This window comes from Mycetomoellerius zeteki, unplaced genomic scaffold, assembly GCF_001594055.1.
Source record: "Mycetomoellerius zeteki isolate Tzet28-1 unplaced genomic scaffold, Tzet1.0 scaffold158, whole genome shotgun sequence".
Taxonomy (NCBI): Eukaryota; Metazoa; Arthropoda; class Insecta; order Hymenoptera; family Formicidae; genus Mycetomoellerius; species Mycetomoellerius zeteki.
The window spans coordinates 928,650-1,000,738 of NW_017256532.1; the positions used below are offsets into that span (position 1 = coordinate 928,650).

General features: G+C 33.7%; 6 protein-coding genes across 7 annotated transcripts; 5 read left to right on the forward strand and 1 right to left on the reverse strand.

The window, feature by feature from the left end:
* The first annotated feature begins 5,251 nt into the window (after positions 1-5,251).
* Positions 5,252-7,682, forward strand: LOC108721020 (peptidyl-prolyl cis-trans isomerase). The gene is made up of 3 exons (XM_018445329.1): positions 5,252-5,595; positions 6,787-7,140; positions 7,605-7,682. The coding sequence occupies exons 1-3, from the start codon at positions 5,392-5,394 to the stop codon at positions 7,674-7,676; spliced, it is 630 nt and encodes a 209-aa protein (XP_018300831.1). The 5' UTR covers positions 5,252-5,391; the 3' UTR covers positions 7,677-7,682.
* Positions 7,683-12,523: 4,841 nt separating this feature from the next.
* On the reverse strand, positions 12,524-39,717 carry LOC108721041 (uncharacterized). Of its 2 annotated transcripts, XM_018445358.1 has the most exons (6): positions 39,681-39,717; positions 39,259-39,472; positions 20,282-20,505; positions 18,258-18,584; positions 15,731-16,411; positions 12,524-12,997 (listed from the first exon to the last, which is right to left on the reverse strand). In XM_018445358.1, exons 3-6 carry the CDS (start codon positions 20,501-20,503, stop codon positions 12,785-12,787), a joined length of 1,443 nt encoding a protein of 480 aa, XP_018300860.1. In that variant the 5' UTR covers positions 20,504-20,505; positions 39,259-39,472; positions 39,681-39,717; the 3' UTR covers positions 12,524-12,784. The 2 variants fall into 2 exon arrangements, with proteins under 2 accessions (XP_018300860.1, XP_018300861.1); XM_018445359.1 differs by lacking the exon at positions 39,681-39,717 and having other exon boundaries at positions 20,282-20,510; positions 39,259-39,622.
* Positions 22,429-25,594, forward strand: Def2 (defensin 2). The gene is made up of 2 exons (XM_018445361.1): positions 22,429-22,591; positions 25,052-25,594. Exons 1-2 carry the CDS (start codon positions 22,495-22,497, stop codon positions 25,246-25,248), a joined length of 294 nt encoding a protein of 97 aa, XP_018300863.1. The 5' UTR covers positions 22,429-22,494; the 3' UTR covers positions 25,249-25,594.
* Positions 39,718-46,314: 6,597 nt separating the features above from the next.
* On the forward strand, positions 46,315-49,646 carry LOC108720998 (uncharacterized). Its single transcript, XM_018445291.1, has 3 exons — positions 46,315-46,520; positions 47,619-47,788; positions 49,203-49,646. The coding sequence occupies exons 1-3, from the start codon at positions 46,454-46,456 to the stop codon at positions 49,470-49,472; spliced, it is 507 nt and encodes a 168-aa protein (XP_018300793.1). The 5' UTR covers positions 46,315-46,453; the 3' UTR covers positions 49,473-49,646.
* A 4,109-nt stretch (positions 49,647-53,755) lies between these two features.
* LOC108721003 (uncharacterized) lies at positions 53,756-55,727 on the forward strand. The gene has a single exon (XM_018445296.1). It carries the CDS (start codon positions 53,768-53,770, stop codon positions 55,241-55,243), a length of 1,476 nt encoding a protein of 491 aa, XP_018300798.1. The 5' UTR covers positions 53,756-53,767; the 3' UTR covers positions 55,244-55,727.
* A 2,240-nt stretch (positions 55,728-57,967) lies between these two features.
* Positions 57,968-59,481, forward strand: LOC108721002 (uncharacterized). Its single transcript, XM_018445295.1, has 2 exons — positions 57,968-58,358; positions 59,010-59,481. The coding sequence occupies exons 1-2, from the start codon at positions 58,159-58,161 to the stop codon at positions 59,365-59,367; spliced, it is 558 nt and encodes a 185-aa protein (XP_018300797.1). The 5' UTR covers positions 57,968-58,158; the 3' UTR covers positions 59,368-59,481.
* Positions 59,482-72,089: the final 12,608 nt, after the last annotated feature.

Sequence of the window (72,089 nt, forward strand, 5' to 3'; positions counted from 1 at the left end):
ATTTGATTCGTTTTCAAACATATGTTATCAAAGATTCGATTTAATTTGATTTGACCTCACAAATATATAATTCGCACACCTCTACTGCATATAAAATGTCCTCTTTTACCAGACAGTCTCTAACATAAACTGGGAGAGAGCATTTTATTCCTCGCGTGGTAATTGTTAACCACCTCGTTTTATTCTCGGTAGTTCTTATAAATATGTTACCTCGTTATCACAAACACATAACGGCTTGCACTAACAGTGCAGCTTCCAGTCGGAAGCGTTATCTTGGAAGTAAATATCTCTATCTATCTATATACGAAAAAGGAAAAACCATTTATCGGCTTTTTTTCTTGAATCCGCGCCGTCAATCCTGGAAATGTCGCAGGTTTTCCGTTTCATTCCGAGAAGATTCACCACGTCATGCAAACTGATAAACGGCCTGGAAACAATACGCATCATCATCTTACGTCGCTTTAGCGTGACGAAACTTTACGACATTTTTGCGTGGCGCAGCACGAAGACGCGGCGGAAGCTTTCCGTGAAAAAACACGGTCGTCGTAACCGTGTCTTTCGATCCATAGTTTTTTCCTTGCTCGTGAATTTCTATGCGCATGTAAGACGCATATCGTCACAAAAAAAAAGATTACGAGACGCATTACGTTCATTGATTAAATAATTATCCATTTTACTAATTTTACATAAGATGAACATTCGGGAGAATTTCTTATTCTTAATAAATGAAAGCTTTAGAAATTGTTATCCTCGCAGAAGATACGAAATGAATATCTTGATCGAAGATTTTTTTATTTTTTTGTCTGTATACTATTATTTTTATATTTACATTGAAACGTAGTGAATTTTAATAAATATTTGTTTGATTAGTTTTAAGTAAATATTTATTAAATAATAAATAAACATATATATTTATTTAATACAAAAATCATTAATTTGATTTAATTGTCTTTTTTATATAGTAAATATTTATTTACTATAACACTGTAAGTAAATGTTTACTTAATACTATTCAAAGAAATATGTGTTAAGATTTAGTAAACTTTTTTTCAATGTATTGTACCATTATAGGTTTAGATCTTAATTGGCAGCATTATGCTGATACCTCATCTTTTGCAACTTTCTCTAATATATTTTATAATGTATGTATCACTCATACTTCTCTTGTTATTTACATTTTTCAAAATAAAGACTATTATTTATTTTAAATGCTGATAAATCGATCTTTAATCGTCTGCATTTAATATTCTCAGATAGCAAGCTGATATCATTTATCGTCATTTTGACGTCGAAATGATGTCAGATTAGGAATGTTAAACACAGACGATCAAAAATAAACATTCGATTCAGCATTCAAAATAATAATAATCTTTATTGGTATCTTCACTTAATTCGATATAATTATCAGACCACTTTTTGTTCGCCATGCAAACTATCTACTGTAAATGGAAGGTGACAGGACATTTATTGTCGAGGATACGAATATAATAATATCGATTTATCTCGATCGACGATTTTAAACGCCATTTAAAATCGAGCGTTCGCATCTTCGCCGTTTGCGTTCCACATTTGATTCGGTATAATTATCCGTTTTCCACTCGACGTGCAGACGATCTATCGTAAAATAGTTTCGGAGTGGCCACGGCAGGAGATGCATTAAATGTCCAACCCGTTATTCGCTCCGTTACTTTTCCCTATTTCAATTGCCTTCGTCCTCGATTCTCGACTCTCACGCTCGAACTCGAGCACCGTGTCAGCAACGGGCATCGTGGAAGTAAAACGATAGATAAGGGGATAATCGTAGACGTAAAACATCTCACAAAAGCATAATGATCGACAGAATTAATAATGTTAATGATGAAATTATTATTTCTATTTCAAGCGTCGGTAATCAGACTAGCCGATTTGGCTGCGCTGATCATTTCTCGTGCAACGAATAATATAAAAGTTGCGACGCCGACTTCGATCAAGTCCAGCTAACTTAGGCCCGTTTTCACAATATATGGTTACTTAAAGATTAAAGGTTACCAACAGATTCATCAATGAAATTCATTCATGAAGGTAACTATATATTGTAAAATCGAGCCTTAATGAAGCGACTGAATTATCAAACAATTAATATCAACAGTGTTTTATTATATTAATGCGGACGAAATAATTAATTGTTTGATAATTGGTTGACAAATTAAATTAGGGAAGTTTACAAGTCATTTATATTTCGGAGTTTCTGTAGTTGTAAGCAATTTTATTTCAGTTAATATTCGTCGCCTCGTATTTCAATCGAACCAATAAATTTTGAATTTTTTTTCGTCAATCGCTAGTTTGGCCATGTGATTCATCTCGTGTCGTGGAATCCTCTGTTTCGCTTTTTCTTTATTGGATTCGTAGCACATATATGAAAATACATATATAAAATGTGTTGATAGAACCACATTAAGATCAGGTTTTCGTTTATTTACAAACAGATTCCCTCAGTTTGTGCCAACAATCAGCAATTTCCTGTTGAGACCCGTCTAGGTGTTTTTCGACACATATTATCTTTAAATATAGATCAAGAGAACTCTAATATAACTAAATTAAATGTATATGTAAAATATGCAGCAATTCGTAGTCTCAATAATATAAAAAATTCATTGCCTAATGATTTGAAAACAGGCACAAAGAAATAGTATGAAAAAGTAGATTTGGAAAAAATTGATTTCAACGAGAAATGCAGACTCATCAAATTAATGAATCGATGCATTATTGATTTTGACGTCAGTTGGACGAAATCAATATTAATGATCATTGTTTACTGGGATATTAATTGTTAGCGTTATATTTTGAATGTCGTAATATCTGTCTAATAAATGTATGATAACATTAATTCAAATTTTTTTTTTACTTTTTTACTTTTTAGTGAAAGGATCAATTATATATATAATAAAAAATAATCTTTAGCTTTTTTTCGCTATCCTGTTTCACTTTATATTGAACACGATGTATGAGACTATTTTTTATTATTCTCCTTATTCCTGAATTAATCGTGCTTTCGTCGCAGAAACGTATGAACATACGACATATATTATGTGAACGACCGCAACATATTGAGCTCGGATTTATGAATTTGTTAAATCCAAATAATTGTACTGAATGTTAGTTCCCTAATGTCATTTTTTCCTAAAAAAATAATATTTAATATATTTTTTATTATTTAGAATTTAGAAATATATGTATATACGACACGAGCCCGTATTTGACAGGGTTGGCACTCAGTTTTTTCCAGAAAAAGCTAAATTTTGGGGGTTTATGTGGGTTTTTGTAATTTGTGGATTTTTGTTCTAGGACTCTAATACAGCCATCTATTGTTTTAAAAGCGTAGTATCTGTTCGACAAAAACATAATCTCAAAAAGTTGTCCAACAGATACTACCAGGATTTAGGACCAGTATTTTATTAATATTCTTTATGTTAAGCAATCATTGCAACAGAGAAATAGTTAAACTCACTCGACAATAAGACGTTAATGATTTATCAAATTTATATAATTTTATTCATAATGTTAAATGTATTATGTTCAATGATATGACTTCATGTTTTTAATATTGTATCTTTCTTTCCAATGTGTTTAATTATAATTAAACTAACATAAATGAATTGAACTATATAAAAATAAATTAATAGTATCTAATTCGAGATTGCTAAGCAAAAATTAGTAGTTAGAAAGGTAAAAAAAACACAAGCATTTTTTTTAGTTTATTGAGTTTTTTTTTTAAAATGCGAAGGTATATTAATATTATGCAAAACAATGAAATTTGACATGCATCTGGGTTTTTGTAATTTAACTTATGGATTACCTAAAACTATGATATATATTATGACATTTTTTAGTCTCTCTATTATGGAATCTATAACTAAGGAATAACACGATTTCAATCTATCAGAAACTGTGTATTCCGATATATCCACTTTCTGATAGGTTGAAATCATGTTATTCCTGTCGCTATCGTTATTCCCTCGCATTGTGTCTTGGGCTTAAGGATTTGAAATATTTGAGATATAAAAAATGTCAAGTGGCGCTTTCTAGCGGTGATAGAACGCACCACGTTTCGATATAATATCGTCGGTAAGAATGTGTGGCAATTCGCAAATTTCAACTCAAATTGTTTCGATTATTCTGATTATTTTATTTGCACCAGTTTTTAGCTCAACTTTTTAATCTTTTTCTTATTCAACACTCAAATATACATTCTTCTCGTTTTGAATATTAAATTACGGAAACCATTAATTATGCGAATATAAGATGTTCCAGGCCGGTATTCATAGTCAGTTTTTATTTTAAAACCGTCTCAAGTAGTGTCTTAAGACACTAATGCGGCCCTCTGATTGGCTCGTGACACCTTACGATTGAACTTAACACGGTTTTGAATATGAGAACTAACTATATAAATACTACTAAACAGTCAAAAATCCGGTATTCATAAGTCCGTTCTTATTTCAAGACTGGCCAGTATTCATGAAGTCGATTTCTACATTTAAAACTGTCTTAAGTACATTTTCAAGATTTCACGATCCAATCAGAAAGTGATATTCATAATCGGATCTTATATTTAAGATTGTTTTAAGTATAATATAATAATCTTCAGATGTCACGAACTTGATTCTTATATTCAAGACTGTCTTAAGTATTATACTTCTTAAAATATGATGAATTGATCAGAAAGCCACATTAATATTTTAAGACGTTACTTAAGACAGTCTTAAAATAAGAACGGACTATAAATACCGGCCTTTTGACTGGTATTCATAATCAGTTCTTATTTTAAGATCGTTTTAAGTAATGTCTTAAAATGTTAATACAGTCCGACTAATACCATCTTAAGGCCATCACACGTACAAAAATTTTAAACGTAATCGTAAGGTCGCAAGCAAATCGACCAATCACAATCAAAATTAAGATCTCGTGTTTTTAAATGCTCAACTATGATTAGCCGATTTGCTTATGGCCTTACGATTCGACTAAAATTTTTGTACGTGTGATGGCCTTTATGAATATTAATACAATCCGACTAATACCGTCTTATGAATGCCGACTAAAGAGCCATTAATTTGATGGCTAGAGATTTCAACGTTCCACTGATGGCAACACGCAACAGTAAGAATCCATGAAGAAATATCTGATTGGCTATTGAGATCAGCCGAAAGCACAACTCTCGATTGGCCGACGCCGCGATATCGCAATCTCATTCGACGGCAACCAATTTGTAACCAAAAACATTTCTTTTATTACATAATATTTTCACGGAATAACCGGCGAAAAGCTCGTAAAACTGCCAAATCTGTCATCGTAGAACGAACAGCGCGGATCGCGTCGCGTCGAATCGATTTCCGGCGAGTTTCCAGAAGCGATAGAATGGCGTTGAGATCGATTTGCCGGCTGTCAATTGATTCGACCTTCAGGCAGTCGAGCCATTTCGGAGCCACCGCCCGGCCGAGACGACCGTCTTTTGACACGCTCCTACGAAGTTTTGCCGCAGCAGCTAAGAACATGGCACTGCCACGCGTTTTCTTCGACATGACCGCGGACGACAAGCCCGTGGGCCGCATCGTGATGGAGGTGAGCCGAAATTATCGTGCGATCGCGGCGTAAAGCCGTCCCCGCTCCGACCGCGCTCCTTGTGATCCCGGCATGCTTAGCCATCTTGATTTTTCCAATCGAGCCGGTTCCAAGATTCAACCGGGTTTGCACCTCGTGCGACGATCGTTTACGATCGTTCTCGTCCTCGTTGCCACCGTCGCTATCGTCGTACGAATGTGATATCGAATAATCGACAGCCGATGGACGCGATTGGCGACTGTCGTCGCGAGGACGCGATATCGCGATCGCGCGGAGTCACGCCGAGCGCGCGACCGTCGTTGGCGATGCGTCACGGTCGCGCGACCACGCACACCACACGGGCATACGCTTTGGCCATTGGATTGAGAAATTTTCCATTGACGACGAACACCTGGCCGGGCTGTCCGCGTGCTTACCGGGAGACGTACGCGCGTAATTTACGTCGCGGATCGAGGAAGTCGCAATTTGCAATTTGTGGAAGATCGGCGGATGTATAATAATTACTCGATGTTGAGATAAGCATGTAAAAAAAGTGATTCGCTCGTAAAGGTTATTACAATTTAGTAATATGAGATGCCTATTCCACGTTTCTTTTTTTTTTCAAAAATATAAATTGACGCGTTCATGTTTATATAAATTTTTCTTTTTATAAAAATGGATTTTTCTTTTGTGGAAAAAGATTACGACGAATAAAAGTACTGTGTATTAATCGGTGTTATATAATTAGCTTCTTTGCGCTGGCTAAACATAGACTTTTGCACACGATTGCAATTTTCATATTTTTATGCATAATGCTGAAGAAATCAGCTTTTTAACATACGAGTTTCGAATTTTAAACACAGATGGCGGCAGCTGGAGCAGTAGCATATATTTAACTTCTATCACGTTTTTCTTTAATATTTCTTTATAAACTAATTTATAAAAGCTAAAAATAATTTTTTCTTGTTGCCCTATCAAGGCATAAATTGTGCAGAAGTTAGCATGTTACATATTTTTATTAATATGTGTAGAATATTTATAGATTATATTATACGATAATAATATATAATATTATATAATATCTGTTCTATTATAACTATTATATATATATATTATTATATATAATGTATTTATATTATATATTTATGTATAGCATCATCATTTTATTGAATTAAATATCTAGAAATCTTAATCATACTTTCAATTTTCTAGTTGAGGAAAGATGTTGTCCCCAAGACAGCGGAGAACTTCCGCGCGCTTTGTACCGGAGAAAAGGGTTTCGGATACAAGGGTAGCAGTTTCCACAGGGTGATTCCGAACTTCATGTGTCAGGGTGGTGACTTCACCAACCACAACGGTACCGGTGGAAAGTCCATCTATGGCGCCAGGTTCGAAGACGAGAACTTTAAGTTGACTCATACCGAACCTGGTATATTATCTATGGCAAATGCTGGCCCCAATACTAATGGCAGCCAGTTCTTTATCACCAGTGCTAAAACCAGCTGGCTCGACGGAAAGCACGTTGTGTTCGGAAAAGTCACCGAAGGAATGGATGTTGTTAGAAAAGTATGATTTTCCATCTAGCGATATTTCTCGTACAAGCAATTAACATATGCTTTTGCTGTATTATTATATTCTCTTATTTGGAAATCTTAGACCTTCAGTACACAATTTATTTATTCAGTTACTTCAAATTCTTTTTATGTAACTTATTTACGAATTTGAAATCCGTTTATGGAATAAGGGATCGAACTTGAGATTCATCACTTATGAGTCCGCTGCTTTCATACGGAGCTACATGTTATTCCAATATTGAATCTGTCTTTTTCTCTTTTCATTTATAAATATAGAAAACATCAATATTTTCTTAAAGGAATTTTAAACTAGTATGATCTTCTATGCCCTTCTATAAAGGAATTTTAAACTAGTATAACCAGGGGAATATTGAATCTAGATCTTTCGCTTGATAGGTCAACTTTATAAATATTTATTAGCTCAGCTAACATGCATTATTTACGTATTCTTTTCAGTTGGAGGCCATGGGTTCTCAAAGCGGCAAGACATCCAAAAAAATCATAATAGCGGATAGCGGAGAGTTGTAGATCAACTAGATACTGTAATGACTGCATTTTTATTTAGCTGTTGCATACCTAATTGCTGTCTTTATATTGCCCTACTTCATCCATTCCTATCGATCAAGATTCTCTCATCGCCGCTAATAATTTGTTATCGAGCACGGAAATTCAAACTTATTCAATTTTGTATAATGAAAGAAATTGCCTGCATATTTTTTTCTATTTTATTTTAAGCGAGTTTACTTTTTTTTTTCATTAGAAAATAGAGAATTATTTGCAGTAATTTATTTTACAATAAATTTACTAATTTTGAAATCTCCTTTGCTTCATTTCACAATTAGTACACGGTGTTTTTATAAGAAATCTATATTAGACTTTTGTGCGAATCCATATTCTTCCACGAATACACTCGCTTAGTATCACTAAGTGATATAGCAGAAAAACACATGCAATGAGCTCAAATTTTACAATTACTATCCTATTTTAGTGAGTGTTCAAAATATGAATATCTTCAATATTAGGATAGGTATTTCAGAGTTAAAAATCAGTGATTGATGTATTGATTCCAGTGTGTTAACCGATGCATTTCTCTTTAACGTTATATATTCTTTTGATTTTACATATGTATAATACATATAAATGTATAACACGATTAGAGAAAATTCTCATTGTATGTTTTTTTTTTATAAATATACCATTCCTCTTCTCTGCCGAAAAACAAAAACATCCCGCATCGCCTATCGTAATGCAGGTAATGCCTGAAAGCGATACCATCTTACTGTAATACAACACCAAGTTGAAAAATGTAGTTGCAACAGTCCGAAAAATTTCGATTTCTTAAAAATAAAATTGTTTTCAGAAAGAAAAATAGTTGTACGTTATTTGCATCACTTATTGTAATTTTTAATAACTATATTAGATAGATTATACTCGATTTATATATTCTCTAAAGAGATAAATCTCTCAAGACAAATATTTTCCTGAAGAAACCATTCAGATGGACATGGCATCTTTAATCCTTTCTTATTCTTTATTACGACATCTAAACTAAGGTTGGGAAATCGATATATGAATGATACACTGTTTGCAACGTTTACGATCAACGTATATTTTACTTTTTTTTCATATTCATGTTTTATCAATCTGCTGCGAGAACATTGATAGAACGTACAGCACCAGTACTATTTACAACTTTAGAACACTTTTCGATAATCTAAATAACATACGAACAAGTGATGCACTATTCTAAACAGTATGCAAGCGGATTTTATCCACACTTTTTGAACACAACTATAAGGATTGTAACGATGCTCATTTGTCAACTAATTTTATGATTTTTTTTTATATTACTAAATTAATATAAATTTATTCACACACCTTCTAAATAATAATCGAATAATCTTATCAGAGGGTTAAAGAGTCATAAATATGTATCTATGTTAATTCTGACGCAAATAACAAGTATTTGTGTTTTTTCTCATTCTTTCGCGATCTCGCCAATAATTAATTTTAGTAAAATCGTATAGGGAATTAAGGATTAAGGATTACGATATTCAGAAAAAAACTTGCTATCTGCGTCAGAGATTACTTATTCGAGTTTATTACTCATTCCAATAAGACAAAATAATACTTTTAGTCTTTTTTTAATCATTTCGTTTAATAATTTGTACTTCCGTCTTTGTTTTATATATTTGCTTACACTGCTTCTCGTCCAATAATTTTTACGTGATATAAAGGAGAACTATAGACTTAGGCGGATTTATATAGACTCTGATTACCAATCGAAGAACATTTAAATATTTTTACTCTACTCACATCATATGTTTTTCATAAATGAGTTCTGAAGTTCATATAGATCAAGATAATCACATTACGCAATCAATTCCGTATAGATTTCAAAATTCTCAATAACAACAATTATTATCTTTGGAACATTTTTTAACATTGATATATCAAGAGACGTATAAGTATGTATCGAAATAATGCATAATTTATAAGTCACACCGTTTCGTTTAGACATTTTTTATCGTAAATTTTCAAATAAATTTTTATGACTGTGGTTATCTAAAGCGACACATAAAGTTCACATTTATTACGTTCTGAGCTACTAATTTAATTTAAATTGAAAAGGTTTCAAATTCTTAATAAATCACCATGAACATGAGGAATCATGTCTATTAGCTGCGTTCGGAAACGTCGCTCGGATGCCTCCGATGCCTCGGATTCATCATCTGCCCTTGTTTAACATTAAATATTAAACAAGAACGGATGATGAATTCGAGACATCAGAGGTATCCGAGCGACGTTTCCGAACGCAGTCATTGTCATTCTAATTACACCGCAACAGAGCGAGACTAGATCAATAAAGTTATTGATTGCACATCGACCAAGAAATACTAATTTAATACCACTGGAAGTTGCATTCAGTATGCTATTGTTCGACTATTGTCGGATGTTCTAAGAACAGATCGTGGAGAATTCTCTGAGAATTAAAATATAATTGGATGGGAAAAAACTGAATACATATAAAAAGATAATATAACGTATTTTCTCTATTTCAGTAGGAAACGAATTTTGCTAAAGTATCTAAAAATTTAGACAGATGCGGACCTAAAAATAATTTTGTTAAATATTGGACATTCAAAATGATTTTGTAGGAAACTCAAGCATGAAAGCAATATTGCAAAAAGTTTTGATACTCTAGCAATAAATTTGAGCATCCTATATAATTACCCAGGTAGAACATGGAGTCATAATTAAGTCATAATGGTATCACAGAACGTCATCATGACGTCATTTGATACCTAAAAATTGACTTATAAGTGACGAGGTCGTGATGATGTCCTCGTGACTTCTGTGTTCTACTTGGGTACTTTGATATTCCAACAAAATCATTAGATCAGATCTAGCTAAATTTTAGATGTTTCAGCAAAACCGTTCTTTCCGTCAAGTTATCTTACAAGATAGAAAACAAAATTATCAAGCGCAAGCACAATCAAGAAATGAAACAAAATAAAATCGGAAAATATTATATACGTTTGCAGGACATATCTTGATATTTAGTTCCATTCATAGTTTTCATTTATGACTCTGCTAGATGTATGTTTAATTAATTTGCATCTCACTCGCGATATTCTACCTTTGAAACATAAAATTCCCGAGAAACTGCGACATGAATATCTTTTACATTTCTGCTTGAAACATACACGCGTACATTCACCCACTCACACACATACACACGTACGCAGCAACGTGTATACACCTCGTGCATATCGTTGCTGTACATTATTATTAAATGTACATGATGATTTTTATACACATATCTCTACATATATCATGTACTTCTACATCAGTAATCAGTGGCGGTTCGTGCGGTCGAAATGATGTCGAGGAACGTCGACCGGAAGGAGCAGGAAAACGGATAGCAGTCCGATTAATGAAACAGGAAGAAGGACGACAGATAAAATTACCGCCTCGTGTAATTAACCGGACCAGCCGCCACTTTCTGTGTGCCTCTTTCAGAATATATTATATGTATACTATAATTAGAACGTGTGTATCTCCTTTGGCCCGCAAAGGATAGACTAACGTTTATGATTATCCACATTATCTGCGTTAATATGTGAGAAACATAGCGCAGAATATTCTCTTATTATTATATGTCACACATAATTTTATCCTACGATTCTTTCGTACTATAACGTAACATTATCTGCTCGCGACAACTTAAAATGACATATTGCTAAAAATAACTGTCCCTTATGAAAATAGTTCTATAATCGATTTCCTCGATATTTGCACTATCAATAAAAATTATATGACGCATATACATACATATCCATTTGTGTGCATAACTGCTTTGCGCTTCGCTCATAATCAAGATAGACAAGGACAGATCACGTTATCTATCATCTCGCGGTGATCATGGATACGATCAGCCGCAAAAGATGTATAGGTACATACAACCGGAATAAAGCCATACGGAGAGCGAAAATAGTCCGTATATGGTATATCGAACTCAATATTTACATACTACGCAAACGTATTGGCAAAGGCCTTTAGCTTCGTAAATTGCCATATTTAACGATATCAATTCCCATAAAAATTAAAACCATGAATATTTATTTATCAATATAATAAATGTTACGTCAAACGTTGATTTTTATTTATTATTTAAACGAAATATCGTATAAGGCCATAAACAAAATTTCATTGACAGTTGCCTCAAAACTCTCTCTTCGGTAACATTATCTTCTATGGATTTATTACGATTCTATCTCGTTTTCTTCAAAATAGGATTAACCCAAGAATAGTCATTTGATTTCTTTTTACGTAAACAATCACCTGAAGTTTTTTTACATCTGAATTAAAATCACTATTATTAACAAAAAATTGTATATTATTGATTATTTTCCAATTTGTTTATAGTATTTGAGAACATTATGAATATGGATTTCATCACATTTTCTGGAAAATTAAATAAAAACCAAACAAATATTTAACGAAATAAGCACGTTAAGCTTATTGCGACAGTTTTTCCAAAAAAAATTTTAATTAATATAACGACTCTTTATTGCGTATTTAAAGATTCGTAAAGAATAGTTACTAAAAAAATATAAACAATATCCACATAAAACAATATTTTACAATTCATATTTTTTCGCCGCTGAGATGTAAAAACATTCCAGATGAATATAACCGGGTTAAATAAACTCCAAACATGAGAAAGAACTGTAAGCATCTGAATATTTCATAAAAAATAGACGCGCGGGAAAATGTTGAATTTTACCATGTGAAGAAATGCGTAAAGAAGGAAAAAATGGCCGCAACATTTTCGATCAATTCGCAATTTTCCGCCGCTTTGATCTTTCTTCCCTCTTATTCCTTCCTCCAATCTTTCTCACGTTTGGACCCTTCTCAATTCAAGAGAGTAAACAAGGAAACCATTCACACAGATCTCGTCTGATTTGCGCGAGAGTTAGTTCGGAATATCGAACTTATTCGGCAAAAAAGAAATAAAATAAATAAATAGCGGCAGTGCAGCAAATAGCTTGTACTGTTGATTCAGTGGATTTTGTTTACCAACAAAACATACGAATCGTCGTAATCGCGAGAGATAGTCCGGCGATGGTGCACTACTTGACGAAGAGGTCCTTTAGAGTGGAGCAGATCGAGTCGCAGTCCGATTGTTCCTGCTCCTTATTCCCGCTCGTGAACCAACCGGCGACCTTACTGACACGTGACTTGTTCGGCGACAAGGATAGTTTTCCGGATGAACTACCCGAAGCTTCCGCATCGTTTCCCTTGTGGCCTGAGGTGAGAATCTTCTCGATGGCATTACCAAGCACCTATCAGTACCGAATCAAGCGAAAAATTTTACCTTCATGTGACCTTAGCTTCTTTTTATGATATATTATCTTGAACGCACAAATGAACATACACTACCCGTAAAAAATGGACTACTGTGACATTACAGTGGCCTATTTTATTGCAGATGAATATATGTATATACCGTAAATAATAGAATTTTGCGCACAATTCTAATCATGATTTTTTTAATACTTATAAATTAATACATTTAATGAAGAAACAATGTTTGCTTTTTTTTATTGGTTTTTCTATAAACAGTATATTTTTAAACATTATAAGAATTTTAAGCACGACCGTATGAATACATCAAATATGATAAAGAAAGCCATGATCGGTCAAAGTTAGATGTTTCATTTCAAATCAATTTATTTCAGATATGATTGCGCGCCGATAACTTTCGGACTTTCAATCATTCTGAAGACGCTAATAATCCCCTCTAAATTAGATCGCAGGATCCTTAAGATACCGTGGACGGCGAGGACCACTAATGGAGATGTCTTGAGACAGATGGGCAAGGATCGAGAGATATTGACTACAATGAAGAGGAAGAAAAGGGCATATCTGGGGCACATCATGCGCAACGCAAAATACGAACTGTTACAAAGAATTATACAGGGAAAAATTGAGGGAAGGAGAGGAATAGGACGTAAGAAGTTATCTTGGCTCCATAATATAAGGCAATGGACAGGACTGCGCACAATGGAAGAACTAATACATACGACGAGGGACGGAGAGAGGATGCGAAATGTAATCGCAAACATCCATTAATGGATAAGCATAGGAAGAAGAAGAAGAAATTAGATTAGAAAGAAAGAAAGAACTTTGACCGATTATGGCTTTCTTTATCGTATTTAATGTATTCATTATACGTACGTGTTTAAATTTTTTATGTTTATACACACGCGTACTCTCTATACATATCAGTTATTGCGAGGAATATTTCCGAAGCCTCAATCAATGGTCGAGTTGGCTAAGACACTCTTCCTGGAAAGTTGAGAGGTCCCAGGTTTCGAACCCTGGCTGAGGTAATATTTTTCGCAATAAGTTTCTTTCTTTCTTTCTTTCTAATCTAATTTAGGAGAGATTATTAGCGTTTTCATAATGATTGTGTTGAAAGTCCGAAAGTCGGTGCGCAATCATATCTGGAATAAATTGATTTAATAAAGAATATATAGTGTATTATTCGAAACATCTAACTTTGACCTGTCATGGCTTTCTTTATCGTATTTGAAGTATATTTTTAACAATAACTTCGAATTTTTTTAAATAAAATCGGATTAAGCAAGTGAGAGCGAACAAATACGAATAAGCAACTTTCTTTTTTCGAGTGCGAACAGTAATCTTTAACATAGAGTGCGTTTTACGTATTGTACGCATGTATCATTTAATCCTTTTTTAATATTCGGCGAGCAACAAGGATAAAATGATATATCATGCGCATCATGCGTGAAACGGAACGCATCATACTAATGCCGTATGTAGCTTATAGCTAGTTAGGTTGAACGTATTAGTTAGTGCACTGCTGCACTGGTGCATATTAAAGCCATGTACACTAATTTAATCTAAGGAGGACATGACGTTGGGGTCACTGATTTTAATCAAACTTAATGAGGATATAGTGCATTCCCAACAACCGACGTGTACCAAGAAGTAAGAAGCACTACTAAAAAACAGGCGAGACAATCGAAATTGTAAATTATACAGTTATTTAGGTTCCTTAACACTTGCTCTGTTTGTAAACCATCCAATAATTTCGGTAAATGAGCCGAAGTAGCTTAATTATTTTTTAAATTTCTTGGAGTGAAAGCTCACTATCAAAGAATTCAAATATTGCTACTAGTATAAAAGAGTAAGAAAGGAGGAGAGTCCATAAGGCCGATTTCAGCCTTATCCAAATTTTGTCCAAATTCATGAAAATTTATTCTTTGATCAATTATATTCAATTTAAGTAATTTTAGCTTAAACGGAGCGGTGATGTAGACATATTTGTATGAAAATTAATATTTTGAATACCGCATGTTTTATTGAAAAACCTAAAAAGTCATAGTAGTTGTATTGGAAAATAATCTGAATCATTCTGGAATGGCAGAGTTTTCTCAATTTTCTTTACATTTCATGCCGATGCTCTTATACAGGGTATCCCAAAAAGGTCGGGACACCTGAATATCTCGGAAAATATAAATTTTACAGAAAAGTGTTTCAGATAAAAGTTGTAGGGTTCAAAAAGATTTCTGGTTAAAAATAGACGAGCTAAAAATTCTGATCATATTAATTACAACTCTGAGGTTTATCTCAAATAAATAATAGATTGAACCAGAAAATTTTGATTTATCTATTTTTAACGAAAATTCCAGTTAATGCAACGAGATTTTTTTTCAGTGTGCGTCTTACTGCACATGTCAATTGTTAGAGATATATTATATCCCCACCAAGTTCGATCAAAATCGGACCTCAACATCATGGTCTCCCCTCGTAAATATAACAATAAAACGTAAATGTTTCAAATTATAAAATAGATATTTTACCTAACAATACAATAAAATATATTTCGCGGTTTAATCCATTTCTATATTTATATTAAATACACATACATATTTACGTTAATTTACATACGATAATTTCAATGTGCATCAGTGCGCACTGACAGCATCGAATTTGCTATTAGTACAGACTGTCTGAATGGAGCGTAATTAATTATTACATTCATTTACCTGAGCATCCACTTTGGTACCACTACTATCGTCCCAGAGGACCTTATGTTTGGCGTTCTTCACGAGCGTATCCTTGATAGTTTTAATCACCCGCGACTTATCCAGCTTCAACGTCGACGCGTTCTCCTCGTCGTATCGGTTCTTCTTCGAGATGGGTTGATGCCTCTTGGCGAACCAGGTGCTTGGCGTTATGAACGCGCCAATGGTGCTCTTGCCACTGCTAGTTGGTGTCTTGCTCTGAGTGCTGTGCAGGATGGAGACGTCGAAGCTGTTGGATCGAGAGCTCTTGAGTCGACTGCGCCTCTGCTCCGCCGTTTTGGTTGACCAGCTCGATTTCTCGTCCTTCGCGCTCGATGCTTCCGACGTGCCGCACGTATTTATCTCCGTCGCGGATGATGTCAGGGAACTCAAGATGGATATCAGATCCGTGTTGGAGCATGTAATACCTGCCGCAGCTCCTTTCGACATTCCGGGTAACTCGATATCGGAGAGCGGCCTCGTCATCTCGGACGCGCGTCTACGTAAAGCTGACGTTGACGCTGCCACCGATGCCGAGAACTCGGAGAACCGGCGTTTCTGATGCTGTATGTATTTCTGAGTGGTAGAACTGCTGTTGCCCTCCAGAGGCTGGATCTCGCATACGCGCTCGCGAGACGGTGTCTTGTACATCTTTAAACGGACCTGGGACGCGTGTACGAGCACGATTAGAGCGCTCCTCGCTTAAACGAAACGTCAGAGAACTGTCTAACTATACATCGAATTAACATAAATACCTATCAGTTGTTAACGGACTTTGTAGTGTGCGCATTCTCTTCAAAATAAAACGTAATACGAGATTAAACAAAACGTCAGAGAACTGTCTAACTATACATCGAATTGACATAAATACCTATCAATTGTTAGGCTTTATAGTAGTATGCGCTTTCTCTACAAAATGAAATACAAAATGGAATTTAAAAAACTTAAATACACAAGCTTTATTATTTTTCTGTTTTTGGACCTTAAATTATTCTCTTTGACAAATTCAAGGAAATATATTGATTAGAATATATTACTCTGGAATATATTACTCTGCTGGTCTGTTAGGGTCTATTTGTCCCGAAATGTAATTTATTATTTTTCTCGTTAATATTTTATTTAAAAGCTTCTTTCTCTAGTATTTGATGATCGTATTTTAATATAAGACTTTTCATGAAAATCTTTTATTTTTTATTTTTTTTTTTTTTTAGAACTTTTCAAGATATTAATTAAAACTTAAATTATTCGAAATAATAAATTTGAACAAACCAGCAGAGTTAATTAAACTTATTAAACGATCCGACTTTTCATTTCTGTGTTTTTATTCTCAAAGAACCAATTTTATTAATATCTTTATAAAATACAAGATCTCTCTCTTGAATTTATATACGTTGCTGAGAATATTTTAAAAAATTGCAATTGAACTCCTAATACAGGCAATTTTATTAATATATTTATAAAATACACGATCTCATGAATTTCTTTGCATTGCTAAGAACATCTTAGAATTGCAATTGGACTGTTATTAGAAGCCATGCGGCTCTTAATTAATAAATGTTCAATTTCGAGAGCAGACAAATACGGATGGGCAACCATAATAAAAATCAATAACAGTCAACCTTAATAAGCCTAAATACCTTATAAGCGCAAAATGTTCTTAGCATATTATATGGATATTATTAAAAAAAATTAAATTATGTTATTATAATATTTCGAGGATACCATAAATATTTTTTAATATTACGGGAGTATTCTATAGAGGTTACAGGTCCACTTATATAATACCCTAGGTATTATATCTTAATATTCCTGAAATATTATTAAAATACTTATAAATATTAATTATTTTTAATTTTGTGCAATTTGAATTCACAATCCAATAACGAAAAGTTCTTATCAGTCTATGCTGCATCTTGTACTAAAAAAAACGTTTCGACGTGATTTTAAGTACATATCCAGTTCTGGCAGTCTTACAACTGCGCGCCAAAATCATTTTCAGTTTTTAAACGTATACTGAACAGATGTAACAGTTTTACAAATTAAAGTAAATGCGCGCGCTGTTATAATACTTTTTAATATTTATACGATATTACAGTAACATTAAATAAATGTTATAATACTTTTAATAATCACATAATATTAGGAGTGGACATATAACCTTCTATTAATATTTCGAGAATATCATGTAATATTATATAATTTTAGTAAAATATTATTAAAATGTTACATTTAATATTAAGAATATGCCTAAAATATTACTTCATATTAAATAATATTATGCGCTTATAGGGTAGTTGTCATGAGATTACAAATGATTATCGTAAAGCTCGGTCTTATTTCTTGATTCTGTATTAAACTAGCAAGAAAATAAGACTTGAATGATCTCATCATTATGGTTTGTTATTCGTCCTACCTCATTTATATTATTCATGTAAGTATTACTTTAGGCTGTATACCCTATTACTACAATTACTTCTAAAAATGTCGCTAATCCAGAGTTACAATTTACCTTCCTGGCTTTTATCTCGGCAATATCATCCATAATATCGAGTTGTAGATTGTGAGTGCTTCCGCTGTTGCTGGGCGGGCCACTCATCCCGGTGGACGAGTCTCGCCGGCTCTGTAATATCCTGGTGGCGCCTCCCATGGGAAAAGCAGCGATGGATTCGCGACGATTGCGCCCAAAGAGGGTAGTCGGCACCCTGGAGATCGTGACAACAGAGTGCCGCCGGCCGCCGGCCGTCGGTGCCGGTGTCTGTGAGAGCGTCGCCAGAAAAGCAGCCTCCCTTGCTGATGGACCGGAACCTTCTCCGCCACGTTCGCTCAATCGTCGCACCTATTCATCGCGTGCAATTTAAGAGGAGACCATCTTATCGACATCGACACCAAATACGGATTTATCTTACTGCTTGAGAAAGAAATTTAATTAATCGAATTGGCAATCAAAGGACTGACAGCCTCATCGGGAAATACTGTAAATCTGAATCGTACAATCTCGGATTTTATTACAAATTTTTAACGTGATTATTTAAAGGTCGATCTTGGTCGTAAGCTTTTAAAAAAGTAACTATACGCATTAAAATGATAATATCATTATGATGCTAAATTTAGAATAGTAAGATATCTGTTAAGGCATACTCACCACTACTAGTATCAGATTGACGTCAGAAGCGAGAAAATATACAATAAAAATTTTTTCAAATATTTATATTTAAATAAAAATATTTTTTAGTAAAACAACATTTTTGCAATCGATGGAACAGACTTATAAAATATATCTACCGAAAACTATTTTCTCGTTTTGGGGAGAAATTAAATCATATTTATTTCTATATATTATTAATTTAACAGTTTATTCTGTATATTATTAATTTAACAGCTATGAGCAACAATATTGCTGATTTCGTTTTTGGTTATGCATAATTCATTTTCAAATATATGATATAATTTCGAAATTATTTATTAATTAACGAAACAAAAGAGAAGAATTTTCTGTATTTTACAAGTCGATTTTGCCAATTACCCTGTAAAGTATAAAAAAAAACAATAGTAAATCCAGTTACCATCCGTTGAGTTAAAAATAACATTTTGTTATTTTTATATAAATTTCATGGCTGCGTATCAAAATACAAATCAAGCCATTTCCATGGTTAGTTTCAAAGTAAACAATGTTTATATTAAAAAAAAATATATACATTTAGCAAATGATAAACTAAATTAGAGTCAAATTTAATACATTTTTATTGAGTTAAATTGTTTAACTCCATTGTTTCAGTTAAATTAACGCATATTGTGTAGGAGCATTAGTACTATAGAAATGATTAAAAGTAACTCAAATTGGATATTATAAAAATAGTATAAGTGTTGTTGAAACATATTTCCATATTAATATATTTTGTAAGAATTTTTATTGTGTATTTTTTTGCTTCTGACGTCACAATTTGAGATAGAAGTGGCGAGTGAACAGGAGCTTGTAAAGCTTCATCAAAACAGTAATAAATCAAATAATAGTTTTATCAAAACAAAAATATTAAATTAAAATACAAGTTGAGAAGTAAAAAGTTTATATATGTTCATTTTTAATTTTATCTTAATTTAATATCTAATTTTTTTAATTTTAATATAATCTTTAATACACGAAGAGTACAATTTTGTTGAATCTAAAAATTTAGCTGAATATAGATCTAAAAATATTTTTGTTTGGACCACATTAAAATAATTATATAGGATTCTGAAATTGCCAGAATGTCAAAACGTTTTACAGCATTGCTCATCATGCTTGAGATTTCTACGTAATTACGGTCCAACGAAGCTATTTTCGAATTTGTGTTTAGTTAAATTTTTAGATACTTCAATGAAACTATCCTTTTCGTGTATCTGTCTTTTTTCCCTTCAAGATCGATCACTCCGACAATTTTGGCGTTCAGAGAATCAGTCTATTTCAAATTTCTCGCGCTCGCATAAAGCGGATATATTGCACATATCGATAGCGCCGACCGCGAAGGACTTCTTGTGCATGTGCACAGCACATACCTGGGATGCGGTTATTCCGGATGTACATTGTGGCGTCGGCAAGGAGTGCTTCCTGGCGTCCCTCCATGGTGAGAGCAGATAGGGATTCAAGGATGGCGAGTCTGGGTCGACGCATCGTGGCGGTGATTCCACGCGACAGCGATCCGCTTCTTCTTCGACGACAATCAGCGGCTCACCGGTGTTTCCGCTGCTCGAGCTCGGACAGTACGACTGCCTTCTCATCTCTGCCCTTACAAATATTTTATAAGATCTTAAAACGTTTTAAAAATCTTTCGGTTTATTAATATTTTAGAAATCTGAATTTTTAATTGCGATACTCTCTGGGAATCCTCTTTAATTAAAGTTTAATTAAAAGATTAAAACTATAAGTACAGACATTGCACTTTAGTTATCTTTATTCTTTAATTGTCTTCATTACAAATATTTGCTCCGTTTCACCGTGTAGATTGACATTAGAACCGCAGCTGTGCCATTTTTTATTCATCTGATAATTTTTCTTTTCTAGTTAATTTGAATTTGCACGTGGAATTTTAGATTTTTATGGCTTTCACAAACAATCAATTAATTATAAGTATTTTTTATTTTTATGGTGACAACTCTTTCTTGCAAAAAATCAGATTTACTTTGAACCGTGGTTGGATTAATTTGGACCCGCGGTTCTAGTGTTAACTTTAATTTTGATTTAACTTACTCTTCACCTTTTTTAGTTTTTAGAACTACTTAGAATTTCAAGATTAAAGTTAATTTGTATCGGTGGAATAGACATTAGATATCCGGTATTTAGCTCCATTTATAACGGAATTAACGCCTTGGTGTGTATGCTGCTTAAGATTCCGAATGGATGTCCGACGGGATTTCTCGAGTATGTGCGATACCGAGAGTCGAGAAATTCCCCGCAGAATTTTTTATTTTCCTCAGAGACAAGCATCCGGAAGGGTATGAAGCACGTAATATATAACCTTGTTCGGTTCGTGTAATTCCGAGCACGTGCAAGCATTTCGATTTGATGTATCCAGAACATATCTCCCCTCTTCGCGCATCACGTCCGTGTAATGAGGGGGTAATTTCGGCATTAATTCTTCTATAAATATATATTTGCGTGGGATATAATCCCCAGAATCGTAACGCGCTCAAATGCAGTGAAAGGGAAAAAAATATGTCGCGAATGACAGCAACGTATTAAACGTTACATTTGCGCAGTTACATAAATATTTAGTGTTCGCAGAAGTCATATTTTTGTTCAGTATCTGGGTCAGCTGTAGTACAGCTCACGCTAATAAAATTTGCTATCACCTGCAACAGCTGTGGCATTATCTTCCATCATCAATTGTTTATTCACAGTTTAATCGACACCATGACGTCTCTCTCAAAATTGCTGATGTTTTGGACATGTAAAACTCGCAGAACTTTATTATAGTACAATAAGCGAAACAATAGACCTTGCATAATGGTAAAGAGTTGTTATTCCATCTGACTTTTTAATTTTGTTTCAATAAATTTTCTCTTTGTGGTCGTAATGTGGAAATTCGAATTGTTTAATATCCACATATATTCCGGCCTTTTATCGCAAAAGATCAAATCTGGTCGGAGTAATCGAAAATTTATATATAAAACGAATCTCTTAATCATAATTGCAGCGTATATACGCTGAAATAAATTGCTCTTTGCTTAACATTCAATATTCCGCGTTATCAGATTTTCTCTTTTATATAATATATCGGTATGTCGAAAAAGTATGAAGAAATAGAAGAATTATATCCAAGAAGCTTCAAGTAGCCGAGTTCACAAATTGAATAGTACGGAATGAATACCTGTCGATTTCTTTTTAATTCACTTATATCGCGAAATATAGTCACATCCACGCTTCCGTTCAACAGAAATGCTGCGATCGATCGACCTGTTTCGTCGCCTCTCTCTTTCACTCGCAGTCGTCCCGATAACGCTGATAATGCCGGAAATTAATATTCAAATACATAGGTCAGTCTACAAAGCGGATTTAGCCAGTGGCTGGCGGATCTAGAAATAACGAATGCGAAGCCGCGGGGATTCCGATGACATCAAGAGGAAAGGCGGTGGACGGAGGCACATCTAGGAAAACAGAAAAGAATTATCTCGGCGACAGCGATAAGGTATATAAAGCGACATCGCGTTTCCTTAAGAAACATTGTTGATTAAAACGAATTTGAGTGCACACGAGAATACGTTCCGTAATCATGAAGCTGTTCGCTATCCTCGCTATCTTTGTCGTACTGGCTTGCACCTCAGTTAGTACACTACCGGCTATCTACGACGGACCTACTTATGAACTGGGTAAGCATATATTTCACTGAGAAAGATCATAAATAAATTCTCTTAATCCTTCGGTGCTGACGCGAGCATCTGGTAATACAGTTACTGATGCTAGGTTGTAATAGGATTCTTACACGTCTTTTACATCAATAATACTGTCAGTACCAACAAATATTGACAATATTATTGACCGTGCGCGGTTAATATTGATGGATTGATATTGAATGCGGTAATCCGGATTTCTTGATTCTTGAGCATCAGAATTCCCTACTAAAGAGAAATACCGCTTAAGAGTCAAGAATCCGGATCATCGTTAATAATACTGTTAATATTTGTAGGTACTGACAGATTTCTAATCGTATAAAGTCCGTACAAAGAAATGAGTTGAAATATTATCAATAATGCACAGAAAGGACAATTACTGATCAAGTATCTAAAAATTTAGCTAGATTACAGATCTAAAAATAATTTTGTCGGACCATCAAAATAATTACGTACGCTCAAACTGTTTGCTAGAATGTCAAAACTTTTTACGGCATTATTCGTGCTTAAGATTTATACGTAATTATTTTAATGGTCCAACAAAATTATTTTCAGATCTCTATCTAGCTAAATTTTTAGATACTTCAATAAAACCGTTCTTTTCATATACTAACCAATTAGATTGTAAAAATATTGATGTATACTATCAGTATTATTGATTCGATATTACTGATCGATATTATTGATCGTAAACAGAAGACTCACTTAATTGAAACTAATTAAAAAGCACTAATTAATTTCAAGAAACCAAAATGATATAACTCATGTTAAAAAAAAAGAATGAGAATACTAGATATATTTTAATGAAAATAATCCAAATTTGCAGATATAACAAAGAAAATTAAAAAATACATAACTATAACGGGCAATTGAAAGCAATAATCAACGCAATTATTTATGCGTAATAATTAACAAATGTATTGTTCAAGACGTTACATACAAAGTGATCATGTTTATGCCGGAGCCGTCATTTCAATAATTTATTCAGTGCGAACCAGTACTCTGAACGAATTTTGTGCGTATTTATTCTTTCAAAATAATTTACTTCTTGAATATTGGTCATAATTAAGAGCTGTGCTGATTCAGCCAAACAGCTTATTGACATGGACGTTTTTTAAACATGGAATTGAAGAGACTCCTCAGCTGCTCTTTTAGACTTATTTTATTCGGTACGATTAATTTTTAAATCTACCATAGGATATCGCTGATGATGGCTCGAACGGAGCCGAAATGTTCGATTCTTCTTACTTGTATGTAACGTCTTGAACAATACATTTATTAATTATTATGCACGAATAATTGCGTTGATTATTACTTTCAATTACCTGTTAGTCATTGTATTTTTTATTCCTTCTTTACCTCGAGAGCTCAATTTATTTTACTTTTATATTATAATAAAGAAAATTGTTCGTCATTTTTGATAAAGAGATTTTAATTGAGAACCGGCCCAATATACATATATTTACCGTCAGCTCGAGATTTAGATTTAAATAATAGTCAAATTCCTTTGATAATGGAGCAATCTTAACAAGTTGTAATTAATCTTGAATATATAATTCTCACTTTATCAGAGATTTATTCACTTAGATATCAAATTCGAATTACATTAAGTCACTTTTTTGTCGATAATTAATAGATCGGATATTATAATAAATGCCTGGCTAGTTGAATGTATTATACTACAATTTCATTTTCGCGAAAAATGATATGTCGCCGAGATACAACGTGACGATACTTCGCAATAGAGTAATAAATATCCAGAATGCACAGTCTTTTGTCTCGCGTGCATAATAGTTGCACACACACATTCTTCCTCTTCTCGCTCTCCTCTCCTCTCTCTGACACCCTTTCGGCATACTCTGATAATACGCTGTCGATATCCTTTCATATCGAGCTCGACACGACCTTTTCTACTGACGAGTCATTCCATTATTACGAGTTACTATATCATTTCCGAATGCTGAATTAGAAATAATCTTTTGCGCTTAGTTGCGGGCTAAATAAGTTGTTTCCATAAAGACCTTGCTACATATTTTTTAAATTTTAAACTAATTTAAATGTCAAAGTGATTTGCATAATTAGAGTCACATAAAAAGATTGAAATTTAAAATTTAATTCGCAAGCGTCACATAATTCCCATTATAAAATTTTAAACTTTAAAAACAGAGAGAAAGGGGGACGAAGTTATTTTTAAATTTCTTCGAAAACTTCTTATTTTTCTCGCTTTATGTATCAAGAACAATAAAGAAGAGGAGTTAACTTCATCTTCGCAAGAGAATATACATACATATCTACGCATCCTTGATAAAACCTCTGCATAGTCTAACGAAAGCTCTCAAGATAGCAGATACTTGTAAAGGGTACATAAAACGCGATACTTCGCAATAATTGATGTTCTCTACCTTTATCGGAAAATAAAGCGAAGCAATTGCATTTCAGTTACCACCAAGGATCCAGTGGACGACGAGATACCGTCGGACCTGTCGCTCATCCGGAACCGGCGCGCGACCTGCGACCTTCTGTCCTGGCAGTCCAAGTGGCTGACTATCAACCACGCTGCTTGCGCAACCCATTGCGTGCTGCGAGGTAAAAAAGGTGGTTACTGTCGCAACGGTATCTGCGTCTGCAGGAAGTAAGCGTCGTGCTCGCCCTCGAATCGTTCAACTCTTGGCCAACGCAATGTCCCATGGATCTCGCTGTCACTCATTGTCCCAATATGTATTCACTACGTTGATGAACGCCGTTGCATTGTAATCCAAATTAATATTCATAGGAGATTACGAAGGGACGCGATTTAATCATCCGATCGATAATTCCGGCCTCGATTGTCCGTCCCGCCGAGCGAATTTTCACCGAAACGGATAACGTTATTATTAACGATAATTATTTTAATCGCTCCCGCGCGTCACTATCGAGCGTGTTAATAAGAATAACAGTTCTTGTTCGCGTCAGCGTTGCGATGGGAGTTTCCCGGGAAATTGACAAGAACTGATATTGACATTATTAATGGAAGTTAATTAAACCGTTTATCATAATGACATTGTGATAGAACATTTACGTAACATTTGTCAAATGATGTCAATCGATTCTTTATGGCGTGTGCATAAAATTTCGGCCGAACCAAGCGTAGTCATTGCGGAAATTATTTTAATGAATACATTTCGGTTATTATTAAAGAATGATAATATTTATGCCATATATCTTAAAAAACCGATTAAATATCGATATAATTGCATCGATGTCTACAGATTTTTTTCCCAGCTGTGTGTTTATTCATTAAATATAATGCAAGTGTGTTTATACATATGTTACTTCTGTTAGATTAAAACCTGTTCTATGAACCTGCTCCTATAAGATAATTAACAACGATTACAGTAATTAACTGATCTATTAATTTTATAGCAAAAGTCATTTTATTAGATTAGAATAATTCAATAAGCTGCATAGTGCATACGATTTTTCAATAGATTTTTTTTTATGAACGATTTTTTTTTATGAAATTAGGTCTTTGGAAAACTTTACATTTTATGCAAAACAAATGTTGTTTCACAAATAATTGCTGTGTATATTAGAAATAATAATTATATATTAATTATCTGTTTGCTATTTTACTAGATAGGAAGAATGATTTTGCTAAAATATCTAAAAATAGAGCTACATACAGATCTGAAAATAATTGTGTTGCACCATTAAAATAATTATGTAGGACACTCATAATTATGTAGGACACTCAAATTGGTTGCCAAAATGTTAAAACTTTTTGCATCATTATTTGTAGATCTGCGTTTAATTAAATTTTTAGGTAATTCAGCAAACTTGTTCTTTCTGTGTACCTATATTAAAATTAACATCATTATGATAAAACTAAAAACGGATGTTGATAATAGCAATTAATTGGGTAAAACGTCTGCGAATTAATAATTGACCTTTATCTGGCCAATTTAAAATCTATTTCCTGATATATGTATAAAAGCAACATATGGGTCCGGTCGATAGTTCCATGTTGGCGAATCCAATCACTAACTTAATATCTTTCGACGCGCTGTATATTGATTCGTGCGTTTGCGAACGTGCACAGAACACAGATCGCTGCTGAACAATGAGCAGCCCAACATATCCCGGGAGATGGAATCTAAAATTAAATTTGAATGCACCGAACAGGAGAATGGTCTTTAAGGTTCATCCGATATATATGTATATATGAAGAATGGTTTAGCTGAATCATATAAAAATTAGACTAGATATAGATCTGAAAATAATTATGTGTAGAATACTCAAGCATGATGATAACGCTGCAATATAATTATTTTTAGATCTATATCTAACTAAATTTTTAAATACTTCAGCAAAATGTTTCTTTCGTGTACATATATTCGAGATACAAGACGTTTCTGTCGTATATATTTGAGAGAATTCATTATCAAAATTTAAATTTACAGTATTTCGGATAAAAGGATAACTGTTTTTACGTTAATACTACACAGAAAGAACAATTTTGCTGAAGTACTTAAAAATTTAACTAAATACAGATCTGAAAATAACTTTGTTGGATCAACAAAATAATTATCTAAAACGGTTAAGCATGATAATAATATTACAAAAAGTTTTTACAGTCTAGTAACCAATTTGAGTGTTCTACATAATTATTTTGATGATCTAACTTTATTTTTAGATTTGTATCTAGCTGAATGTTTAAATAATAAAATCATTCCTTTCATGTGAGAAACATTTCCTTTAATGCTTGGCAATCAGATTTCTCTCGAATATATTGATAGGCATTTTATATCCTAAAAACATACAGAATTTTAAAAATACAGGACTGAATTATCTGTGTAATTATATCGATCCTGATACATTCCTGAGACATTTATCTTGATTTATCAAATCTAATTCCAATGAAATGTCCAGTATCTTTAGGATGTCCCTTAAATTTATCTACAATGCTCGTATCACATTTGTGATCACGCACATATCAAAATCCTCCACCTGTGAAATACGTCTCGCTCGACCTTTCATTTCTATCTCCATTTCTATTCATGTGATAAGGGCCATCCATGATGAAAACTGATACTCTAAAAGGGCACTCTAAAATATATCTGGATGCATTCCTATAAGAAGATATTAGAGAGATCAAACGGATTAGGACGAAATCGGATTAGTCCGAGCTAGGGATTTCTTAAATGGAACGAGATAGAAGCTTCTACGGTTCTATTCTCGCCGTCCTTTAAATGGACGACAATTTCATTAGCAGCATTGTACACCAGGTGTTCCCGACCGATGTCGGGATGTACTTCTTTTTTTGTTGAGGCGACCTCGACAGTGGGAGGGAATCGAAAACTTGCGACAATTAATGGCCCGCCTGTAGAATAAAAATTTCACCGACAAAATCGCCGGTAACTGAACATGGCGCAGTTACGTGACTCAGGGCACAAATTATCTGCCTGAGAATACTCAATATTCGCTTCGCAGAACCACTTTACGTGCAATTTCCGAGGCAATGTAACACAGAGGTGGTGCTTCTATTCCGCGTTCTCAATAGATGGTTCATTGCTCGGTTCCATGTCGATCTGACGTTAAATTTGTTCCGATGGAACAGGATCTCTTCAGAAGAGAGAAATATATAAAATCACGCTGGATAGTATTCGAGGAAAGATCGCTTTGATCAAAATGCCACGGTTAATTCGATTCTCAAATGACGCGGATTTACGGGTAACAGGATGGATCGACGTCAACGTTCCAAAGTTGTCGACTTTGGAAAAGAGCTTGAAATCTTGCTTTCTGAGGGTGACTTTGAACTCTTGCTTTATCCTTCACGACGTTCTCAGATATTTAAAGTTGTCACTGACTGAAGTCGGCAAATGGAACAACACTCGACCAATATATCGAGATAAAGCCAGCTGTTCTCGAGCTCTATTGTCCGCGCGATGCGGCGTCACAGTAAGAATACCTAGAAATGCTCGTACACGACATAAACGGGAGAAAATAACTTCTTCCATTGAATAAGGAATATTAATCTTGCGAATGCACGGATGTTAATCTTGAAATTTTCCGCGCGTTCTTTATGAGAATAACAAAAAGAGCATCTTATTACCTAAGTACTTCGTACTACTTTCTACGAGAAAATATTCGCAAATTATTACTGTAGTTTTTCCAATTTTCTCTTTCTCTCAAAAAGGAAATGGGAAAATGTTTCATTCAGTCATATCTAAAGGCTTCCTTAGATTAGTTTGTAATATGTTTTCATACTTTCTAGATGAATAATTATCATTTCGTCGCTTTCAGCGAAAATATTAAGATATAGATATAATATAATAATAATAATACAATAAATGAAAAGGTAGATTTATGACTAGTAGATATAATGGCCCCTCTTTGCTATTAAATGGTGAATTCTAATTATTACTTGTGGAATTATTTGTTTAATAGTTTGCCATTACACTGTGACGCTAATATACCAAATATACAAAGCCAACATTTATTATAACGCATTTTTACTTTCTAGCATTTCGAAACATTTTTTAAATACATTTTAGCATTTAATTACATACACACATACGCACACACGCACGCACTTCCTCATTATTCTTAAACTTGAGCGTATTATCATCACACAAAAGTCAATAAAAAACCAAAATGACTTTATTTTTAATTTTTAACGTCTTAATTTTAATTTTTAATGTGTGTGTGTGTCAAATTTTGTAACAAAAATCATCATTTTAACTTTCATGACGTCAAAATAATTTTAACTTTCTCTTCTCGGTATGTAAATATTGGTATAAATATATTTGAAAGTATTATTTGTTATTGTTATTTAATATTTTATTCGACTTACATTTCGAGTTATTTAAAATTAAACAAAATAACATGACATTTTACAAATATGATTCTCTAAATGTGTTGATTGCTGATTTCTTTTTCGATAGATTTTCGTATCCGAAGAATTACATAAATGCTAATTAATTGTAGCTCTGTTTTTTAATTTATAATTTGTACTACATGGTAGCAGTACTACAGATTTTTAGTATTAAGCAGCCTATATGCGGAAAAAGTTATGTGTACGTATATATATATATATATATAGAGATAACACACGACATTAATAAAACATTCTATAAGTATATGAACATTCTAAGAATATTTGTATATTCTTAAAATATTCTATGAACGTCTTTAGAAGTTTGGTGTTGTATTGGTATATATATTCATTTATATGTATATATTCTACAATATTTTACCTTTTGTTAATTTTATAAATAAATACTGTTTTCATAACAAAACGAATTTTTTAAATCTATTTTTGTGGAAGGCCGCATTATCACTCCTATTTCTCTTTAAGCCATTATGCAGTGTCGTCACATTTTTATAAATAGTATCCTAAAGTAATGAATATTTCATAACTATGAGTCTAAAAATGACTAAATAACACTTTGACGAATATAATCGTTAAATCTAAAATTGAAGTACTAATTATTAACTACGTTATTGTATAAAATTTAAACGGGATGTCATATCCCAGGTAGCAAGCTGAAGTTATTTATTGTCATTTTAATGTCAAAATGACGTCTTTAAGGCCATTTTTACGTCAAAATAACAATAAATAACATCAGTTTGCTGTCTGGGATAATATTATCTTCTTCTTTAATAACTTTTTATTGAGATGCAGTAATATCAAAGAAATTACTTATAAAGATTATAGATAATCGATTTAAGCTGCATCACAAAAAAAATATAACATTCAACGTAGATTATCTCCTTCAAATTTAGATGTAATATTTGCTTAAGCAAATATTACAATAGGTTATTAATAAAATTTGCCGCTTGCGAGATCGCGTATTGCACGGGAATGATTCGATTTATACGGTGTTTATTTAGCGCGCTTGATGTACACGTAATATTTTTGGTCACTCGATCGAGACAGCTTATGAGGTCATTTGAAACACGCTGCAGAATCACAGAGTGAGGAGAAAAAGCAAGACTTGTCTGTGGCGTGAAAATGCGCAAAATGCAAGTAACGTAATCAATCAGATCGTCCCGTTCGTTCCGAACAGATCTACTTTGAAGCTACCGTAACGAACTGTGCGAACGGCGGGTTAAAGTCAATTCACATGAGGGAGGGTAAGAGTTTATAGAGCGAGAGCCAATTACGCCGTAATACCGCAAAGAGGATTCGATAACGAGTGAAAGGGAAGATAGGAAGCTCAGCGTTTCTGTTGCATTCGAATAAATCACATATGCCGCATCATCTGCTCCGTTTTCTTTTTCTCTCTTTTTTTTTCTCCTCATCTCTGTCAATCCGTCTGAATTTTCTTTCGCTTTTTTATCTCTGTTTCCTTTCTTCATCGCTTCCGATAGTCTTCGTAGTTCAGTCTGCCGGAAATTTCAGCGTTGGCGACTCTCAAATGAGATTCACCCAGCAAAGCACTAGTACGACATCTGATAAACCAAAGTACTCACGAGTGCGTCTTTAGTAGCAAACCTTATCGATCGACAGTGTTACTACAAGCGTGGCGGCTTTGAGTTTCAAAGGTGGCCAACTGCTGAGCTACCACAAGATGGGGTGAGATTGTTCCAACGGGGTTGAAGTTGCATCGTCGCTGCTACATTAGCACCGTACCGGCGAAAGAGCTTTAGGACCAACGAGCTTGGCCTCTAAGAGGCAAAGAAAGAGAAAGAAAAGAGAAAGAGAAGAGGGAAAGAAAAAGAGAGTGTAATCAACGATGTGACGAGAATACTTGGTAAAGTAAATAAATTCTCGCCCGATTATTTTCTCAGACGCAAAGTTACATACTTCATTTACCGCTTAGATGCGACCGTCTACTACCGGATTTTATTTTAAGAGAAAACCGCACGACGTGTCGATTAGCACGAACGGTAGACATGCACTTATAAAGCTTCTTCCTTTATCTATTAATAGATAAAAGTATCGAAAAAGTATTATACGATATATACAACGTAGAACGTTAATTAGAAAGTTCTCAATTATGGCTGAAATTATTGATAGATATTATTAAATCAACTATGAGAAACACCAATTACGGTCAAAGTTGGATGTTAGAATAATATTATACATCTATGTGTATTTATGATAATTTTTATCTCATATATACACGGAAAGAACGATTTTGCTAAAGTATCTAAAAATTTAGCTACAGATCTGCAAATAATTTTATTGAACTATCAAAATAATTATATAGATTGCTCAAGCTGGTTGCTAGAATATCAAAATTTTTTGCAACATTGCTCAACAATGAAAATTTAGGCAAATGAAAGCGAAATGGAAAAATTAAAGCACGATTAATCTTAGAAAATAATTTTAACACTTAATTTTTATATATCTATGGAATTCGAACGTTTCGATTCGCTTTATAGTTATCATTAACGATCTAATGTTCTTCAATATCTATGACACGTTCCTCATTCCACCATAGACATTAATGAATTGAACGACACAAAGTGAAGTGCAACTATTTAGTTGTAAATATAACAAATGAGAAATTCTGAAAACTGTAAATTGCTCATTATGTTCAAATTTCCTACGTAATTATTTTGTGATGGTCCAACATAATTATTTTCAAATCTATATCTGACTAAATTTTTAGATATTTCAGCAAAATCGTTTCCATGAATATCTCCACGCTGATTACTTCCGATCTTCAACACAATCAAACTGAAAAAATAATATTCCTCCCACAAATTAAATCAAATCGTCAATTTGATGCTATCGGCATCTTAAAATCTGTAAAGAACTTATTGCAAAAAATATTACCTTAGGAATTTGAACTCGGATTTCCCGACATTCCGTGAGGACATTCTTATCAATTCGACTGAGGCATATGGTAATCTTTATCGTAATAATCAATATATACAAAGATGTGTGTGTACGCATTGAAAAGCAGCGTATAACAATATTAAGATTAGGATTGCTTATATGAATGAATCAACTAACACCTCTTTCTACTTTCTACCAACTTTAATTTCAATCTCAGTTCAAATCACTAACTTCATCTTTTTTTAGTTTTAAGAATTAGAAAAAGATAAAGAGTAAGTTGAATCGAGAATCAAATTAATCTACATTGATAGAAACAGGCATAAGTACGAGAAACACTATTTAAAGTATTATTAGATATTATTGTTATAATATTATTATGATTTGCCAGATTCTTACGTTACGTTTTCTTCAGAAGATAGAAAGGAGAAAAACTGCCATTATTTGAAAATGGGGATGATTCTAAATTCACCACTGAATAAAACGTATAATGTAATACTGAATAAAACGTAATACTGAATTTAATATTATCACACGCTAAACTTCGTACTAACCATCGTATATGGATTCCAGGTTTAAAAATCTCTTTTTTACCCTTTCGTGAACTTAATCACAATGCTGAAGTAATCTCAGAGGGGTCGGCTCGGACGTTTCCAACGTATAACAAAAAGATTTTTCACGTGCGCACGGTGACGCTGATATCTCATATTGTCGACGAGCGAACGAACCACCCTTCAAACTCTACGTGACGTAATACTGGTGTACCGTATTTGACGTCACGCTTTTATTCCGTCTCGTGCACAACGCAATCGACGACGACCGTTGACGGTCTATAAACGGCACCCGTTAATGTTTTGCGGTTGTATGAAAATCGCCAGATGGCAATATAATGGCGTGTATGTAATAATCCCCTCTGTTACGGTAGATAAATTATAACAGTATTACACGAACCACTCGTAACCGATTTCTCATTAACAAATGCCGCGATCATCATCACCCGGCAACCGCGAGATCAGATATTAATGATTCCTCAATGCATAACACTGGATTTTACGCTTCTTTTCGGAATGGTGAATGATTATAAAATTATTCGCTGATATATCAAATTATAATTCATGTAAAAGAGAACGGAGTGGGTAATGGAAATCTGAATAAAAAAAAGGGTATAAAGATTATTATCTGGGAGATGATGTCTGTCGGTTATGTATTAATTTGCTAATATTATGATAGGTGATACATGAAACGAAATTTGTTGGACCATCAAAATATTTACATAAAAATTCAATTATAATGAGCAACGCTGCAAAAATTTGATATTCCAGCAACGAGTTCGAACGCCCTACATGATTATATTCTGATATTATATTCTGATATAGTTCAACAGAATTATTTTCAAATCTGTATTTAGTTAAATTTTTAGATATTTTATAAACCTCATTCTTTTCATGTATTATTCAACCTTAAGTCTATTTGTCTTGAATTAGATCTATTTTTTATATTCATAATTAAAGCATTGATTTGTCTGAAATTATTTTGATTTTTTAATTACTTTGGAATTCAAAAATAATATAGAATTTATATATATATATATATATAAAATCAGATATTAACAATAGAAATTTTTATGGAATTTGTTCTCAAAATATCTCTCTCTATATGACTTGAATTCGAATATCGAACATCAATCTTTAAAATTGATGAAAAAATCTCATTCACAGGAATTATACAATATTAACAATAATTAAAAGCTGTTACACTTAATATAACTGCAATATTTATTATACCAATATTATTTTATGTATTACATAAATATCATTTTTAATTTCCTCTAATTAACTAAATACTTTAAATCAGCTTCCTATTCAATTACAGTTATAACACAGAGATCAATATTGCGTATTTGAACTATATCTATTTCATGGAATACATCTATTCCAATATTAATTATTGCTAATTAGCAATTAGTTCGTGACGGCGTCATAAGATTAAAAACATTCCAGACGCGGTAGGAATAAATAATTACATTATCATGGAGAGAGATGACAGAACTGTTAAATTCCTTTCATTTCCTTAGAACGTCCGACGTGAAAATGCTCCGCAGAACGTTTTCTACGAAGCAACGACAGAATAGCTATTAAAGACAATTCATTCGGCCTTCCAACTCTCGCGTCGTCGTCCCTGTTGTCTCGTTAACTTCCATTCTTCGTTCAATGCGCAGCCTCCCTCTGTGTCTGATGGACATTTAGTGCCGTGTAATTACGCGAAACGCGCGACAACACTACGTTACGTAAGTACGTTCCACCACCGGATGAGATGACGCGTGCAACGCGAGGTGGCGAGCAACTTATCGAAGTTACGCGAAGCAATAAATCTGGAATCGACCCTTTCATGGGAATTAATCTTCCACATCTATCTCTGAGTTTCTCAAGGATTAAGGCGAGAAGTCTCGGTCACCTTTACCGATAATGAGCCGTTCCGCTCTTATCGCTCGAAATAAAGCTCGAAGAGACAGACGGTTCTTATTTGACGTGAACCTTCCTCGTGGAAATTTATTTTGCTCCGGGATATACGCACCAGCGTCAAAGCGCAAAGACATGCAACCACGGAACTTTCCTCCGGACTTAATTAAATACTTCGGATACCAACTATCGTCGCAAATATTTCCAGAGAGTCGGTCATATTGGGGACGCGCTTGAATTCCGAGTTCGTCTTATCTTTTTTTCTCTTCTGTCCCAACTACCCTTTCTCAAAGAATTTATGTGGAAAACGAGCGATTGAATCCCGCCGGCTATTATACTTCCAGTTTCTATTTATCCATAACAATCCAGGAGTTCGAGGAAATACTATTTATTAAGATGGATAGATAACAGACAGAAATTTATGGCTAAAGATTACGAATCATACATATTTGTATATATTTTACTATAAAGTATCGCATGTACCGCACGTAAAAGAGTACAGACTTCTCATAAAACCGACAACATTCCTCTTCCATCCAATATCTGCATATGACGCACAAACGGAAATTGTATTTGCTAATTTTATAACGTAATGATGTGTTTTTTCGAATTGAATATTCATTAAACTTTTAATAATGTTGTAACTTGATTATTTAAAATTTCTTATTATTATTTTGTGATGTATTAATAATCAAATTTGAAAAAGTTACTTTCATGAAAAGTAACTCGTTGTTCTTCGATTATACGTTGCTCGTTACTCCTCGTAAAAAAAGTAATTCATTGCTGTAACTCATTACCAATTAGAAAAAGTAATTTGTTAGCATTATCTTTACTCAAAAACTTACTCGTTACTAACTAATTACAATTTCTGTTATATACTTTTTCGCCAAATTTTTATGATCCTTTTTTATTCAACATTCATAGAGATTCATAGTAGTTATGAATAATCATAACATAGTCTAATGTAACACTCCTTTTTTTGAAAACTTCTTTTGAAACTCGCGTGTTTCACATATACGTGTTATAAGTACGTGTATGAAGTAACAGTAAAAATAACGGTTATATTCGATATCGCTACTCGAAACATATAACTTCGATAGCTCCATTTTATTGGTAACAATATCAACTATTTAAAATTTAGTAATGAAACTAATTTTTCGTTGATAATAATACTATTAATGTTAATAATAACAAATGTATGCAATTTGTTACTAAAAAAAGTAACTATTCACAATAAAAGAGATATTGTAATTCTATTAAAATCAATCCATTCAAGTCCTTAAAATTTTGTGTTGAATTTTTAAGTATACATATCATATTGTGTATACAATTTGAATAAACATATTCGAATGTTAATTTAACACAATGTAATTTTATGTTATTTGAATATTTTGAATTAGATTGATATTCAACAATTTTCAGTATTAAAATCATGTAATTTACGAGTAAGTAAATAAATAACATAAAAATATTATATTTTAAAATGTAAATTTTAAGATAGATAAATAAAACACGTGTTAATTTAACATATCATAAATGTCAATTTTACTGAAAAAATATTCTTCCACAATATGCTTACAAATTGTGTCAGTGTTACATTTTTTTATGTTAATTATTTTGTATAATATTTTTGTTAACATACTGTTCTTTTAACATATTGATCTTATGTTAAATTGACACAACAATTTAAGTAGATCGTTTGGGATCGTGTGAGATGTATTAAATTTGAATGTTTTAACTATGTTACGGTAACGACATTATAAGTAACGCGTTACTTCCCAACCTTGTTATAATACATGATATGTAGTATGGTGGATGAAAGTATATATATTGTGTAATTTTGAGACACAGATCACAACGTGATTTGTCTTTAATAGTGTTGATTAGATTGAATCTCACGTTGACATTTGTATGATTGTTCAACAAAATCTGCTCGAGCACATTCACGGTAATTGTTAGTAAATGGGGTAATTCAAATTATATTAAAGCATTCATTTATAGATTCATTTGAAAGTAAGTTCGCAGCGAATCGAATTACAAATGTAATTGATCGAAATCTCGCTGCAGAAAGATCATGTATTGTAAATACTTTGTTACCTTTTTTTTCGCAGAATAGGTAACAAATTTCTTTTTCATCTCGATGCGTTTTTCAATCATATCATTTAATAAATAGTATATCATAAACAAATTCTTTAGTATTATCCAGTACATGATTTTTAACGTGACAATGAAATAGAGAACAATACCGAATGCTTTCATAGTAAAAATATAAAAATATATAGCGAAATGTTTTCGTACACCTCAAATGAAATAATATTAGTGCAAAAATACTAAAATTAGTCCAAACATAAGTTCAAATAATATAAAATAAACTCGCAAAAATAATTTTTATTAAAATAATATATTTATTTTTATTCTATATAATTCATTATATTTTTAAAAACGTATTTTATCACTACTGGCACGCGTTGATAAAAGTGCACTCAAAAAGTTACATACATTGCACTAAACCAAGTCGCATTAAGCCAAGCAAAAAAAATTCGAATTAAATAGAATTATTTATAAATACGTTGCATGGTTTGTTTTAGCGTTGTCTGCTTTTTCGCAAAATTTTAAAGTACTTCTCGACTGCATTTTTATCTAAATTTAGATTCGAAGTTGCTGATAAAAACTGCACTTTGTCCACACCGATCAAGTGTCTCTTGGGAAGACTATCGTGAATTGAGAGAAGTTTGAAGGGCTACTGTTCTTCCCCTATTGACCTGTTCTATTCTGAACTACGATATACGAAACGTTTCATTTGAGATGCAACAGTAGAAGGTCGAAATTACGAGGGCAATTATTCGCTGCGAATGCACAGCTATATAAATCTGCCAGGGCTTGTAATTGTCAATTAGACCGACCGTCAAGATTTTATCGATTCCTCGATAATCCTCGTATTTGGTTGTTGCTGGTGAAACGTGGTTGAACGAATTCTCAGAGAATAATCGTATTTTTTGGGGAAAGAAAGATAATTCTGCTAACACAATAAGTCCCCCTGCGGATTTTCGGTCTATTAAAGTAAATAACATGTGAAAAGTCAATTAAGAAAATCATGAGTTTATAAACGATCTAGGAAAGAATACCTTCTTTTTCAATCACGGAGTAAATATTTGAGACTAATTGAAATTGTGGACTAAAATAAAGTAAAGTAACTCAAACAAAAAAAAATTTTGTTGATACAGAAAAGACGGTTTTGCTAAAATAAATTTAGCTACACAGAAAGAATGATTTTGTTAAAGTACCTAAAAATTTAGCTAGGTACAAATCTGAAAATAATTTTGTTAAATTATCAAAATAATTGTATAGGAAATTCGAATATGCTGAGCAGTAATGCTGCAAACAGTTTTAACACTATTCTAAGAACCAATTTAAAAGTTCTACATAATTACTTTGAGATCTAAAAAAAGTACATTCAGATTTGTGTGTATATAATTAAATTTTTTGTTAATTAAATACTTCAACAAAATCGTTTTCTCTGTGTAAGTTTGTTATCACTAATCTGTTTTTAATATATTCACAATCTCTTGCATTCCGTGATTATCAAAACAGGTAACATCACGCAGGCTAATTGCCTAACCAAACGCGTTTATATAATTGCTGCAATAATATTTAGAGGCGGTAAACTGTTCCATCAACAGAGTTTATATATTTAAATAAACTCGCATATAACTCGCTTGCCTGGCACTTGCTAAATTCTATCCATTTAGTCTCCATGCCATATGCAATTTAAAGTGTTCACGAGTGAAACAATATGAACAATTCCACTCAGTAATTATTGCATAAATAATAGAGAACATGAACCTGGGGGAAGCTCATAACAATCTACACGATTTTTTCCGCCGCCAATAAATACAATCTAATGATCTTATTTCCGCAGGTTTATTCTTAAATGAACAGCTTGTCTCTGGATAATTTTAAGAGAAATTATTTTCATATGGATTCAATTATGATCAATTGCTTGAATAACATCGCATTAAAAAATTCATAAATCAGCTGACGTAAATAATTGGCTCTAGGGCTCTAAGTTCCCGGGATAATCGATCTCTTACCGAAGTTTCACGCATCTAGTAACATGAGCTATGTATATGAGTTATGATTATATATCTCAAGGGTTCCTACCCTAAGGTGTTATACTAGGTATCGTATAAATATCCGTCGCCCATCATTACCGTCATCGGGCTTATTCCCGAGCCAATTAGGAAAGTAATGCCGATCCACAGGCGATAAAGTTTCAAACACCTTGCGGAGGAGTCGCGCTTATCTCCTTGCGTGAATCCGCGGGATGTCGCGGGACATTCAAAAGCTACCGTGATCAAAGTGGTTGAGACGATCGGTAAACACGACGTGACCGGCGAGTAAATTAGCGAGATCTCACCTACCGTAGAATTGTCGGCCACGGCGCGCTGTTGACTCCAGAGGTTTGTTAACACGGCCGCATTCACGATCCGACTACGATCCACTTGCTGACACACCACCCCGTGATGTACTACCACTACTGCCTACCGCTCCTCGTCGATTCCTCGCTGGTTGCACACGCACCGCTCCGCGGTGTCGATTCCCCGGTGTAACGACCCCGCGATCTCCCCGCTGCACCTATATACGGCAGTCACCCTTACTACACGTCGCTTCTATATGTACGATCGCTTCATCGCGATCATTCCGCACGATCGTTCAACCGCTTTAGGATGTAGCCAGAGCTCGCTTCGGGATCGCGCGATCGATTACGACGCGAGATCGAAGATCTCGAAGTAAGAGGTATTACATGAACATCGATAGATCTTTGCGATCGCGACGATCTTACCAAGTTTAGGACGACGAGGAGCAAACCCAACCGCGACGGTGGTCAGAGCGGCACTACGAGCTTCGCGAAAGACCCGGCGCCCCCTCTCACCATCGACCCGGGGTTCGCCCGACCAATCGACGCGTGCACCTTCCTATCGTTTAAGTACATTCCGCTGGATCCGGGCAAGTGGCGAGGGGTGGCTCAACTCGCACAGGGGGTGGTGGACCGTGGAGCGAACGTGGTGGAACGTCGGAGACGGCGACGGTGGCGGAGGAGTCGTTTCACGTGTTGCTTCGGCGTAAACACTGACAGATAATTTAATGATGTCAGCTAGCGAACCGTGCGACGTATCTCGGAGAAAAATTGATTGAGTAATCGACGAGGCTAAGCTATCTCGAAGAGAACGTCAATTGACTCCGAGTATAGCTTGAAAAAAGTCGAAGCTAATGCTTCTGTTATTTCAATGTTAACTTCTTTTAGTCTTAGAGATACGATACGTATGTCTTGAACTGAAAATTTTTAATTATGCAGAAACGTACGACATTTCTATGCAAACTTATTTCAGCTTTATTTTGAAAACTCAAATTGCTTCGAGTTAAAAAAAAAGTCGACTCTGCGGAGTTGAGCACCGTCACGTAGAGATATCTTTTACATTATGTAACACGATGTTCTGTAATGCGCTGTTTTCCCGGTACACGTTACATTATTACGTAGTAAGCGGATAATATTGTAATGGTGTTATTGTGTATTGTAATACGATATTCTTCTGCCACATGTTACGATAATAAGCTCGAGTTAAAATGCTCGAAAAGTAAACCGCAGCAAGGTGAAGAAAAGTTTTATTATCACCTTGCGTCGAGAAAATTTATCATCCTGTAAGAAACGACATATCTACCCAAGAGAGAATAATATTTAAAAATGTCAGTTCTTGTACAGAAGTTCTGTACAAGATTTAAGCTATTATTTAGCTTGGACAATTGTTACATTTGTTACTATAACTCGAGTATTTCATTGATTCTATTAATTAAGTTTTACAAAATATTAATTAAATCAACGAGAGGCTCGAGTTTAATAACAAATAATCGCCTCAAGAAATACAACAATTTATAATAAGCTGCATATCATATTTAATTTTCTGTAGAAATTTACAAGTACGTCTATTGTAAATTTTAAATTAAGATAATTAAATTATTACTTATCTATATAAGAGTTCAAAAATTATTTAAAATATTTATCTATTTTAAAAAGACAGAAAAAAGATTTTAACTCGAGAACGTGATTTACAGTCCACCTTTGATAAAAATATATTTTAAGCTTTAAGTGAAAATCGAAGACGTTTAAAAAAATAATAACAAAAAGTCTGAGTTTCCACACTCAGCTGTTATTATTCGAAAATTTAGAAGAATTAAGAATTTTTTCAAATATAATATAAAAAATAAAATCTCTTCCTCTCTCACTCTGTTCATTTTAAGTTCCTCTGTTTCTTTTTTTATCAGATATTTTATATCGGATATTTTGATAGACATTTTGATGACATTTTTCATGTCGACTTATAGGAAAGACGACAGTTCGAAGGTGCAACCGCACGTGGAACAGAAAATGAAGAAAAGGAACGTTTCAGGAATTGGAGGTCGTGAACGATGAAAGATGTGAGAATCTTTATACATTTTACTGACGCGAAATATATTATCGTCAATTTTCAAGGTGCGACTGCATGCAGTAGATTTGAATAGGACATGGTATTAAATTTTCGATCGGAGGTTGTCATCACAGATGATGAAAAATTATGAAATCGGAATGAACGTTTGCGATGATTTATATCGCACAATGCTTTGCACATTTATATATATCTACATGACATGAAAACATTTTATTCTACAATTAATGAAAGAGAAAGAAGGATAGAAAACAAATCTAACGCTAAAAATTCTTATTTAATATGACACGAATAATGTTTATTATTTTTTTTATTCCTCAGATGTGTGACGGACGATAAAAAGCGATGAATTCTTGCATGGCGTTGAATTTATACCTGCAGGCAAAGTTATAGATTGAAAGAGAAGTCGTAGTAAAGACGAAGTGCAAAGAGCTCGTTATTTATTTACACAACTCTCTAAAGCGACCCGACAAGTGCTTTCGTCGTAGCGACGGAATTCCATGTATACGCGATATTTGTTGCTGACAATGCAGCGCGTGGAGGCAATCGAAACTTTATGCGATTGTTAAACGACGATGGCATCGCTGCGTCGAGTAGAAGCAATCCAACTGCAAACGGAGCGCTTAAAAGGGGAAACGGTATCGCTCGCTAGGTAGATTTGCGAGGCTTAAACGTATTATGAGTCTGGGATCCTCGACTCGCGCGAGATATAGTCATTTGTTGCATCTCATCGCGATTATCTCTAACGCGCATTACAAGACAACGATTTTCAGCAGCTTAACTCGAAGAGGCTTCTAATGGCTTGTACATGGAAATTACACGATATTATACAAAACACTTGAAAAGAAACACGCAGAATTAAGTGCTTTCTTCCCGTACATTGAAAATCAAATTAAGAGATTACTCAACACGAGTTTACTTATTAAGCTATGTATAAGGAAGTAACATAAACCTTATAAATATGCAACGAGATTTCCAAGGGATTTTATCCCGAGAAGAGCTATCTTCACAGATCTAATTGTAATAATATTTAATATTGAACATTCCAAAATCGTGTGTGGGCTACCATTCTTCTTCAATTTTTCTAAAGAATATGAAATATGCTGTTAAGGATGGCGCGTAGGCGGAATATCATATTTCTCTTTAATTTAGCAGTTAAAGCTAAGATGCGTACAAAATTCGCGTCGTAAACAATTTTTGTCGTTCGAAAGTTATATTCGCCCTACGAGACAGCTCATAAAATAATATTAGAGCTACTTATCACCCGACATTTCTCTTCTACGATGCTACCGAGACGCAGGTTTCTTACGCGTCGCGCGAACGACGTGGCAAGTGCTGGTTGGAAAAGTTATGGGTCCCCTTTGTGCAATTTATATCTCGGAAGTAATTCTCCTGATATACACACCAAAACTCGTCCGCAAATGCTTGTTTATGGAACCGTTGACCGAACATCTCAGACACGCGTCATATCCCGGAGCTGACCTTCAGCACGAATATTTCTTTCCTCGTGAGGTTCGACAGATCAAGTTATTTATTCTTCATTTTTATCTCGCACGAGGAGCGGATCGATAGGATCCGAATCGATAGCGACGAAATGGATTATATATTATCTATAGCGAAATCCGGTGACGTTAAACTCCTGCGCTCTTCTATGTCGACTGCATGAGAAGGAGTGTCACCGATATTTGTAAATCGTTGTTGACATCCTCTATGCAAATATCGAAATTTGATATTTCGGAGATGACGGATACAATTCGCGTACTCGCCGCATAAATCGTATCATACATGCCACTTGACAAACTATATATGCCTGTGTGATTTGACTCTGAAAAGAATATCTTTACAATTTATAAATGTAATTTGTATTTAAACGGTAGTCTAGGTAATAGCTTCAGAGAATTTTAGCGAACAAAAGCCTTCTTTCAATGTCTATTGCAGATATTTCTGAAAAGAAATAATTCCAAAGGAGGTAATCATGGACACGCGATTCAATATAAATAATCGCATTATTATTTATTAAATAGACAATGGTAATTTACAAATCTATGTCATGATAATAGAAGCTAAATGTCGATAAAATAATAAGAGATTTGAAAATTTGATAAAATACGTACGTTATTATCAGGGTTGGGAAAGTTACATAATAAGTTACTTTTTATTATAAAAATTGAGTACAATAAGTTTGGGTATTTTATATTATATTTCATCACTTTTGCTCCAATTTTGTATTATCTTTTGTACTTAATTTCTATAATAAACACATGAAAGGTAACCTGAAAAGTAATTTATAAAGTAACTTTCCCAACCCTAGTTATTTTACAAAAAATGAGGCGCATTGAAGTTGTGGCGTTCTAAAAATATCTCGATCAGTATCGTTTCTGTCCACTCTATGTAATAGACGTACCAAGTCATTTCATATTTACTTTGGTTTTAGTTTCTTTTTCCTTGAACATCGACTGAATGCTCGCTGATATATCAAAAGAGGTTCATTCGCCAGTAAAAGTCATAACAGCCGCTGTCTGGGAAACCTGAAATCGATTCCCCTGCGGGTATTCACCCCTGCAATGTGCAGGTGCAATATAGACCTGTGATGAATATACCGCTTGAAATTATTGAATGTTATATCTCAAAGAAAAAATTCTTTCTGCTTTTTTTAACGCGTAATAACGGATAAAAATGGATATATTGACATATTGACAGTTGTGTATAGTTAATATTGACTCACGCCCCGTTAAACTGCTATAAAAATTCAAGATATATTTTTTATAAATTCTTATAAAGCATGCACTTATAAAAAAGTTCTATAAAAGAGAATTTAATTTACGGACTAATGTTCTGTATTAATTCACTGCCTGTAAAAACAAAAGTTTAATACATTGTTTATTTGTTTCGAAGTTTTCCTACACTGTAGATTACGTACAGTTATAAACACAAAAGACGTATTGCAATATTACGTAATAAAGTAAATCTCTGAAAGAACCGTTTGATAAAGAAGATTATAATAAGAAACTTAGTCGTTCGGAAACTTACAAATTACAGTACCGTTCGAAATATCTTTTCTTTACATCTAACAGCCATTACGTAATAAATGATTAAGACGCACTAGAAGTAATTTTGCAACGGAGTAAACGAAGTTGTTTTGATCAATTTACGTTGAAGGTAAACAAGATATGATCGTTATTGAAATTGGAGCTAAAAATAAGTTAAAAATGATGTACATTCAATAAGCAGTGTAATAATGTAGGAAAAAATAATTTTCCTAAAGTATCTAAAAATTTTAATGAATATAAATATAAAAATAATTTTATTAGATCTCTCTCTCTCTCTCTCATAAAAATAATTATGTAGAAAACTCAAGCATGAACAATGCAAAATGTTTTGGCATTCTAGCAAGCAGTTTGAACGCCCCACGTTATATATTATTTTGATAATCCAATAAAATTATTTTTAAATCTATATCTATAATTAAATTTTTAGGTATACTTCAGCTTTCTGTCAAACATACCGCAATTTTATTTAATACGTTGGACGATGACATATTCGCTAGGTACTACGTTGTGAGCAAGACGTTAGATCAATCAGAACTTTGCTTTGTTAGTTTTGATTGTTAGATCGTCGCGGTACGACATCGCTAAGTGTTGTGTGTGTGAGACCAATTCAGCATGACCACAACTGTCCGGATATAGTAAAGTGGCGAAACGCTGTCCCAGGTGGACATGTACATCCATTATAAAGTTTGGTAAATCCGCTTTCAAACAAACTTGAGCTATTTTCTCATTTAATCGTCCAAAATCGGAAAATAGAAACGTTAATGTTAGAATCGCGGTGACTCGTACTCTGAAATATATTTCGCGAAACAAATATATTTCAAAACATATTCCTCTACAATATTAAAAATCGCCGGCGGTTGCAAATGGCGAAAAAGACATAAAGAGACTCTTTATGATTCTCACTAACGCGTGAGAAAAGTGCTTCTAGTCATTTTAGGATATACCTATAAAGAAAAAAGGGACTGAGGGATAAAATTTTCACGAAAAGGTTGTTAGAAAAATGATAAGAGAGAAATTCCCATTATTGCTGATTTATATTATCGGATCTTTGTAGCTAATGGCTTTGGGTAAATGTGTATAATCTAGAAAAATTCACTCGAGATAATATATTGAGTAGTTAAGTAAAACCGGGCGATATAATATATTTTACCATATACTTTATCATATTGCTTCTTTCTAAGCTAGATGTCACTAGCCTGCACTCCTATAAAAAGCGTCAAGATATATGTATTTAAAAAAGGTAACTTACGCAGAATATTATACGCCACTATATATATCAAACTAAAAAAGCGTATAAAATTTTAAAAAGCACCAAATTTACATTTTACCAATAATTATTTTTTTTAAATAATTAAGTAAGCAGAGAATTTATTATGCTTCTGCTTTTTTTTTTAGATAAAAAAATCAATTCCGAATAATTATAGAGGAATATTTATAAAAATTATATTTAAAGACTGTTGAATGCTATTGAGTGATATCATAATCGAATCCCGGAAATTCCAGGAACCTCTATCGATCACGCAGATATTTGTGCTTTTATTTAACATTCACGACAAAATACGTCATCTCTCTCGTCAACAACTGGCGACGATTAGCAAAGAGTTAAGGTTGTCAACATGATAGAATAGTAATTCCCCCTGCGCGCGTTCGTCGCTAAGATTAATTACATACTGCATAACGGATGATGAAGGAAAGGACATGCATTCAGATTTTTCATCTCAGGTGATGTTCCAGGTTCATCCCAACGGCGATCATAAGAGTCGCGCACGCAACGGCTTTGACGTCGAGTGGGTCGTGGTGTGGAGACAAATGCTTTCGCCGGTTGTGTGAATATTGATTTTCGACTTTCGAGGTTTCTGGAGCAAGCTCGACGCAGCTGTGACGCAGGCGTCGACGCCGACGCCGACGCCGACGCAGCATGGCGGAGTCAGCCGCCGATATCATCTGGTTGATTTTTCGCAACTGCCGCGTAAGACCCGCGTGTAAATTGCGCGAAAGCAATCTCGAAGATGTGAGTCGTCCACTTATTGTCGAATCGTCGTTACGATTACTTTAGACTCGCGACGAGGCCAGACCCCTCCGAGATGAACGTGAATGTGCACGTCCCTATCACGTGCATCCTGCTTGTCACATTGATGGCTCTTACGAACGGTAAGTGTGGAATACTTTGAATAAAAATGTAATTGTGTACGATATAATGTTACGATCAATGGTGTAGTTGGGTCCTGGCGGAGTCTGACACCAAGGCACTTTATTCGGAAGCTTGGCGGCGCCACGGTAGTTTCTACATATAATCATATAAAACTAATTTTATATTTTTGTCTAATAGGGCGGTAAGAAGGAAAAGAAATATTTAAATATTTAGTGAAACCTGAATTTCGACATGACAACATGGCAGTAACGTAATTAACCAAAACGTCCAAGCTTATGTTCCCCTTTAAAGATATCAAAAAGGTACCAAAAAGATATGCAACTCTGAAAAAATATTTAGAAAAAACTGTTGTTCAATTCTTTTGGTGTAAAACAGAACAATGAAGTTTTTTAACATTAAAATCGCTTTAAAAGCATTTTTTTGCCTTAAATATTTTTATCTCAATAAATTTGATGATCCACGAACACAAAAAATATGATGAATCAAAAGCGAAAAAAATTTATAAAAGATAAATTATTTGTAGAATATAATCTATAATTTTTCTCTTTTTTTTTTTTTAAGTTTTCTCAATATATGTTTCTAAAAGTTATATTTTTGGATCACAGGAATATGATTCGATGACAAATTTGCCATAGTTTCAGAGTGAGCTATTTATATCAAACAGTTGGCCAAAAGTCAATTTTCTCAAAGTCATTCTTGCTTTATATAAATGATGACTATCTAAAACATTTGAATATTTGCAAAATAATGGGTCGATATGTTTTTCTACATTTGTTGCAATATTATGTCCATTCTAATTATTAAAATATTTTTACACATATGATTTTAATTAAAATTAATTAGTATCTAATTAATTAATTTTTATATATCTTTTTCTGTTTTGCTTTATGATAAACTTATATGAAATCTTTATAACAAATATATATGTATGTATATAATTAGCATATTTTAAATCAGAATTAGTAAAAAAATAATTTTGGCTAACTTTTTGATACAAGTGTCCTACTTTGCCATGCGTTTGAACTTTTGATATAATTGGTTCGTATCGATTATGTATGCACGTGTACGTAATACGAATGACTTTTCTAATAAAACAGGACAGCTAATGTCAAAGGAGCATCGGACCAATGCGGCTTCTGAAAGGGCCAACGACTTATGGTGTTATCAGTGCTTCACTATGGATCACGGTGAGAAATGTATCACTGGCAACAGTGGCAATTTCAGTGACTACGAGCACAAATGCACGGACGACAGAAGAATCTGCATGGTAAGACGAAATAGGTTTGTACCTTTCGTTCTTACACAACTCGATTAACATCAAATGCAGCGATCCTTCTATATTAAGATTTGCATCATAATTTCGCATACACAAAACATTTCATACAGAATATTATGTAGAAACGGTGATTGATGCGATTGACCTATTCTCAGAGGAAAATTGGAATAGTTACTCTGAAACAATTGCTCTGAGTTGGTTGAAGCGAGATTTTAACGAACAGGTCCGTGGTGGATTCTCGTGCGCATTTAATGCGAACTTGTTATATGATAATTTAAACCTTGTTTATCTGAGCGAATTAATATATAATTGAACATACAAACATCATGTTCATGAACAAGCATTTATTTGTGCGGTCAAATTATTACATGCATGAGGTACGTCGTATCATGGCTGTTTATTTATCAAGTACAGCAATTGTCGAAATGCCAGGTGGTATAGAAAAGATTTCATTTATAATTTCCTCTGATTTCTAATATAACGAGGGAATAATATGAAAAAATACAATTTCTCTAAAAATTTTAATTTTTAATAGAAATATGTGTTCAACACGCTAACTTAATAAATCATGAATTTATTAATATTTCCGATATTATTCACATACGCGTTAAAAGCAACCATTTTGTTTTTTTTTAGAAAAGACTCAATATCATACATCTCTACAAAATGTACAAACAAAGTATATAGAATACGAGCTATTGGTTTTCCTTTGTGACATAGATCCTCGTATAAAAACCCGCTGTTAAATTTTCCTACGCAGAAACATCGCTATATGAAAGCTCTCAATAGCGTATATGAAGTCACTCATCCAGATGATTATACAGGGTCCGCCAAAAGTCCCTTGACCGGCTGAATATTTCGAAAGATATGCATTTTTGAGAAAAATGTTTCAGACAAAAGTTGTAGGGTTTAAAAAGACCTATTCACTGATCACATTCGCTTGACTCGAAAAGTACTAAATAAAAAATAACTTTATTATAGTGTTTTGAAAAGCTCTTGATACTAGCTATTAGATTCTGGCATCAAAAATAGGGTATTCCATTTAAAAAAATTAATTTGACCTTGACCTGACCTTGGTGGCGCCACCCAAAGTCAAGCGGATGTGATCAGTGAATAGGTCTTTTTAAACCCTACAACTTTTGTCTGAAACATTTTTCTCAAAAATGCATATTTTCCAAAATATTTAGCCGGCCCGGGACTTTTGACGGACCCTGTATAATGATGAAGCAAACAGGTTTCTTTTCCAATGTAATTATGACTATGTCATCTGATTTGCAATGTAATTGTGACTATCTCGTCTAATTTTTCCGCGCAAATCTCATATGAGAGCTCCACAGAAGTACGCTCGATAAAACTGCACTTTATAAAATTGAAACACAATGTAAGATGAGCTCATGCGTTGCAGGTGAAGCGATTCTCCTACACCACCAGCACCGAGAACTCGACCTCCAGTCCGAAGACGTGGTCCCTCCAGAGAAACTGCACGAACAAATGCGAGCCCGGGTGCATCGTGATCGGCGAACGCACCAAGCTCTACGCCTGTACCGCCTGTTGCGAGACTAATCTATGCAACAACGGCACCGGCACTGCCAACGACCTAACGATCAAAGAAATCGATCTCCTGCTAGCCCTCTTGCTCCAAGCTGTCTTGACTGTTATCATGTATCCGTCCTGACAGTGTCAATAAAGCCTCTAATCACAATAATCACAATACAACCCCGTGGTCTACGGGTGCGGGCGTCCGATGACATTTTGTCTTGTCTGCGTTCTTTGAAAGATACAATATATCCCGTGAAAATCTTATGGGCTTTATACAATAAGCCATTATCTAAGTTTTAAGTCTTAAGCAATTGACCAATTACAGTCGAGTGTGAGAAGAATAATTACCGGATGTGCGTAAAACTATGTTTTATATACCTATGCGTATAATGTAAAATATAAATTGTATTTGTTATAATATGGAAAATTTTCTTTTATGACTCAAAAGTTTATAAATTCATATTTTAAAATATAAAAATGATTAAATCGAGACAAGTTCATAGCGCTATGAGCTTTAAAATTCACGCAGCTGTAATTTTGTTGAAAATGAACGAAATTAAAATTAAAAGAAAAGTTTTAAAGTTTAAAAGCTCTATTTTCAAAAGGTCTCTTATCTTTTGAATTTTTGTGAGCTTAGTAATTTTTACATATAGAAAACTACGACTTGGGCAAAATGGGAAACAATCAAACAATACAATAGCTTTTTAAAAGCATTTTTATTCGTCCATCGCCATCGGCAGCGTTAACATATTCTCGAATCTTTTGAGTTGACGAAGCGCAAAATCGCTTAGCTCTTAATATTAATATTAATAATAATAGTCTTAATTCTTCTAACACGGCTGTAACTGATTGTTCAAATTGGAACAATGTAGAATGAAAGTTATAAACCAAAAGCAAGATTCGCGAGAAACCGGTCGTTTTACGCTGCTTTTATAATTGTTTCACATCTATTTCAAGTACGGTAAATATTTAATGGTACTCACCCTTTGTTGGCTAAATTGCAATTTTGTATCTGATTCCGAGAATAATTTAAATTTAAACGCACTACTGTGAAGAACTGGAACAAAATGGAAGACAATCACTTATTTAAATTTACCGACCGTGAATTCTTTGAGAGTCTGGCGTCATCTAGCATCGATATCCTATATGTTGAAGCTGAGGTTACAGTAGTATCGACCGCATGTAACTTAGCAAGATTAAAATTAAAAATATACATATAATTTTTTAGAGAAAACAATGAAAAAAAGCAAAATGAGAAAAGGAACATATGAATAATTACTAAAAAAAAATTTTCTGGAGCAAATAACATTTTATATAACATAGCCGACGGATCGTCAACTATCGATTATTGGTTACTATGTCAATTGTCAATTGCATATTAACGTTTCATATAATACAAAATAAAATAATAAATTATTACCATTTAATTATTGTATTTATACCTGCCAGTATATGTATATATATATATATGTGTGTGTGTGTATATATTTATGCTTCCCAAATACTTTCATGTTCATAATATATTTATAATCAATTTATTTATGTGGTGAACCTACATTATTATAGACATTTCCAACCCAATTCCAGAAAAAATAAATGCACTTTTTACGCGCAAATAGGATAATCGCATAAACCTAATCTCACGCCTGATTAGCGGTAATAATTTCGTAAGACTCGGTCTCGCGACTTGCAATTTTCTCGAGAGGATCGCGATTCAAGTCGACGCCGTCGACGGTCTCTTCACAGCTACCACCAACAATAGTTACGTTCGTTACTACGCACCACTCCAGTTGTATCACCCTACCTTTTTCTCGTCCTTGTCCCCCTTCCACGGCGTTCACCTTCACGTGTCGCGGAGGTTTCCGCCATTTCGCAGCTGTACCGGTATCCTCGCCGCGTCCGCGAAGGATCAAGATGGGGATTTATTTATTGCCTGCAACAATCGCACTGTTCGTGACGTTAAGCGCTTTCAGCTCTTCCCCGAACAGAGAAACGTACGACGCCAGGAGGAAACTCTTTGCACGTTCAGCACGCACACGTCGACATGATTGACGCGCGTTCGAGACAGATGCATGCTGTGTCACATAAATATACGAAAAATCCTTTGTGTCTCGCGATTAATTGGTCGTAAAATCGATAGCGTCAACTATGCCGCGCTGTACTACGTCGCGAATAGTCTGCACTTTGCAAACAATTCGCACGGGAAACCTGCAACGAAGTATACAATTACGCCTATAACTAATATCGCGCGTGATTTAAATAATATTTATTTCAGATCTACATCATATAATCCACACAATCAGAATATTGCTATTTTTAAATTATTTATTAAAAATTCGTGTGATTTTATTTATAATTTCATTACGTTTTTATAAAAAATTTGATAAGGGGGGTCTAATAAATTTTTATTAAACATCGAGTAAAAAGTATATATTATATAACACACCATTCTCATATAATTTAGTTTCCATGCAATTTTATTATATTTTAAATTTTTATTTAAAATCTATTAAACAATTATAAATGAAAAAATTAAATTGAGAAATATAAATTAAATAATAGAAAAAATCCTATTTTTGTCGCGGATCTCTCAGTACTTTAATATTTATATTTATACGTATATTTATAAAATAAATTTTCCATTATTCAATTAACGATTATGTAATTTGTGTTATTTCCAACTTCAGTTTATGAATGCATTTCAAATCCGACAATTGAATCAGCGGTTTATACAACTGATAAATGTATTTATAAATTTACCTACATATATGTAAATATTATTAAGCACCAAGATCCATTTCGAACAAAAATAGGATTCTCTTATTTGATTTAAATCTAATAAAGCTACATAAACCTGATACTAAATCAATCGTAATGTTTTAAATATATGGATTAATTAAGCGTAATGATTTAAATATATGGATTAAAATATAATAGCTTCACATAAATTCAATAGAAGCATTTTATTAGAAAAACATCGTATTATTTTTAAGGAGGTTCTCCAGTTTTTTTTTAAATAGAGGGAATAACGTGATTTTCCTTATCTTAACACTAGAGCACAAAGGAGCAAAATGCAAATTGCTATCTTCTAAAAAATAAATAATGAATGAAATTTAATTTTTTGATAATAAAAATGAATATTTATATGTGAAAAATATTGAAGAAAAATTGTTTATATTATTATTTAAATTTAATTTAGATATTGAAAATTCTGGTGGAAACGACGTTGCCACATTTTTACTAATGTGACATCATTTAAAGAGAATTAATGAACATGTCATACTCTTACACAAAAATGATACAGTAAAACTTCATTTTTTTTTATTTCAAAATGTTCTTTAAATTCCATTCTTTTATATCCATATAACTCTTCAAAATTAATATATTTTGTTTATAATTAAATCCTTCTTTTCTCTTAATAAGATTTTAAGCTATTTTAGAATATTATTTAAAGAAAACTGTACGGTTAAAAAATCTGAAAAATTCAGGAATGCTTACATGCAAAAAAATATTTTGCTGCTCCAGCTAGAATTATCGCTTTTTTTTGTGTCTGGTAGAAAATTATGTATCATACGAGTAGAATTCATAGCACAATATTTTAACAATATATGCAAAAAAATTTAGGTCATAATCAAATATAAATCACTGCTAAATATGAATCACAATCACTATTACCTGATTGAACATTACAGAGAGACCGTCTGAATGAATTTGACAATAATGGTTCAGATATAAATTCTATCTCTGTCATTTATATTGATTAGACATAAAATATATATAATATCGCAGTGCTTGCTAGTCACTTATCCATTTTAACTCATTTCTTGTATCTAAATAATTTTCCACTATAACTGCAAGATCATTTCTTTCAGTGTACACATTAATTACTAATTTAATTACAAACTTATTTTTAATATTTCATTAAATTCTTATATTATGTGAAAAGACTGAAAGACTTTTTGAATATTTGTTCAAGAAATGGAAAATTCAGCAACACAGTCAAGCAACACTTCCCTTCCTGTCTCCATCAATCGCTTTTATAACAATACGTTACGCAACGCGTCGATTGAAAGATTCAAAGATTCAATCAGACTCTCGTTTCCGTAAGTTTCATCGATTTTACTGGAAATAGTGGTCATGTTGTGAAAATTGAGCGCATGTATTGTCCATGGTTCGCAGCCACGATAATTGTCTGTGTTGGAACCTGTCTACTACCATCGCGCGATAAACGTTCGTATGTCTGGCGTGGCTGCGTCATCCAGAGAAATGAAAGAAAAATCACGGCGGCGATACTGCGCCGGCAAGACATCGTCAGTCCCCGATTGTTTCCGACTTGTCAAATGCCGGGAAGACACGTCCGTGATCGTAACACTCCGAAGTCTCCGGACACGGTCGGTCAGTGCGAGGACGTGAGGCATCGGGTGTGTCAGTATGCACTTGTCATCGTCCATCACGATTCTTCTGCTACACCTGGTCTCGATCGCGGCCCGTCCGGTTCATTCGGAGGTCGTGCATCGATCAGGCGCGTCGAAGAAATGCTGCGTCGCCGGTTACGCGTTCAACGAAGATCTAGAGTGCGTCCACGAGGAACCGGACAAGCTCAACTACACCACGCACGATACTTGGCGAACAATCGCCCAACGTCCGCGGCAGATTACCACATTGATCGCGTCCGTGCGGGGCTTGAACTGCAGCGATAATGAGGAGGATGACTCCAATTCGCAATATCATCCATACGACCTCCCTCGCATTTATTCCATCTTTCGTGCGCCGAGGGACTATTGCATCGAAAACATGATCAACGGTACAACGGTGCTGATTAAATGCGCGGAAACCGGAGTCTCAGAAGTGACTCGGGACAGAGAGAATTCGACGGAGACGACAGTGGTAATAAAAACCACGACAATGACGACAATGACGACGATGACGATCATTACCGTGACGACCATCACCACCATCACCACCCTCAGCATGACGAATGTATCGTCAAAGGAGGATGAAACGCAGGTTGTTCATCACTGCAGCGATCTGAGAAACGTGTTCTTCTGGGGCACTCAGACTTACATGGACACTAACGTGGCCCATGTTGTCCTCTCCATCATCGTCGTCGTGGTGTACCTGTCTGTTCCGGAACTCGCCAGGAGTATCTACAATCGCGCGGTGCTCCGCCACAACGTCTGCCTGCTGCTGCAGGGGTGTTTGCTGACGTTTCTCGGCTACTGCAACTTGTGCGGCATCTCGATGAGCGACAACTTGGAAACATTCTTGTGGATACTAATGCAGTACTTCACGAACGCCACGGTATTCTGGTTGAACGTAATCTGCTTCGATATGGCACTTTCCATTACGCGGTTCCGCTGGATGATAAGCTCGGGTAAGCAGACGAATCAAGAGAACAGGCGACTCCGACTGTACGGAGTTTTCGCGTGGGGCGGCGCCTTCCTACCCGCCGTCGTCGCCATCATCTTGGAATTTTGCCCTGGCATCCCGGAGGACCTACCATTTAAGCCGAATTACCGCCGTTATCATGACGGACCGAACTACGTGGTGAACTTATATTTCTTCGGCCTACCCATGAAAAACAATGTGCTATTCGTGTTCACCACGTACAAGATTATACGAATACAACAAAGCACAGAGATAGCGACGAGGAATCAGTCCAACGCCCTCAGGAAAAAGTACTTCCTCTTCTTGCAGATGTACCTATTGATGGGTGCACCGTGGTTTTTCGGCTTGCTCTTCGCTTGCCTGAACAAGCTCGTGGTGATGAAGATATGCCGGCTAATATGGCCGATTCTGTGGCTTCTGATGTTCGCTACCCACAAGAAACAACGACGGAAACTCGTCAACTTGTTGAAGTTGCGATGCGTCAAGAAGAAGCCTGAGATTATCGCAACAATCTCGTAGAAGCAAACCAATGACTTGGCGCGATTTAGAATTGACTTGGACAGTCGAAAAAAATACATGCGTGATGGATCAAGTTCTTATCAACCGCAACCGCAGCGTAGAAAATCATGGGATATTCCTTCTATTGTCATACAACGGTTACGTAATCGCGCGGCGACGATAGTTCCTCCTGCTAGTTCGCGCAAATTGTACGCTCGCGGGCATTTGCATTATTTTCTTGCGCAACCCGTAGAAAACCCCCATCTCGAGGAAAAGAAGGAATAAAAAAATCAACGACGTTGCCGCCGCAATATCCGATGCCGCGAACTGAGCGATGAGTCGCAGAAAAACTCGGGTACGTGGCGTCGTCGCGCGGTAGGATAATAAAGGAGTCGTGGCGCGACGTCGTTTCCTGTCGGGGCATTTTAATTACCGTATTCGCGACGCGCCATCACTCGCCCCCGCGCGCTCGTATTATCTTTTTTGTTTTACAACGTGTAGAATATTAACCTGTTAGTGTACAACGCGGAAGATACATCAGCGGCGGGCACTTTTTGCAAGCGATCTTCCGCACCATGGAAAGACGCAATAAGAACGTGATTCTCTCCTCTTGCGGGAAAACCTCGCCTCCTGTGCTAACAGGTTGAAATATAACTGCAAAATACTCGGGAGATATTCTTTACTTTCTACCGAATGTCATTTTTGTACCTAGTATTAGGTAGATGGGAAGGTTCTCGTGTAAATATCACAGACGTTACACGGAAGGAATGATTTTATTAAAGTATCTAAAAATTTAGGTAAATACAGGTCTAAAAATAATTTTGTTAAAATAATCATGTACGATACACAAACTGGTTGCTACACAGAAAAATATTGTTTTATTGCTAAAAAAAAGTGATAACTCAATTTACTTTCTTACTTTTAAGTAACAGTTATCTTTAATAAAAAGTGTATTTTTGATAATACAATAATATTAAAATAGAATACTTATACAAATTTTAGACAAATTCATTATTATGTTACTCAAAAGAAAACAAGAATTTGTTTTCTTTTGAAGAATATAAAAGAATTTATCGAAAAACCGATTTTATAATATATTCAAATAGAATTTGTTTTAATTTAATAATCTTGATTAAAATATTAAACTTATTAAGGTTTAGAATATAGTTTGTATAAATTTAATACTTGTGATGAACTTATGATAGATTTACAGGTATATGAACTTTTGAAATATTTAAAAGAAGTAATTATTATTTGCATATCGTGTAGTATATATTTTTCTATCTGCAGAACATCAAAACTTTTTGCAGGAAAATCTGCTCATCATGCTTAAGATTCCTTCACTGAGAAAAAATATATTAAATTTTAATAAATATTTATTTGAACAGTACCAACTAAACTTTATTTAAAATAATAAATATTTACTCAATAAAAATTAAATAAAATTAATGGCTTGGTACCAAAAAATATATTTGTATATTTAGTAAATATTTAGTCGGTACTTTTCAAACAAGATTTATTAAAATTTAATACATTTTTTCAGTGTATGTAATTATTTTGATCGTCCAACAAAATTATTTTCAGATCTGTATGTGGCTAAATTTTTAGATTTTCAACAAAATCGTTCTTTCCGTACATAAACATTCTAATATCTAGTCAATTATGGAAAAATAAACAAGTCAGTTTAACAATAAATAGGACTTGCTAGGAGAAATTATCTCAAATCACGATATCCTCTCGATAGTGCAATAACATCGCGCGGAATTGATAAGCAACGGCCTACGAGCCTACTTATTAATGACATATTGATTTAATGTTCCAATTCGCGATGCAACACGGCAAAAAAAGAAAAAGAGACTCATCATAGTTCTCTTGAGTCAACCATATAATATCAGGATCAGATATTTATAAAAATGTAATAAAGAATAAACGTCGAATATGTAATACAGAAGAAATAGAAAGATTAAAATGACAACTAATTTGTCACTCGATTATTAATTAAATATATATAGTAATTAAAATGTATATAAATACGATTTGTTATAATACTAATTCGAAATATTTTATAAATAGGGCAAGCCGAATATTGTTTTAGAGAAAACCGAGAAACTATGTTATTTTAGAATGCAGGAACACGATCTGGAAATAAATTCATATGTAAAATTGTAGAGAGATATTCGACTCAGGGAATCTATCAAAACGAAAATATATCCATGACCAGCATTTACGTAACAAAATGCAAACAATTTAAAAACGCGATTAAAGCGTAAATTTGAACTGATAATATTTTTTCTATATACGTCCTCTGCGAGCATAAAGAAAAAAAATATACTATAATCTCTCATTCTATATGTGCGAGACATAACGTTATCGATATATTATGTTATTATACTTTAATCGCAATTATTTGTATAAAAATATTATTGCATTAAAATTTGTATTAAAATATCATTTTTGTTAAATCGATTTTTATACTTGTCTCTATTATTAGAATTAACGTTCTATGTATTTTTAACGTATATATATGTGCCTATTCATCTTGAGTTTTCCACATAAAGCTGTTAACTAGAAAGGCTTATAGTTAGCTAATCTTCGCAAGTATACATGGACATGACGTGAGTCATCGCCTGGATATCGCTGTCATAGATTGCATCAATATTTATGCCGTGCCGTAGCGTCGCGTGTGTGCAGATTCGTGTATGTTATTTCGCGTTAAAACAAAAGCTAATTTATATGCGTCAAATTTTTTTTGTCGGTCAAGTCACTTCTGCATTTTACGGACCTCGTCGCGTCGTATCGCGCGATTTGCGCATGAACAAATGCAAAAAAATATTATACGAAGTAATAATTTGAAATTTGACATACTGGAGATATTACGCGTGACAAGCATGCTTCGTTAGCGAACTCCCTTGTCAAGAGATATTTCGGTGATCATTATGTCTAACCGGCCTTTTAAAGCCCGAAACGCTTTTCATCCTGCGGATCCACCGCACGGCATGCAAAATTACGACGTGGGCGCTCTAACGAGAGATCAGAAACAAGCTTTGAACAAAATGAAAATGACGACTCGAAAGGAAAACGAAATTTACTTTAAATCACACCCTGAAATCAGAGGTCTGGTCGGTATTTTATTGAGGTACACTCGCATTTAATATTTTATAATTACGTCAGAAAAATATATACACGGAAAAAACGATTTTGTTGAAATATCTAAAAATTTAGTATAATATATAAACACGGATCTGAAATTAATTTTGTTTGGATCATCAAAATTATATAATAATTATATAGGACGTTTAAACTGGTTGCTAGAATGCCAACATTTTTTGTAGCAAAGTTATCAACTTTTAAGCGTTTTATATATTTTAATGATCCAACGAAATATATGTATCTACATATTCGAATTTACATAGTTTTGCTGATGTATCTAAAATTTTATTCAGATACAGATCTGAAAATAATTTTGTTGGACCATCAAAATAATTATATAGAACGCTCAAGCATGATGATAATGCAAAATATTTTAACATTTTAGCAATTTAATTTAAGCGTTCTGTATAATTATTTTAACGGTCCAGCAAAATTATTTTCTGGTCTATATCTTTTAGATATTTCGGTGAACTATTTTTTTTCATGTGTGTATCACAGTGTAGAATTTTTATATTCAATTTGTGTCTCTTCCCTAATAACAATTTTATAAAAAACGCGAAACGCCAATTATAATATTTGATACGTGACGAGAATATCGTTGGAGATTAATGATACGTCATTAAAATCGCTCTCGCAGGCACGTCCTATCGAAGCAGCCGCTCATCGATATTCACGAGGTTGTAGGTACATTTTTCAACAGACCACGTCGAGAAATTGTTGCTGACCTTTTGGATTACTTGTCGTCCGCCGATAAACGATCAGACATAAAGGACGATCTTCGACGAGAAATATTTCGAACAGCCAGCTTTGAAACTTGCAGTAGCAACGATTCGGACTCACAGTCCTATTCTAGCTCATGCAACTGCACACAATCGCACGAATGTGATTCGAACAGTCAACGTTGTGAAACTCGCAGTAGTAATGATTCGCACTCGCAATCCGATTCTAACTCGTGCAATTGCAACCGCACGGATGTGACTCGCAATTTTCAATAGTAGTCCAAATAGAGTCGATTTACGATTACATGGTTACATTTACAAATCCGTTCAATCTTTTAAAAAAAAAACCGATATGAATTTTAATGATAATACGATTAGACATGATCCAGTCATGCGAACTTTTTATATATAGATTTAAAATCAAATAGTTCGATTTTTGTAGTGAAAATATAGGATAAGGCCAACATAATATTACAAATGCTTCGAAGCGTTCTTTGATCGGTGATCGGTCAGTTCGTAAAACTCTTTCTTTTGTTTGGTCAATCAAATACTTCAAAGCATTTGTAGTGAGACTTTGACCACACCCATAATCCTGAATGATGTGTTTCTTATCGAACGTTATACACAGAAAGAAAGTTTTTATTAAAATATTATATTTACATATTTAGCTAGATACAGATTTGAAAATAATTTTGTTAGATCAAAATAATTATGAGGACACCCAAGCTGATTGCTCGAATATCAAAATTTTTCGCAGCATTATTCATTATGCTTGAGCGATCTATGTCTTGATAGTCCAACAAAATTATTTTTTAATCTGTATCTACACGAAAAAAAAGATTTGTTAAAATAACTTAAAACTTCACTAATTCAGCAAATCTATAACCATAATATACGGACAGGTAGTTTTCTATGTTAAAGTAGCGAAGTTGCGGCTGGCTATAAAATTAGCGATAATAGATAATTAGATTTGTTGGAACAGCACAGCAAATTATTTAATACAGCAAAGATAACTTTCTATGAAAAGCAATCTATAATACATAAATCAAAATTTTTAATAAAACATACTAAGATAGTAATAAAAAAATTTGTTACATTAGCAATTTCCATTGAAACAATTAACTGAATTAACATATCGATAATTGCTTACAGACATGATTTCTTTGTTGAATCATCAAGTCTTCTTAATAATAAATGTTGAATTCGCGCAGTAAGTTATAGCTTTACTGAACCACCAAATCTATATTTTCCGTGATAGCTAAATGTTTATGTAAAACAAAACTGTACTTTCCGTATATAGAACACTATATGTATATAGAATACTATCTGTCTGTCATTAATCTATCATGTATTAAAATCTAAATTTCATTCTGTCTAATGTTTACTTCGCGTATATCAATACGTGATTATATAATGGATTCATTATACACATGTATCAACATAACCGGTTTTATATACATGTTATTGCCTTATTAATCCAAGCTTTAGACTATTTATTAAATGGTCGAACAAACGACAGTGCGAAAAACCATTATTTGTAATTAATGCGCGCGATATGTATAGGGAAAGTAACGACCACGTATCGATTAGATAAAAATTGAGTGCGAAAACGCGGTTACGCCCGAGTTACCTGACAATATTCAGTGACAATATTTATCTGGTCATGCTAACGACAGCGGTTATCTTGTAGAGTAATATGATGGGCGGTTGGGACCGGTTGCAGCGATACCGATCGGCGTTAACCTCGATTAATTAAATTTTGTTACTTCATCTACGGGGTGTACCGTAACTATTATTTTAACGACAGTCTCATCGGCCAATCCTAGACTTTAATGTTAGAATTTTTCTAACATTAAAAGTAACTGTAGCGCGAATCGTTCCCAAGCTGCGGTAAAATTGAGTCACTTGCGATAAAAAGATGACACATTGAGACGTTTGTTGAATATTAATAGACTGCAATAAATTATTATCTTGAAATTTTCCTGAAGGGAAAATTCGACTGTAGGTTTTGATTCCGAGAATGTATAATTAGAATATTCAAATAAGAGATTAGATATCATATATTTATGGAAAGGATGATTTCGCGCTGAAATATTTAAAAATTAGATGTAGATCTGAAAATAATTTTTTGTATTATTAAAATAATTTTATAGAGAGGATTCTCAAATTAGTAGCTAGAATGTCAAATTCTTTTTCCAGCATTGCTTATCACGATTGATTTTTCTACACAATTATTTCGATAGTCTAACAAAATTACTTTTATATCTGTATCCAGCTAAATTTTTAGATGCTTCAACAAAACCCTTTTTTTCGTGTTTGGTCAGCTGTATCTTTCAGGATCTACTCAAAATAGATTGAGATAAATTATGCATGAGATAGAATGAGATATTCACACGAAAAGAACAATTTGCTAAAATATTTAAAAATTTAGCTAAATACATATCTGATACATAATAATTTTATTGAACCATCAAAATAATTATGTATGTAGGACGTTCAAATTTGTTGCTAGAATGTTAAAATGTTTTGTAACAGCATGCTTAAATTTCCTGTATAATTATTTTGATAGTCCGACGAAATTACTTTCAGAACTGTATCTATAACTTTATAGTTGAATATTATATTGAATTTTATATTTTATAGTTGAATTTCAACAAAATTCTTTGTAAGTGTGATTATTAACTGTTATACCGTTATATTTTACAAATAAGAAATTATCATATGTGCACAAAAAGTACGATTTTGCTGAAATATTTTAAAATTTAGCTAGATTTGAAAATAATCTTGTTGAACTATCAAAATAATTACGTAAAAACTCAAGCATGATGTGCAACGTTGCAAAAAATTTTGATATTCTAACAATCAGTTTGAGCATTCTACATAATTATTTTGTTAGTCCAACCAAATTATTTTTAAATCTATATTTAGCTAAATTTTTAGATACTTAGCAAAATCGTTTTTTCCGTGCATGTATCTCATTCCATTTTATGCATTTACCTCATTTTATCTTAAACACTGTACCGAACATAGCGGATCAATGAAAAATTATATAAACGCTTTCCTCTCTTTATACATCACTTACATAGTACATTTGAGTATCTCTATGATCAAGATTAAACATATCATCGTTTCTGAGACACCATGTATATCTTAATTGGATCGCCAACAAGATGGGAACAGGGATCACCATTAAGAATCGGTTAAGGCTGTCAGTGCGATTTATCGTGGAAGGAAAACTCAAGCTCGTTTCCGTCGTCACGTTCGGCTCGATCCGTCGCAATGTCACGCGATTAGTCGCAGAACAAGATTAATCAGACCGCGTAAAACAAAAAATAAAGGAAGAACGCGCTCATAAAATGAACGAAATGGCGCGCATCGCGCATTGTACCTTTGTTGTCGGGTAGTTTCCGGTTGTTTGTGCACGGGGGTTGGGGTGTCCGTGCAATTGTTCGCTCGAATTCCGGTACGCGGGTGTCACACAGCCGTCCTTTCATTCGCGTCTCCGTTATCTCTTGATACCACTGCCTGCCGTCTTCCGATTGCGCTGTAAACACACGACCGCCGAAGCTACTTCTCCCAGTTTTTTTGCAGGTGTCATGCATCCTTGGGCGATACGCGGCTGGAACATTCACGTTGTGGAGGCTCTCTAAGCAGGAGAGTCTCGAGAAAAGAAAAAAAAAAAATGCGGCAAGTACCTTAAATAAGTGCCTTTCGATGCTAGAAACGCAGCTGTCGAGGCAGATCTGACATCCTTCGGCGGGTGTTGCATACTTGCATCGTGGATCATTGGGCTGAGACGGTGACTCAGACAAAACACAGAGGCCGTGTTCCAATATACATTGCCAGTATTGAAAATTTATAGTTCACGCTACTATAGATTACTATACTATAGATTTTCTGTGCTGATAGTCCAGTAAATACCGAGCATAACCGTATAATATATATGTAAAATATGTATACTTACGTATATGTTATAGTAGTTATGTAGTCTAATATATCTACTAGGACTGCTGGGAGTGCTTGTCGAAATATGACCACAGCCGCCAGTCATAATGATACCACACAGTAAAAAACATTTGATATTTTTATTAAAATCGATCCACTCAAGTTCTTGTTAAACTTTTGTGTTAAATTTTTAACATATATAAATGTCCATTTAACATAATGTGATTATGTTGTTTGAATATTTTGTGTCTCAAATTAATATTCAATATTTCTTATTGCCACAGAATGACGTTATTTATAAATAAGTGAACAAATAATGTATTTTAAAACGAGTTTCAAGATGAATAAAATAAACGTTAATTTAATTGTAAATGTCAATTTTACTAACAATAAAAAAATATGCTAATAATACAGTTGGAAAATATAAATGTGTTAAATATTTAACACAAATGTTCCAACTGTGGATAAGACGTCATCATGATATCATAAGAGTCATAATGATATATCATAGGACATCATCATGACTTTATGTATCACTTATAAGGTCATAATGTGAGAGATGTCCTATGGTATCATTATGGCTGCCTTTCATTTGGCACTCACAACGTTTATGAGCATCATTTGTCTTTGTTTAATATTTGATAAACAACAAAGATGAAATAATTCCAAGAGCGCTGTGAGCATTAAATGATGTGAGCCTTATGGCTCCTATGATGTCATGATGACGTCGGTATTGCGCCTTTTTCAAGTAGAACACAGAAGTTATAATGATATTATAAGACGCAGTCATGACTTTATTTTTATTATTTATAAATTCATGATATTAGGATATCTTTAACCTTTAATTAGTCGCCGCGACTCCAAATCATTTTGTTTAACGACACAAATATTTTCATGTGACTAATTAAAAGTGTTAAGGTATTATTATGACTTCTGCGTTCTATCTGGGAAAGTCGTACTACGAGCGCGTGTAAAGGAAACGGACGAACTTCGAAAATATTCCTGAGAGAGTACGAGATTGTGAAAAAGTTCGGGGAAGATACTTGGGGATCGACAATGTTTATCTGGTCGGCCCGGTGGCGATGGTCTTCCAGGAACTACCTCGGCTTGAGAACGAAACAGAACGACATTTTATGAAGTCGACCGTTTCAGCAACAAAATAAAGCTTGAAACTCGCCTGCCTCAGAAATAGGAGGTAAAACTCGTGATTCCTCTTCTATACCGCAACTTAATTTTTATCGAATATTCCGCGGATAAGAGTCGATGAATCCCGCAATCCGGTTTTATACGATAATTCCATCATGACCCAGATCTTTGATAAATTTGTAAAATGTAATACGCGCCCACCGTGGAATAAAAGGTTTTTGGGTAATCTACCAAATGCGTTTATACGCGACGGGCGATATTAATTGTAAATTGTTGATTTCCCCAATATTGATATATGAAATTTTCCGACCATTATCATTCGCACAGTATTTCAGGAAATTCATAAATTTAATGTACACACGCATTATATATTTAATAGTACGGACATTTAATATCTCTTTAATTCCAGCTTCATAACAAATTCAACTTCATAATACATTCTGTTTTCCTCGATCCCGCTCTTTTGTCTCACTCTTATTTTCAACGCCGGGGGCGAGACATTCACGGAAGATAAATATTTCGCATACACTCTGGGTTCTGAGTAATTTCTTGGAATTTTTTCAACCTCGTTGTCTTTTCAAATCTATCCTTTCGTTTTACAGACCATTCCTTTTACAACAATATTCCAGAACAGTCTGGAATATTTACTTAGGGCAGCGTGAAGCGCTGACGACTCTAAAATGCAAGACGAAACACGAAAGTCTTAAGGCTATGGAAGATAAAAAAACGTAAAAAATAAAACGCAAGAGTAAGCAAATCATTTTGGATTTACTTTCTACTGCTTACATTATTATCTTACATTTTCTACTGTAATTGGCCGATTCACTATTATTGCTTACGTCTTATCTAAGCTTTAAGTCTTAAGCCGTAAAAAATTGATCAATCAATCGAAAGAAAAAATATAGAAAGAATGATCAACTATAATTGGTCAATTTCGTACGGCTTAAGATTTAAAGCTTAAAGATAATAGCTTATTGTATATTATATGTAGAAAGCCTATTGTTTACGTTCTATGAATCATTTACCTAAAGGCATATGGATTTTCTGCGATAAGCCATCTAAATCTAAGTCTTAAGCCGTAAGAAATCGACCAATCACAGTCAAATGTGAGAAGAATAATCGCTTATTATTTGATGTCAATTTCTTACGACTTAAGACTTAAAAACTTAGATCATGGCTTATTGTAAAAAGCCCATTATAGCTCATGGCGCATAGAAAGACGAAAGGGAGTAAGCAGTAAGTGAATCGACCAATCACAGTAGAAAACGTAAGATCATTCTTACGTTCTCTGTAATTGCCAATTTATTTACTGCTTACGTCTTACTACCTTACGTTTTTTTACGTGTTTTGGTTTATGGCTTACGGCACACAGAAACACGAGAAGCAGTAAGCAAATCAATATTTTGGATGTGCTACTCCTTACATTATTGTCTTGTATCCTCTACTGTGAATGGCTGATTCATTTACTGTTTACGCCATACTGCTTTACATTTTATTGCTATGATTTTAAAATCGTCTTGGGTTCTACTATTGAAGTTTTTTGTGTGCCATATAGCCTTTACGGTTTTGCATACAATTCGCCTCAGGTAGGACAGCAGTTACACGCCGCCAAGGAGCTTTCTATTAGCGAACATCGTCATCGTCATTCGCGCGCATTCATGTATCAACGTAGGGTGCATTGCACTTAATATTCGCAAATTGCAATGCTCGCGTGCATTATTTCATCTTTGCATGGGCGTAGCCAGATTTTGTTTAGGGGAGTGGAGGGCGAAATTAGAGACTTAATTGAACTCGGGAGAGGGAGGGTCGAGTATAAATTATTAGATTCGTTTTGTTTTATATTATTATTATTAATTAATTACTAGCAGATATAAAAATTATAAAATCACACATATTTAATTTACTAATTTACTCATTTACTTTATTTTTCTCTTTAAATTGCACTGATTCTACGAATTGGAAAAACTTAAATTTATAACGCTTATAGCCGGCTTTGAGTCTCAAAAAATGTTTCTATAACTTCCACCATCAAATCTTTTTTCTTTCCTAAATTTAATTTCTTGTGAATACTCTTGTGAATTAAGCAAATCTGTTTAATTATTTTTAATTTGTGATATTACTGCTCTAATTCTGTTAGAATTATGTTCAAGACTGAAAATAAATTCGGCAGTTTGCATCAGGATTGGATATGTATATATGAATTATTTAAGCACTAAAGATCCAGCTTGACCGTTTAGCGCCTTTATTTCCAATTTGTTATGTATTCACATTACGATCTTGAAAGATACTGTATTTAATATTAATTATTTTTGTTCTTTAAGATTTAGAGGAGCTATGGGCATCCCATGCCTCCTCCTGGCTACATCCATGTATCCTGGTTTAATATTTGACAAGCAACAAGGATAAAATAATGCTCGCGAGCGTTAAATGAAACGCATAGAGTACATATGATTCGTAACCATGTTGTCGACGGACATCGCCCGGCTGTCCGCCGCCTAGCCGGTGAGCCGCTTAGATGTTGAAAGAGCCGGTCTGGAAGCAGAGCTGGCTCTACTAGTCTCGCGAACCCCGCGGCAGTAAGGGCAAGAACACACGATAGACAAAGGTTCTTTGTGGCGGAACTTGTTGCACAGTTCATCTTTTTACTTTATCTCCTAAACGTGAAAAGAAAATGAGAAAAATGAATCATGCAAGAAATTTAGGTAAATTAAAAAAAAAAAGAAATTAAAAAAACAGGTCTAATGTATTGAACGACTGTTGACTGGAAAATTTGTAGCAATATGTATGTCGTAACTGCGCACATGAGTATGACACAATTTTAAGGCTCCCGTGTTCACTCGCCAGTACTATTTGAATTTTGAAACGATAACGTCAAAAACAAAAAATACACAATAAAAATTCTTGTAAAATACAATAATATGGAAATATATGTTTCAATAAAATAGCACTTGTAATCGCACTATCTAAAATATACCAAAAACTCTCCTTTTTGTAATAGATAAAGGCTTTATAATTAAATCAATAATAATAATAATAATAGATGAGGAGCATAAAAACCAACGCTAGATGTTTTATGCGTAAATAACTTTATAAATTGTATCTTACAGTAATAACAAACATTTCGATCTTATTATTAGATCATCTTCAGTATTTCAAATTTAGAAATTAAAAAAGGTTACATTATCTGATTTTTCATTAATCGTAATTCGGTAATAATATTATCGCTTGCATATCGCTCGCTAATTAATTCGATTCTTTCCAAATGATGAGAACTTATAGATAGAGGATCATTTGGAAAGAATTGAATCGAATATAGTGGGTATGCAAATGATTAATGTTATGAAATTTCATTTAATATTATTCTATTAATTTAGAATATTATTCTATTATTCGGCTATTATAGGTCAATTCTCACAGTTGCAACTACTTCTTAACGACATTTACAACTACGCTTACACAATTGTAGAATGAGCTTTGCAACGAAAGTTCGAAAACAATTGTAGCATTAATTAACACGCTTGAATTTCGATATTTTATGTAATGTTTGATGTTTACCTGATATCGGAATCACAACAATAGTGGTTTACACGATTAAAATTCTTAAAAATATTTTGTGATTTACGAACTGTCCGAAATATAAATAAGCCAACGTAAACGTCTAAATAACAGTAGTCGATCAACAATGATCATCTGTTTATTTTAATTTCTGTCGTATCTATTCTAATATTTTTAAATCCTGAATTGAAATCATTGTCGTATTCCGATCACGAATGACCTATCCATTGACGAAGTTGGATAGTTCCCGCGAGAATATCCGATTAGGGAAACTAATTAAACTATTTGCTAGAAGCGAGATCTACTCCTACAGACTTTTATTATAATATAATATTATACTACATTATAATAATGTTGAATAAAGATTAGAGAATATTAGAGATGCTAGATTTCTTTCTTTGAAAATAAACAAGACACTGTTTTCTTGTGATAATTTTATTTCGATATATTGGTATGACATAATTCTTTTGTTTTCTCGTATCTGGAGTGCGCTATTTACATCAAAAAGGGGAAAATTTAAAATTAATTATACAAATGAAATATATATTAAATATAAATATTAGAGATATATATATATATATATATATATATTGAGGATTGCGAATTAAAGATTAGAATTCAATCATTCAGATAATTTTAATTTTAATCCACGTTTCATTCTGATTGGCCGAATTTTAATCCTCAATTTACAATCCTCAATTTCCAGTTTGTAGTGTGACACGGGCTTAAGGGGATGCTAAAGTCGTCCTACTTTCCATCATTTCCATCCGGTGAAAAATCTTCGAATTGGATTTACGGATTGCAAAATTATTATTACAGAAATACAGAATTAAAGTACGCACAAACAGGATGTTAGCAGCACTGGATTTCATGAGAAAATCGGAAAAAAGTCAAAAAGTTCACTTACTTTTGGCTCGTACAGCTGTCACTTCAGGTAGGGGAGAGTGGTCTAAATCGGACCGTGTTCCAAATAGGTAATCTTTTTAATTTAAATGAATACGATTAAGCAGGTTTGCGTACTATTTATAATGTAAAGTCCTTATAAGACACCGAACATGTGATAGCAGTTTGATAGTTCTCTGTCATGACATTCATAAAATAGACTCAAATATGTATTTTCAGCGATCGTGCGAAAATTTAAAAAAAAAAAAAAATCCTTGTAAATCATTATTTAAAAGGTGTTAAAAATTTTAAAAGTAATTGATTTAAAGTAATTAAAGAGTGTAGAATTCAAAAATATCAAGCATTTTATGATCACTTTTGCGGTTTATTGTAAAATTTGTTTCAAAGTTCGAATGGACTCGTGTCCAAATCGGACAGTACAATAAATAATTTATAGGCCTGGTTGTAGTACTGGTGATCGGCTGACCAGATCTGGTCTAGCGAAATATAAATTAGTAAAATATCATGAGTCATCAGACTCAGATTAGTTGAGTTTTATTGATTTCAATTCTAATAATATAAACAGTCAGTAATTTCTTTTTCCGAAAAAATTTTTACTGTCAAATTGCTCGTTTCTATACTAAGAAAAATACATTAATATTTTAAAATTCTATCTAAAAATTCATAAAAATAGGAGTTTTCGATTTGAACCATAGGACAGTCCGATTTAGAACGGATGGTTCCAAATCGAACCGAAAAAAGCGTTTTTACATTTTCCATTATAGTTTAAGACAGGTGAGAGATACGTCAAAATGTCTGAAGCAAAAAATGAAGGGAATTAAATGATCTTTCCAATGGCACCTTCGATTTTACGATCGGACTTTATTTACATCTTATAGAGAGCAAAAACTGCAAATAGGTCCGATTTAAACCACTCTCTCCTATATATTTGCTTGATACAAGAGTTTATATCTTGAAAATAAACGTGCAGCTGAGATCACATTACTGGAACGAACGATACCGAGTTTGTAGAACTAAGATTGAAAGTCTAGAAGAAAAGTATTTTGTGTATACGTATTTTCCATTCGGTGCTTTGTGAAGACTAGGAATGTCAAAAGAGTCGAAATTCCATATAGTAGTAGTTACGCGGTCTTGCAATAGATGGTGCTGGCATATATTAGATAAGGAAAGATATATGCGTTTGAGTGAGACGGAATGATATATAATATAATGTAAGGAATGAATAAAAGATGTCACTATTATCAAATTTGGAATTAAAAAAGTCTGCACTATCGACCTCGATTAAGTTCGGTAATCGGTTTAGGATCCCTTTAAGTCTGTGTGGATCATATCCGTTCGGTAGGGATTCGCGCGTGCCTAAGTACGATCCTGAGTCCCGTTCTCGAGGAGTCACCGCGATCTCAGGGGAGCGAAGCCGAAGATGGCCGAGCGCGGCCGAAGAGCCGCGTGGCGCTCACGGGGAAATTTGTTCGCGACGGGTCCAGGGTGTCCCGAGTGGAGAAGACAGCAGCAGAATCGAATTCTCGAACTATGCTTCCTGATCTCGTAGATGGTATTATCGGATGCACACCACGGAATGCGCACGAATGTGTATCGTCAGTGATTGTCGGTGTGAGGTAAATCCGTCATTCAACTTATCGTCTCGATAATAAGTCTGACGATTATCGACTATCAAACAGTGATTTATTTACGAGCTCGAAGCTAACATTCCTCTTCCCTTCTAATCTCAATTCGTGGAACGCGTTTATCCTCTGCGCTTACTTCTTAACGCTATCATTGAAATTTTCATCAAATGAAGGGAGAGAGCGAAATGTCGATAAAATTTCATGTAGAGCTTTATCTTTTTAATAATAGATTAGGCAATAACGTTAAATTGGATGTTTTCTTGGGAATCTGGATAGCGTCTAAGAGTATTGTCGAAGAAGTATTATGATTCAAATCGAGACTGAATAAATTAGTGCTATTTCTTCTCCATACATCGAAAACATGAAGTCTGACATCCTGTTTATCGCGGATTCTTATTTAATTGCCAGAGCTATTTTCGAAATGTGCTAGAAACGACAGAAACCAATTTGTTTCGTCAGTCTATGTTTAAATAAGTACTGAAGAATCAGAGAAAATATTTTTTACGAGACATTTTATATTTCTTTGTTAGAAAGTGTTGAAATAAAATATAAAAATCTTGTAAAATATCTTCTTTCCGACTATCTTCGCCTAATAATTTACATGCAAACTGAGAAAACTCGATTTACCTCCGAAAAAGATACTTTCAACTTAAAAGAATACGGGAGTTTGCTTTTTATTTTCTAGAGTTCAACGGCAGAGATCCATTCATTCCGAGATAGTCGACGAATCTTACTCTTTAAAGTCTAGTGGTGCATATATATATGTATATACTATATAATATATATTTATATATGTATGTGTGTGTACTTTTTATAAAAAAATTATATTTTTAGTAAATATTAAACAATTCGATTCAACTAGAACTTGTTTTAAAGAAAACTATTTATTACTGTTGAGAGTAATTTTCAAATCTTTCAATGAAAAGGTGAATAAAAAAAATATGTAATTATTTAATAAAGAAATGTATTGAATGATATTTATAATGCGAGGGAAACATTTGAATTTTTTTTTAATAGTTTTTATAAGTAGGTATATGTTGCTAATAACTATCCAATTTCATTGATAAAATATTAATTATAATATTATTTAGTAGATAATGTACTGTAAAATTGTTACAATTTTTTATTTTTACATAGCATTTCACATCTAATTGTACTTGTTTTTAAATAGTTTTTTTTTTCAAAACTACATAATTTCATCACAATTTTTTGAAAATATTTTATTTCTTAGATCCGTCATATTAGATATGCTATTTTGAGCCACCAATTATTATGATCTCATTTTTTTATTATCAATATTTAGCGATTCTCCAAATCTTCAAAAATAACTAGATATTGTATGTCCCATTTCTTAAAAAAAGTCAAACCTTAAAGGATTACATAGCTAAAAAAGAATTCTATCACTATCTGTAATAGCCCAAGTAAAACAAAAAGTCTGACATCATCTGAATGACGTTAAAATGAGTGCTGGCGGCATGTATATTTTAAATACTTTTATTTAAAACAGACCTGCCCAATTTGAGCTTTGGAGCCAAAACGCAAAGTCATTGACGTAAAAAAATCAATATGAGTAAGATTTCAAAGACTGCAAAGTGTCTGAGCGATGTTTATTAACATTTTATAGTTCATGAAATCTTACATTGAATTTTTTGAGCTCAAATTGGACAGACCTGATTTAAAACATAGTTTTTGCAATACAAGTGTATTTTATATTTTGTATTTCAACGGCGCACATGAAAATATTGCGTATTTTCTATTTAAAATCGAAAAATTGAAAATTTTTTGTATTTTGTAATTCAAATATTAAAATTGATTGTCAATCTT

Excerpts from the sequence above, each read along its gene's own strand:
- LOC108721020 (XM_018445329.1), top strand. The coding sequence starts at position 5,392 with ATGGCGTTGAGATCGATTTGCCGGCTGTCAATTGATTCGACCTTCAGG. Across the intron at positions 5,596-6,786 it reads TGGGCCGCATCGTGATGGAG|TTGAGGAAAGATGTTGTCCC; the intron begins GTGAGCCGAAAT and ends TCAATTTTCTAG. Across the intron at positions 7,141-7,604 it reads GAATGGATGTTGTTAGAAAA|TTGGAGGCCATGGGTTCTCA; the intron begins GTATGATTTTCC and ends TATTCTTTTCAG.
- LOC108721041 (XM_018445358.1), bottom strand. The coding sequence starts at position 20,503 with ATGAGAAGGCAGTCGTACTGTCCGAGCTCGAGCAGCGGAAACACCGGT. Across the intron at positions 18,585-20,281 it reads CCGGAATAACCGCATCCCAG|GTGCGACGATTGAGCGAACG; the intron begins GTATGTGCTGTG and ends CGCGATGAATAG. Across the intron at positions 12,998-15,730 it reads GTACCAAAGTGGATGCTCAG|GTGCTTGGTAATGCCATCGA; the intron begins GTAAATGAATGT and ends CGGTACTGATAG.
- Def2 (XM_018445361.1), top strand. The coding sequence starts at position 22,495 with ATGAAGCTGTTCGCTATCCTCGCTATCTTTGTCGTACTGGCTTGCACC. Across the intron at positions 22,592-25,051 it reads CGGACCTACTTATGAACTGG|TTACCACCAAGGATCCAGTG; the intron begins GTAAGCATATAT and ends ATTGCATTTCAG.
- LOC108720998 (XM_018445291.1), top strand. The coding sequence starts at position 46,454 with ATGAACGTGAATGTGCACGTCCCTATCACGTGCATCCTGCTTGTCACA. Across the intron at positions 46,521-47,618 it reads ATTGATGGCTCTTACGAACG|GACAGCTAATGTCAAAGGAG; the intron begins GTAAGTGTGGAA and ends CTAATAAAACAG. Across the intron at positions 47,789-49,202 it reads ACGACAGAAGAATCTGCATG|GTGAAGCGATTCTCCTACAC; the intron begins GTAAGACGAAAT and ends CATGCGTTGCAG.
- LOC108721003 (XM_018445296.1), top strand. The coding sequence starts at position 53,768 with ATGCACTTGTCATCGTCCATCACGATTCTTCTGCTACACCTGGTCTCG.
- LOC108721002 (XM_018445295.1), top strand. The coding sequence starts at position 58,159 with ATGTCTAACCGGCCTTTTAAAGCCCGAAACGCTTTTCATCCTGCGGAT. Across the intron at positions 58,359-59,009 it reads CTGGTCGGTATTTTATTGAG|GCACGTCCTATCGAAGCAGC; the intron begins GTACACTCGCAT and ends TCGCTCTCGCAG.